Raw genomic sequence first — 52,281 nt, 5'->3', positions numbered from 1 at the left:
AAACAATATTTAATATCTCATGTCAGTTGTCTTCAATTTATTTTTTAAGTGAAGGATATGTACCTCTGATAACATTATAAGGTCGTCAAACCTATGAATCCCATCATTACAAAGATGAATTCAAGCTCATTTCCTGTTCTGCCGATTAAGATGCTTGTTTATTTGTGTATGGATTGTTTGGTGTTATAAAAGTTGGACTGATATTTTGCAGGAGTAAATGTGGACAAAGAACAGCAGCTCTCAGCCAGCACATGAAAGCATAGTTAACACACTAACAGTGGACACAGTTCATCAGCTCACACAAATATAGACAGTCATTTTGGCTGCACTCTTTATTTGTAATGAATGCACCTGCTGTTCCCCACGTTTATGGATTATGCAAATGTTTATCAAATTGGCTGTTTTAAAAAGTGAGGAAAATCAAACGTTCCTCCACCTGATCTCTCCTTGTCACGGCACATTCCAGCACGCCTGGCTGCTCGTTGGTTCTAACAGGATTACGGTTCTGCAGGGGAGAACCGCAGGGCGCTGCAGTGACCTGTGGAGAGATGAATACGAGTGTGATGGGCTTCAGGAGGATTTCTCAAAGTGTACAAATGTTTCCTCTTAATTTGGGTTTTAATAGAGGTTTATAAATTATACTTAAAGGACAAAACCTGAAGCTATAATTTAAGACCACATTTTATAGACTTCCGTTTCGCTATATGCCGATGAGCTTCTTGCAGCGCAGATCATAGTGCCCACATTCAGTTCTAGTGCGTGGATTATGATAAAAACAAATATCTTGCAGGTATTTTTTATGCTTGAACCAGCTATTATGGCACACCCTAACTGTGCAAAGGATGCCAGTCTGTCTGTAGTCCATATTAAAAGATAGCTAGCCAGTCAAAACTACGGATTCACATTACAACTAAGCGGAAGTGGCTTACCAGAAATCTAACACTATATAATAAAAAAATGGTGGCGCCCGCTCTTGCGGTGAAAAATAAGGTGGATAGTTAGGCAGGCATAACTTTGTTGGTGTAAACGGGGGTATCTTAGTATACAACATATTCAAAACACTTTTTTCCAGTTTTATTACAAAAACACATCGAGGTATATTGATTTTAAATTATTTGTTAATGATATGACTGTGTGTGTTTGTAGGCCTACGTTTCATACCTGAATAATCAGCTGGGGTTTGAAACTTTCTACGTAAAATCGACTGAAGAGTTTCGTAGGCCTACACGAAGGGAAGGGAGACTCGTTGAGACAGTATGACTTATGATTTTTTTTAAAGCAAAACACTGCTGTGCAATAACTACTATCACAACAACAAATGATGTAAAGCTATTGGACATTATAGCGTCATTACAAGGTAAACTTGCCTGCCACAAACGTCCTTCAAACACGAAACAGCACCACCAAAGCTCGCAGAATAAATTACGGCACAATATTTAGGCTACACAAGATTAACAAAAATCCATCAAAACAACACACTGTGAAGCAGTCTCTGAAAATTCACATGATAAGTATTCACAGAGGTCTACCCTCTATCTAGATCTTACTGAAGTGTGGCTGATTATCTTTTATGATAACATGATATAAAATCTGTCTAGACCTTCATGAGCAAATGCCTTTTTTTATCGGTTTTTTATTTTTATTTAAGTTTTGTTTGGAAAACAAAATGTTCAAACAAAATAGTTACATTTTTCAACATTCAAAAAAGCTCATGAACCCTTCTCTTTCAGGTTTAGAGGGGAGTAGGCTAAATCATAAAGATTATGTTCACAATAAATCAGTTTTAAGAGAAATTAAGAGAATGCTGCTAAAACATATATTTAAAAAAATAAATCAAATAGAATAATCAGAAGACGAACAAAAATAAACAAACTAGTTTAATACTGTGTAGTCTACACATAGCTATATGGCTGGTTTCACAGACAAGGCTTAAGCTAGTCCCAGCATGTTTGAGCTGTCTTCACTGAAAACATCTTGCACTGATATATCTTAAAATATGTCAGTGCCATTGTTTTGTCTCAACATTGCACTTCAGTAATGTTTTTTTCTAAGGCACGTTTAAAAAAAATCTACTTAAATGTCCTTATTAAAGCAAGGCCTTCTAAGCCCTGTCTGTAAAACCATGCCATGATGTTTTATAGCATGGTTATCAATCAAACTTAACTGTATTGTGGTGCAAATTCATCTGTCACTTGGAAATGTGGTTAATATTCATACTGTAGCCCAGTATCTGCTCCATCTGTAGGCTGATGAATCACAAACCTGTCAGTTTTTTAAATAGATTATTTAGCTCCGCCTTCACAGGTAAGCAGTGAGAAAAAGGAATGAGGAAACAGTGAGTGGAATCCAGAGCACAAACTGCACAGACTGAGAGAAGAATGTTTGAGAACCTAGGCAGGATAAATTCTTTTGAGTTATAAAGAATTAAATACATTTGATGCTGCAAAAATCTCAAGTTATTCCAGTTATATAATTTTTAGAATGTATGAGTCTTATAAAAAGCAAACTCTACGCTTCCACTGCAATCACGTTCTAATCATCATACAATTCGTATATTTATCTTCAGTCAGCCAAACAAAAATCCTTACCTAGCCTGAAAGTATGTAAAGTAACTAAACCAGGAAGGTGACATCTGACATCTCATGAACCAGTTAAACCAGCTTCTGAAGGCAGTTTTAGTCATGTCCTTTGTTTTTCTTCCTCATTCGCTCTTTTTCATTTGATTGTGATGGACACAGAATTCAGAATAAATCTGTTCAGCATTTGGGAAAACATAATGAATGCTGAAGAAGACACTAATTATCACAACACTTGTGATGGAGAGAAAAGGTGAGCAAAATATGTTTTAAGTTTAAAGTTTTATTTGTTCAAAATTGTACAGATCAAAGCAAATTCAGTTAAAACCATGCAGCTCAGTTTAGAGTTTAAATCATACTGCTTATAACCTAACATAGCTAAATACATTTTAAAAGCCACTGTCCCTCTTAATATAATTTGAGTGAAAGCGATGCTGACTTGCTTTGAACTATGATGGATTGTGTTGTATCTGACAGTGTTCAGCGGGAAAGACCACAGTCACCTGATCCCAGTGTTTTGTCCATGAAAAGCGACAAATCAATGAAAATGCCAATTCAGTTCAAAGATGGATTTGATCAAAGGTAAATACAGTGTATGTTTTATGTGACATAACTTACCTTACATATTATGTTGGTGCTGTAGTGAAGTAGATACAAACTAAAAATTGCAACTGATTTTCCTTAAGTTTTGATGCCATTGAGATGTGTGCTAGAAAATGATTATTATTTTAAACTATGGTGAGATGGATTATGATCTTTTTGTCAGTACTAAGGAAAGACCACATTCACCTGATCCGAGTGTTTTGTCCCTGAAAAGCGACAAATCAATGAAAATGCCAATTCAGTTCAAAGATGGATTTTATGAAAGGTAAAAACAGTATATGTTTTATGTGACATAACTTACATTACCTATTATTTTGGTGCTGTATTTTGCTTTTTGCAACTAAAAATTGTAACGGATTTTCCTTAAATTTTGATGTCATTGAGATGTTTGCTAGAAAATAATAATTATTTTAAAGGAACACTCCACCGTTTTTTGATATAGGGCTTATTCACTGTCTTTCCTACATTTAGATAGGTGGGCAAACACATTTTTGTCTCAGTGCATGCATTGTTTTAGTTTGGCAGCGCTGCCGATAGCTTAGCTTAGCATAATGAATGGAATCCTTTGTTGCCAGCTAGCATGTCATGAGTAAAAGTGATTAAAAAAAAAAATTCTTGTGGCCTGCGTATTCACAACGAGTACAAATAGCAATGCAGATTAAGACTAAGCGATTTCCTAGGCAGATACTGACTTGGGACTATATTGGGGGGAAGCACAGGCGAAGCACTGCTACTTGGGCGCAGAGATGATATCACAACACCTGAAATCCCCCAACTTCCGTCAACATACTGACATGAATAGTAGCCAGCTATTTTTCCTACAGTAGACATAGTGAATGGCGATGAACATGGCGGATTTTGTGAGAGACGAGGAGGGTGACTTCTCAGACAGTCAAGAGCCAGAACCATACCTCTATGAACCAGAGTTTTCAGAAGATGAGCTGCGTGCTTTGGAAATAGAATGACAGAGGAGGTTGCGATCGCTCAACAGCCTGAGGACGTGAGGATGAGAGTCAACACGAACTGGTGGTGAGTGTGATATCTCTGCGCCCAAGTAGCAGTGCTTCGCCTGTGCTTCACCCCAATATAGTCCCAAGTCAATATCTGCCTATGAAATCGCTATTTGTACTCGTTGTGAATACGCAGGCCACAAGAAGTAATTTTTTTTATTTTTTATTTTTTTTTTATCACTTTTACTCATGACATGCTAGCTGGCAACAAAGGATTCCATTATTATGCTAAGCTAAGCTAGCGGTGGCACTTCCAAACTAAAACAATGCATGCACTGAGACAAAAATGCGTTTGCCCACCTATCTAAATGTAGGAAAGACAGTGAATAAGCCCTATTTCAAAAAACGGTGGAGTGTTCCTTTAAACTATGGTGAGATGGATTATGTTTTTTTTTCAGTACTAAGGAAAGATCACATTCAACAAATCCCAGTGTTTTGTCCCTGAAAAGTGACAAATCAATGAAAATGCCAATTCAGTTCAAAGATGGATTTGATCAAAGGTACATACAGTGTATGTTTTATGTGACATAACTTACATTACCTATTATTTTGGTGCTATAATGAAGTAGATACAAACAAAAAAATAGCTTGCAACTGATTTTCCTTAAATTTTGATGCCACTGAGATGTGTGCTAGAAAATGATTATTATTTTAAACTATGGTGAGATGGATTATGATCTTTTTTTCAGTACTAAGGAAAGATCACATTCGACAAATCCCAGTGTTTTGTCCCTGAAAAGCGACAAATCAATGAAAATGCCAATTCAGTTCAAAGATGGATTTTATGAAAGGTAAATACAGTACATGTTTAATGTGACATAACTTACATTATACTATTAATTTGGTGCTGTAGTGAAGTATATACAAACTAAAAATTGCAACTGATTTTCCTTAAATTTTAATGTTATTGAGATGTTTGCTAGAAAATAATATTATGTTTTTTTTCAGTACTAAGGAAAGATCACATTCGACAAATCCCAGTATTTTGTCCCTGAAAAGTGACAAATCAATGAAAATGCCAATTCAGCTCAAAGATGCAGATTCTCTGTTTGATCAAAGGTAAATCTACTTACCTTTATGTTTGCACCGGGTATAGCTGTGATAATTGTATCCATCTAGCAATAAATAAAATTTTGTTAAAGTTTTTCCTCAACTCTTTACACACTAAAACTGATTCTATGGATCTCAAACTAATACTTATGTTCTCAAATCAAAGGAATATTTCAAAACTACAAATAATCTTTTTTTCCTCTGCTGAACCTCTTTTAATTAAGCACGTGTTTAACCACATTCTCTTTCAGGAAAAAAATAGCTCTGAATATAAACATAACAACATGAACTCAAATAACACATTCTCCACTAAGTAGCAAAACTGTTTTTGTGAAAATTAGGCAAACATTTGGTTTTGATAGAAGAAAAAGTGTTTTTGAGTCAAGCATTTGGTTTTGAAATAATTATTTTTTAATGATATGTATCTAAGTGATGGAGAGTAAACTGCAAGTTTATTTTGTCTTTTTCAGTTCCCTGGAGAAATCACATTTACCTGATTCCAGTGAAGTACAGATCCCAATTCAATCGAGAGATGAAACAAATTTACCACACCAAAGGTCTTGTTTCACAGCACATCAGTTCACCTGTCAGTGTTGATTTAAGCTAGAGAAGTGCACTTATTGTGCTTCATAGTTCAGAGACGGGGTTCTAATGACTCACCGTGTCAAACGCAGTGAATAAGGAGGAGTACAGATGATTTGCTGTTAACTCTCACCAGCTGCAGGGTTTCAGCAAGACAGCAGATCATCTCAGACTTCCTTATTGATCAGTGACAAGTTGCCTTCATGTTTATCTCAGTTCCTCTCAGCTGATCTGAAATAACACATAATAAACAACAGTGAAAACTGGAAAGCAGTTAATCCAAATACTTTGAATAGATTTGTGTAAGGAACAAACTACAATTTAGGTTAATTTTCATGTTGTTACAAACCCACTTAGACAAAATATAAAAGCCACAGCCTTCACTATTTGAAAAGCAATAAATAACTTTACATTGCTTGAATATTATAGTTTCAAGTTTACACTCAACTATGTACAGAACACATGCATTTTCTAACAATGAGAAAGTTTTTGTGGTTTTATTATTTGCTTATGAAAAGACTTGTTCTTTACAGACATAACCAGCAAACACATGATCCAGAGATCTACCAAAGATTCAAATCTTCCATCATAATGAAACATCAGTATGTTTTTGAGGGATTGGGAAAGCAGGAATACCCAACACTCCTGAATGAGATCTACACAGAGGTTTACATCATAGAGGGAGAAACTGGAGAGATCAGTAATAAACATGAGCTTACAATGATAGAAAAAACATTAAAGACTGCAGAAGGAGCGACAATACCGATCAAATGCAATGACATCTTTAGACCTTTACCTGGACAAGACAAACCCATCAGAACTGTGCTGACAAAGGGAGTCGCTGGCATTGGAAAAACAGTCTCTGTGCAGAAGTTCATCCTGGACTGGGCTGAAGAGAAAGAGAATCAGGACGTCCAGCTCATATTTCCACTTCCTTTCAGAGAGATCAATTTGATGAAGGACAAAAAGTTCAGTTTAGTTGGTCTTCTTCAAACCTTCTTTATGGGAGAGACAAGTTTACATATGATTCAAAACTCCTCTGTCGTTTTCATATTTGATGGTCTGGATGAGTGCCGTCTTCCCTTAAACTTTCACACCAATGAGATTCTACGGGATCAGACCAAAGAGACCTCAGTGGATGTGCTGCTGACGAACCTCATTGTGGGGAATCTGCTTCCCTCTGCTCTCATCTGGATCACCTCCAGACCAGCAGCAGCCGATCTCATCCCCTCTGACTGTGTCCATCGAGTGACAGAGGTACGAGGCTTCAATGATCCACAGAAGGAGGAATACTTCAGGAAGAGAATCAGTGATCAGAGTCTGGCCAATACAATCATCACACACCTGAAGTCATCAAGGAGCCTCTACATCATGTGCCACATCCCAGTGTTCTGCTGGATCTCAGCCACTGTTCTGGAGAAGATGTTGAGCGAAGCAGAGAGTGGAGAGATTCCCAAGACTCTCACTCAAATGTACACACACTTCCTGATGGCACAAATTAGCATCAAAAACACAAAGTATACTGAGAAGGAGGACAAAGATAAAGAGATGATCTTCAAACTGGGGAAACTGGCTTTTCAGCAGCTTGTGAAAGGCAATGTGATCTTCTATGAGGAAGACCTGAGAGAGTGTGGCATTGATGTGACAGAAGCATCAGTGTACTCAGGATTGTGCACTCAGATCTTCAGAGAGGAGTTTGGCTTGTATCAGGGGAAAGTCTTCTGCTTTGTTCATCTTAGCATTCAGGAACATCTAGCGGCTCTATATGTTCACCTCTCCTTCCACAACAGCAGCAAAAACATGCTTGAAGCCCATGAATCTGGAACGCCTGTGACAATGTTCAGCTTACACAAGTGTGCTGTCAAAAAAGCCTTGGAGAGCAGAAATGGACATCTCGATCTTTTCCTTCGCTTCCTCATGGGACTTTCACTGGAGTCAAATCACAGCCTTCTAGAAGGGCTTTTGTTGAAGAAGACAGACAGCTCCCTGGAAAGAGAACAAACCATTGAGTATCTCAAGCAAGAAACCAAAAAACAGTTTTGTCCAAATGATTGTCTTGTTCTGTTCCACTGTTTAAATGAATTTAACGATCATTCTTTGATTGAGGAATTACAAAGCTTCATGAACTGTGGAAAACAAAACATTCCCCCAGATCTCTGGCCAGCTCTGATGTATATTTTAACGACATCAGATGATAAAACTGAAGAGTTTACACTTCAAAAATATGGCAGATCAGATGACACCATAGAACGGCTGCATCCTGTGATCAAGTTATCCACAAAGGCCCGGTGAGCATTTTTATTTTTTATTTTTTTGAATGTATGTCTGTGCAGAATTATTCATAAACAAAGTATTTTGTCAGGTTGAATGACAGTAATATCACAGATAAAGGTTGTGCACTGCTGACTGCAGTTCTTACATCACAATCCAATGTGAGAGAGCTGGACCTGAGCAACAACAACCTGCAGGACTCAGGAGTAGAAATACTCTGTGTCGGAGTACAGAAATCACCCCATGGAACATCACTGTACGCTAAGATTAATTTAAGAGAAATATTGGAATATTATTACCTTACAAATAATACTGTGTTATACTGTATGTTGTGTTTACACAATGTAATATAATTGTTTCTCATATCAGAATAAAGGAAATGGAAAGAAAGAAGCACAAGATAGTTTTAGCACCAAGATGTGGTTCACATAGCCAGCATAAAAGCCTGCATAATCATGGGAATAAAAAAAATGAGTTTCATTCGACTCACAGCACTGCTGGACTACAGGACACAGAGTGCAGCCTGGAATCTCTGAAGTAAGTTCTCCATGGCCTGTTACATAATACTTAGACTGGTCTAACAAATAAGCCAACTAATTATGTTCTTTAAGACCGGACATAACTTTTTTAAGTCAGTTACACAGAAATGTAGATTGGTCTAATTTTAATCTGAAAAATAAGACTGTTTAATGCTTGGTTAACTGCTCGCTGTTCAGACTAGTTCTTAAGACACACCCTGCGTCTGAATATGCCTCCCCCCATTTTATACAGAATACATACAATCATACTATATAGAATAAATTTGTTATGCAATTTCTACCACAGCAACAGTCTTAACATATTGGCAAAGTTAATGCAACTGGCCCTGCTGTTCCCTCTCTAAACTCCGAGCAGGAGCTTCATGTGCATACACATCCAGTTTTGTGATGTGCAATAATCTCATTAAGCAGTGCTAGATGTCTTCAGAGTGTGTGGCACTGTTTCATGCACATGACAATAAATACAGCACAAGCTGTGATTTTTGATTTCTGAACAAATTATAATCTAATTGAACTATTTATTATTAGTTAATCATGCATTAATATTTTTACAGAACAGGGTGACATTTATATGGCACAAATATATTCATGTACAGCAAATGTAGGAACTGTAATTAAATTGTATATGTAATGTCTTGAGGTGTCAAACGTATTACCTCTTCTCATCATAGTCTGAAGAACTGTGGAGTAACAGATGCAGGCTGTATTTTCCTGAGCTCAGCTTTGAGTTTAAACCCTTCACATCTGAAAGTGCTGGACCTGAGCTGGAATAACATAGGAGACTCAGGAGTGAAACATCTCTGTGCTGCTCTGGAGAAAGTTCAGTGTGCATTGGAAACACTAAAGTGAGTTATAACACAATTTTATATAAAGAGTTAATAACAAGTGTCTTCCAAATGGTATTGTCTTTAATAATGTCAATATTAAATTATATTTAATTATATTAAACAATTATATTAAAAAAGGAAAATAATTGAATTAAACTTTTCTCACTATCAGGTTGGACAAATGTGGAATGACAGAGAAAAGTTGTGCTGTTATGGCTTCCGCTCTCAGCTCAAAGACCTCCAATCTGACAGATCTGGATCTGAGTATTAATGATCTACGAGACTCAGGTGTGAAGAAGCTCTGTGTAGGACTGGAGGATCCTCAATGTAAACTAGAGAAGCTGAGGTAAATGTCTGGAAACTTATTACTTGCATTACTTTGGAAAACATGTGAACTGATCTTTTAAACTAAAAAGTAATGAACCACTGACCTGTGCTTACAAATCCACTCTGCTTTCTTCAGGTTGTCCAACTGTAATGTTACACATGAAGGTGTGACAGCATTGACCGAAGCTCTAAAATCAAATCCATCCCACCTGAAAGAGATCGATCTACTTGAGAATGATCTGGAAGAGTCAGACTTGAATGTGATCTCCATGGACAAGTCATCATAAAAAAACACAAAAAACAACACTAACACAAATCTTAGCAAAGCTTTGATCGTTTTGATAAACTGTAGTCTGAATCATATTACACGTGTATATATGTATATACAATTTATACCAAGTATACCATTGACAAACTATTTGTTCAATTTTATGATCTATACACAAAAGAACATAATTTATGGTCATATAAGTACCTAACTAATAACTAATTTACCTGGTTTTATGTGCTACCGCTTGTAATTTTTGGGCCAGTGGGAGCCAGGGCTAACAACGTGCCGGTTGGGCCAATATCCTTGGACCTTAAAGGGTTAGATCATCCTAAAATGAAAATTCTGCTGTTAATTTCTCACCCTCATTTCGTTCCAAATCATAACACCTTCGTTCATCTTTGGAACACAAATTAAGATATTTGTGATGAAATTTGAGAGCCATAACCAATTTCAAGGCCCAGAAAGGTAGCAAAAACTTTATTATAATAATCCATTTGACTACAGTGGTTCAACCTTAATTTTATGAAGCGACGAGAATACTTTTTGTGCGTACCTATTTACATAAGGGCTTGCATTGTGCATCCTAATATTGCTGGTTGTCACTGTACTATCAAGTTTACAGTGAATGGATTTTTCAGACTATAAAGGTAAGAAAGAAACGACCGTGCTTAACGACGATAACCATGCATGGCATTTGTGTTTAACATTTTTTTTTTTTTTTTTACAAACTTCACCTTTAACTTATCTGTAAACAATATAAACTTGTGTGCATTTATGCATGCCTGAAAAAACAGCTGTAATGCTTTTAAACGACTTTATGAGCTTTGAAACTTTCTGAGGTTAAATCTATACCTCAAATATATGTAGCCCAGCTAGGGTTATTTATTATCTCATAAATGCATAATTTCTAATATGTAAATGTTTCTGACCTTCAAGGGTTAAACTGTCATAAACGTTGTGTGGTTATATATTTGTACCGCATTTCACTTGAACTAATGTAATACAGATTACGGTAAAGTTTATGTGAGGTGTACTCTCTCAACATGTGGGTTTGATCAGCATGTATGTTTTTATTTGTGATTGGACATTGGTTTACTTGCTCCCGCCCATGTGCGGGTATTGATAATTCTGATTGGTAGAGGGAAGAAAAGAGAGAGAGATGGAGGCAGATCGGAAAGTGATGTCGCACTTTATTTTTCTGGTGATTCTGAGAGAAAATATACCCAAATAACTGCTGACTAAGTCGTCAAAGAGTATATTTAGCATACAGAAAGTGTTAAAGAACGTTTCTGTAATTCGTTTCATTTGTTATACTTTGACTAAAAGTTTAAACAGACTTATGTTACTGCCGCTGTGCGCACTGTAATCTTTTTTTCTTTTACGTCGAGTAAAGTCTACTCGCGGGATCTGAGTTTATTAATCGTTCGGAGGAAGACGACTACAGTATGAGGAACCAGATAGCGTTCTCAATCCCCTCGTGGTTTAGAATTCCTCTGGCATCGCGGGATTCATAATCATTCAGCGGACAGCTGGTGAGACTGCAGACGCATACGGAGTGTCTAAAACGTGATCGGTGGACAGCGTGCGTGTCGAAACGGGAAGACACAGGTACACTTGTTTGTTTATTTAGCTCTTTGGAGCGAAGAGGCCATTTGTTGGTTTTCACGGCCACACCGTTCTCAAGCAACGACACAGGCCTGCAACAGGTTGGGGTTATTGAAACTAAGAGTGTGTGTGGGCCCACATTACGTATTTGTTGTCTAATTTGCTCATTGATTTACACTGAGGGTACTCTGCATTTTGATTTTGAGAGTGTATTATAGATTCAAAGGGGATTATATTACTGATTTCTTGCAGATACAAAATTGAATATTGATATTTGAGTATTATATTGGAATTTTCTGATCTAAGAAGATCAAAAGGTGATTTTGTGTGAAAGAAAATACACAACAGACATTTAAGAATTTCATTTAATTATTTTATTTTTTTATTTACAATATTTTATTATTTCATCTGTCTTTGTTAAATAAAATCACTTGTTTAATTGACAAGAACTTACCTTTTTGTGATTTTATATAACAGTTTCTCAGAAAGATAATCACTTAACATCTTCATTTAAGTAGAGTGATCAGGGGGGAAACAGGAAGGAAGTAAATTAGTTAAGTCGAGAGACACATTATTAGAACCCGGTGCTCCGCCCATCAAAGAAGAGGGTAGGGGGCGCTACATATAGATGTATTGTAAAGCCATCTTATCCAGGTAAATTTCAGTGAAGAGTTTTGCATGCCACAAACTGTGCCACCGATGGTCGCAGGATAAATTACGTCAGAATACTTCGAGTAAAAAAAGTTAAATATATTTAAAAAATTATCAAGACAACACACTGTGACTACAGTTTTCTCTAAAGATCCACTTGACAAGTATTGGAGGTATGCCCTTTATCTAGATTTTAGGACACTTATTGACGTGTGGCTTATTATCTTTGATTATATGATATAAAATCTGTCTAGACTTTCATAGAGTGTGATGGGCTTCAGGAAGATTTCTCAAAGTGCACAAATGTTTCCTCTTAATTTGGGTTTTAATAGAGGTTTATTAATTATACTTAAAGGACAAAACCTGAGGCTATAATTTAAGACCACATTTTATAGCTGTATAAATAATTGCTTAGAATCCTAATAAAATATTATAAATGCCTGTAATGAGCCATGCGACTGCTGTGTAAAATTCAAATGAGTATCATAAAATAACCAGAAAATTGATTAACCAAAATTACTGTCTGTAATCCAAAAACTAGACTGCACATGAGGGAAAATACAACAGACAGATACACACTGTAAACATAAACTAAAAAAGTGTTTTACACCAAGGACACAAAGATAATGATAAAGATATAGCTCTAAAAATCATTCTCAATATTAAAGATTAGCAGAGTCCACACTACAATTATAACATTAACAACAATATGTGGAAAACAATATGTGGAACTTGGAATCACTTTCAAAACGATTTAATCGAGATGATGAACGATGAAAACATTGAAAGCCAATCAGAATCCATCCTGCTGTAATGAGCTCGAGACATAAGCAGCAGACAAGCACGCGCTTAGAATAAACACAACCATATCATCCGCTGTTGTGGACGCTAAAGTTATCGTTATAGTTAGGCAGGCATATTGCTGTTGGTGTAAAATGGGCTTTAAAAGCTTGAAATGTCTTTAACAATCATGATTATCAACAAACACTTTATAGGCCTATACATCTTAGTAGGCCCTATACAACATATTCAAAACACTTTTTCCCAGTTTTATCACAAAATCACATTGAGGTTACGTATATTGATCTTAACTTATTTGTTAATGATATGACTGTGTGTGTTTGTAGGCCTAAGTTTCATACCTGAATAATCAGCTGGGGTTTGAAACTTTCTGAGGTAAAATCGACTGAAGAGTTTCGTACACGAAAACAGCTCAAGGGAGACAGTATGACTTTTAAGCAAAACACTGCTGTGCAATAACTACTATCACGACAACAAATGATGTAAAGCTATCAGATATTATAGTGCCATTACAAGGTAAAATTATGCGCCACAAACGTCCTTCAAATGTGAAAGCGCCACCAAAGCTCGCAGAATAAATTACGGCACAATATTTAGGCTACACAAGATCCATCAAAAATCCATCAAAACAACACTGTGACTAAGCAGTCTCGGAAAATTCACATGATAAGTATTCACAGAGGTCTTCCCTCTATCTAGATCTTACTGAAGTGTGGCTGATTATCTTTTATAACATGATATAAAATCTGTCTAGACCTTCATGAGCAAATGCCTTTTTTTTATCGTTTTTTTATTTCATTTTTATTTCTACAAGTTTTGTTTGGAAAACACAATGTTCAGACAAAATAGTAAACATTTTCAACATTCAAAAAAGCTCATGAACCCTTCTCTTTCAGGTTTAGAGGGGACTAGGCTAAATCATAAAGATTATGTTCACAATAAATTAGTTTTAAGAGAAATTAAGAGAATGCTGCTAAAACATCTATTTAAAAAATAAATCAAATAGAATAAGCAGAAGACGAACAAAAATAATCAAACTAGTTTAATACTGTGTAGTCTACACATAGCTATATGGCTGGTTTCACAGACAAGGCTTAAGCTAGTCCCAGCATGTTTGAGCTGTCTTCACTGAAAACAACTTGCACTGATATATCTTAAAATATGTCAGTGCCATTGTTTTGTCTCAAGATGCACATCAATAATGTTTTTTTCTGAGGCACGTTTTAAAAAATCTACTTAAATGTCCTTATTGAAACAAGGCCTAATCCTGGCTTAATCTAAACCCTGTCTGTAAAACCATGCCATAATGTTTTATAGCATGGTTATCAATCAAACTTAACTGTATTGTGGTGCAAATTCATCTGTCACTTGGAAATGTGGTTAATATTCATACTGTAGCCCAGTATCTGCTCCATCTGTAGGCTGATGAATCACTAACCTGTCAGTTTTTTTAATAGATTATTTAGCTCCGCCTTCACAGGTAAGCAGTAAGAAAAAGGAAAACACAATCATTCTGTTGTTTCATCTCGTCCCCTCTGAGTGTGTCCATCGAGTGACAGAGGTACGAGGCTTCAATGAGCCACAGAAGGAGGAATACTTCAGGAAGAGAATCAGTGATCAGATTCTAGCCAATACAATCATCACACACCTGAAGTCATCAAGGAGCCTCTACATCATGTGCCACATCCCAGTGTTCTGCTGAATCTCAGCCACTGTTCTGGAGAAGATGTTGAGCGAACCAAAGAGTGGAGAGATTCCCAAGAATCTCACTCAAATGTACACACTTCCTGATGGCACAAATTAGCATCAAAAACACAAAGTATACTGAGGAGGAGGACAAAGATAAAGAGATGATCTTCAAACTAGGGAAACTGGCATACGAACAACTAGAAAGAGGCAATGTGATCTTCTATGAGGAAGACCTGAGAGAGTGTGGCATTGATGTGACAGAAGCATCAGTGTACTCAGGATTGTGCACTCAGATCTTCAGAGAGGAGTTTGGCTTGTATCAGGGGAAAGTCTTCTGTTTTGTTCATCTTAGCATTCAGGAACATCTAGCGGCTCTATATGTTCACCTCTCCTTCCACAACAGCAGCAAAAACATGCTTGAAGCCCATGAATCTGGAACGCCTGTGACAATGTTCAGCTTACACAAGTGTGCTGTCAAAAAAGCCTTGGAGAGCAGAAATGGACATCTCAATCTTTTCCTTCGCTTCCTCATGGGACTTTCACTGGAGTCAAATCACAGCCTTCTAGAAGGGCTTTTGTTGAAGAAGACAGACAGCTTCATGGAAAGAGACCAAACCATTGAGTATCTCAAGCAAGAAACCAAAAAACTGTTTTGTCCAAATGATTAAATTTATATTCATTTTATTCCAAATGAATAAAAGTGATGTTATTTCAGCCAGCGCACATACCTGTATTTACATCCTGTTTTCGGTCGAAGTCCACAGTAGTCGATTGTCGAGTTCACGCGCGTGATTATAGGTAACTAAGCAACAGTGGAGAACTCGTCAATCGACTACTGTGGACTTCGACCGAAAACAGGATGTAAATACAGGTACTGTATGTGCGCTGGCTGAAATAACATCATTTTTATTCATATCTTTCACATCTGCTGCAGTCAGATTCACCCGTGTTCACTCTGAAGGAATCACTCACATTGGCTGTGCACTTGTAATGACACATCAAGGATGTTAAGAGGCTAAAAGCAGGTTTAAAACTTGCCCCATTGAAGTCAACAGGGTGCAAATTTTAAAAAGAGGATAACACGGTGTAGGCAACACCGATTTTTGTCGTTGTTCTCTGTATTGACAGCACTCCAAATTTACAAACAAATGAGCTCAATGTTAAAATTGACCGGAGTTCTCCTTTAATTTTATGAAGCGACGAGAATACTTTTTGTGCGTACCTATTTACATAAGGGCTTGCATTGTGCATCATCATATTGCAGACTGTCACTGACTGTACTGTCAAGTTTACAGTGAATGGATTTTTCAGACTATAAAGGTAAGAAAGAAACGACCGTGCTTAACGACGATAACCATGCATGGCATTTGTGTTGAACAATTATTTTTTTTTTTTTACAAATTTCACCTTTAACTTATCTGTAAAAAATATAAACTTGTGTGCATGTATGCATGCCTGAAAAACCAGCTGTAATGCTTTTAAACGATTTTATGAGCTTTGAAACTTTCTGAGGTCAAATCTATACCTCAAATATAGATGTATTGTAAAGCCATCTTATCCAGGTAAATTTCAGTGAAGAGTACTGCACACCACAAACTGTGCCACCGATGGTCGCAGGATAAATTACGTCAGAATACTTAAAATATAAAAGTAAAAGTAAAATATAAAAAATTTAACAAAACAACACACTGTGACTACAGTTTTCTCTAAAGATCCACTTGACAAGTATTCATGGAGGTATGCCCTTTATCTAGATTTTAGGACACTTTTTGACATGTGGCTGATTATCATTGATTACAATATAAAATCTGTCTAGACTTTCATGAGCAAATATCTTCTTTTTTTCTATATAGGTTTCATTTAGAAAATTTGGTCCCACTTTATATTAAGTGGCTTTAAATACTATGTACTTACATCAAAAAATAAGTACAATGTACTTATTGTGTTCATGTTGTATTGTAAAACACTTTTGCTGCTATTGAGGTGTGATACGGGTAAGGTTAGGGACAGGTGTGGTGGATTGGGTAGGTTTAAGGGTGAGTTAAGTTGTAAGGGAAGGTTCAACTGTGGAATTACAAATGTAATTACATAAATTAATTACAGCTGTAATTGCATGCAGGAATTTTTTAAATATAAGTACAATGTAAAAACATGTAGATACACAATGAGTCCATTGTATCAAATTATTAATTTCAATGCAAGTACATGGTACTTAAAGCCACTTAATATAAAATGGGACCGAAAATGTTGTTATGTTCATACAAAAGAAGTCATATTTCAACATTCAAAAATAGCTAATTAACCCCTCTGTCTGGTTTAGAGGGTTTAGAGGAGATGGGATGAATGTCATAAAGTATGTCATTAGATAAACACAGTAACAATAAACAGGCTTTCAAATTAAGAGAAAGCTAATAAAAAAAAAAAAACATTTAAAAAAAAACATTGGTAGATGAACAAAACAGTAAACTCAATACTGCAGTCTCCACAAGTAATAGCAACATTATTGCTTTAATACTTTCTAGCAGTGGTTCTCAATCAAACTTGGTAATGTGGTTCATACAGTATTTCCTCCATCTGTGATGAATCACAAACCTGTCAGTTTCTTATAAGATTTAGCTCCTCCTTCACAGAGCAAGTAAAACAGAAAACACCATCATTCTGTTGTTTCATAAGACAGCGAGTGGAATCCAGGGCACACATGGTGAGTAAAACTGCACAGACTGAGAGACGAATGTTTGATAGATTACATTACGCAGGATAAATCATTTTGAGTTAAAGAGTAAAGACTCAAATACATTTGACACTGTCTAATCTAAAGCTTTTCAGTTATATTATTTGCAGAATGCATTAAGTTTAAGTGTTATAAACAGCACAAAATAAACACTATGCTTCCACTACAACTTATATAATTTTATGATTACAACATTTATGTATTTATGTTCAGTAAGACACTGTCAAATAGTCAAAGCCTTACACAACCCGATGTGAACTATTAACTAAACCAGGAAATAGCTAAAAAACCAGTCAAACCAGCTTGATTTATTTGTGTCCTTCATTGTTTTTCTTCCTCATTCCCAGTACTTTGATATCATAAAGTGTTTGAGAGAGTAAAAAAAAAAAAAAAAAAAAAAAAAAAAAATATATATATATATATATATATATATATATATATATATATATATATATACATATATATATAATTTTTTTTTTTATATATTTATTTGATTGTGATGGACACAGAATTCAGAATAAATCTGTTCAGCAGTTAGGAAAACATAAACACCAAAATGAATGCTGAAGAAGACACTGATTATCACAACACTTGTGATGGAGAGAATAGGTGAGAGAAATATTTTTTAATCAATCATATTTATATAGATATAGATTAAATATAAATTAATGTTTTAAAGAAGCATATTCTTTATATGTATATGCTTAAGTGACAGATCAAAGCAAATTCACTTCAAACCAACAGTTTACAATTTGAGATCAAATTATACTGCTTATAACTCAGTACAGCTAATTACATTTGATTAAAAAAGGCATTGACAATCTTAATATAATTTGAGTGAAAGTGATTTTGAATTGCTCTGAACTATGATTTTTTTTTTTTTTTTTTTTAGTTCTGAAGTTCTCAGTTCTCAGTTTAAACAAAGGTAAATCCAATTACATTTATTTTTGCATGTGGCTTCATAGTTTTTGATCCTGTAGCAATATGTAATTAATGTTTTTGTTGCAAATAACCTTTCATTACTAAAGATTAATGAAACCAACATTTTAATTTACTTGAACATTATATTCAACTCTAGAGAGATATAGATTAATGAAACCAAATATTTTGTTGACAAGAACATAAACTTTCCGGGGAAAAGGTTGTTGTTTTTCAGGTCTCTGGAGAGGTCAGATTTACCTGTGCCTAGTGTTTTGTCCATGAAAAGTGACAAATCAATGAAAACACCGATTCAGTTAAAAAATGGAGATTCTCAGTTTGATCAGAGGTGAATAACTATTTTTATGTGACATAGTTTCAATGTTTTTGGCATCAAAATCATTCAATCAAAATCATTTTTGCTTTTAAATTATACAGTATTGTCCTGAACAAATCTTGATGACACTGAATTTTACTTGGGAAGCACATATTCATTGTTGTTTAATGGTGAAATGGATTATGTTGTCTTTTTCAGTTCTCAAGAAAGACCACATTCATCTGATCCCAGTGTTTGGTCCCTGAAAAGTGACAAATCAATGAAAATACCAGTTAAATTTAAGAATGGATATTCTGGGTATATCTATTTATCTATTGTCGTTATAATTGTAGCCTTCCAGCTATAAATAAAAACTTTATTCGTGAATGTTTAAAAGGTTTTTTCCTCAATCCCTTACATATTCTGTTATTCTCAAACCATTACTTTATTTCAGAACTCAAATCTATAAATATTCTTCATCATTTTTTTCACCATATTTTCCCACATTCCAAATTCCTGAATGTTCCACAGTGGTCTACACCGAACTGTCTTTATTAAGCACAGGTTTAACCTCAGTCTCATTCAGGAGAAAAGAGTAATGGATTGAGATATAATAAACCAAACTCAAACAACACACATTCTTCACTAGCACTAAGTAACTGTTCATTGGTTGATTTTTGAGAATCTGAGGCCAAAGGTTCGATAGAACAGAGAGTATTTATAATAAAGTGTTTTTTTATTATTTCTTTTTTTTGAGAATGTTTATAGATGACCAATTTTTATTTATTTATTTATTTTATTTTTTTAAAGAAATGCATCTAAGCAATGGAGAGAAAAGTCAAATTGATTTGAATTTCATTTCTATGAAAAATTTATTTTTCAGATCTCTAAAGATATCTAATTCACCTGATTCCAGTGCAATACAAATGAAAGATGAATCAAATATACCACACCAGAGGTATTGTATCATTCTGATCTCATTCACAATGTCAAACACAGTGAATTAGGAGGAGTAGAGATGATTAGCCATTAACTCCCACCAGCTGCAGGGTTTCAGCAATGAACAGCAGAGCATCTCCGACTTCCTTGTTCAGTGACAAGTTGCCATCATGCAGATCTCTCACATGATCTAAGAAATGACACATAGTAAAACAATATTTAAGTCATTATTCAATTAATAATGTACCTTGTAGGGGTGGAGCCGAACCCGAATACGGTATTCGGAAAGGCACAAATAATGTGTTCTCTTACGAGAGTTCTCTCGTACTGCGTTTTATCAAAACGCTACGGGAAAAGTCTCTTTTCACGAAACACTGAAGCAAAAATTATCCTTTAATTTTCATATATGTAAAACGCGTTGCGGCAGCAGCAGACAGCTGAAGCAAGACGGCTTGTCCGCTCATTGGCTGCTCTGCGGCAACTGCATAAGCCTATCGAGCGCAGGCTGATGCAACATCAGACCAATGAGGGCGCTTCGCGCCCTCCTCGCCACTTCCCGCCGAGACAGGCGTGGCTTACCTCTATAAAAGGAGCTCGAGAAGGCTGATTCACTTGATTTTAATCTCTTCAGCGAAGCGCACGCATCGCTGGATCACGAGGAAGCACGCGTCGTCTGATGCAAGCACTTCAGCGGGACGAGCCCTTGAAGCCGCTGGCCAACGCCGCCTTCTACCGCCGTACCTGCTGCGCTTTCCGACGCCATATCCTTTACATTCTTGTTCTTGTGTTTGTGTGTGTGTGTTCGCTTTGCAACACACACCCCTAAAAGAGCTGCGTCTTTTTCAAGATGCCTTCTCATGCAGCGCTCGCGCTCGCTGACGGCGAACGCCTTCACTCCGAGCCAATTGCCTAAGGTGACTCTGAGGACTCACCGGGCATCCTTCCGAGGCTGCCCTTCCTGGAAGCGGATGGCGGGATTAGTTTTTCTTTACGTTACAAGAAAAGCTACCCTGCCTCTGCACGCGTCATTCACCGGCGAAGGAGAAAAGAGTGTTCTTAGTCCCACCGTTGGTCGGTCTGACCTCTTTTCTCTCACATTTCTCAGTTCCCTGTTCGGCGACTGGAAATATTATTGCAGCAAGTGAGTCTGTTACACGCTTGCCTGCCAGCAAACGCCGAAGAATACATGTTGACGCCGCTTTCAAAGCCTGTATCCCCCTGTGGCTCAGTGGTGGAATTATAGGCTCTCCACGCGGGAGACCGGGGTTCGGATCCCGGTCTAGCCGGTCTAGCCGGTCTGACCGGGGTTCGGATCCCGGTCTAGCGGCATATATATTTATGCCGCCAATGCTTGCTCTGTAAGTCCCCTGAAGGCGACTGCAGAGATGCATTTTGCAGCCAGCGAGCGCGTAGTACCCGCTTGCCTGCAACCGAACACCGTTTCTACGGTTCCCGCGCGTCACTGGCGAAAGGAGAATGGAGTGTTTTCAGCCCCGCTGAAACTGGGCGATTTCCACTCTTCTCACATTCTGGCATTTTGCAGGCGTCTGAAAATGCAAATCACTCTGTCTGTTCCCCGAGAGGCAACTGCAGACGTGTTTTTTGCTGGCCACGAGCACGTGGTACATGCCTGCAAGCAAACGCCAGTGTGGATAATACTCGCGCTGACTTTGTCTATGTATCTTTACTGTGGTCCAGTGGTAGATTCTTAGACTTGCGCGCGGGCGATCGGAGGTTCGAACCCCAGGCCGGCCGGCAGAAAATATTTATGCCGCCGAATGCAAATCACTCTGTTTGTTCCCCGAGAGGCAACTGCAGACGTGTTTTTTGCTGGCCACGAGCACGTGGTACATGCCTGCAAGCAAACGCCAGTGCGGATAATACTCACGCTGACCGTGTCTATGTATCTTCACTGTGGTCCAGTGGTAGATTCTTAGACTTGCGCGCGGGGATTGGAGGTTCGAACCCCAGGCCGGCCGGCAGAAAATATTTATGCCGCCGAATGCAAATCACTCTGTTTGTTCCCCGAGAGACAACTGCAGACGTGTTTTTTGCTGCCCACGAGCACGGCCGATGATGCTATATGTGTAGAGAAGATGCCCACTGCTAGTGCCCATCCCTACACACTAGCACAGCCCTTCACACAGGGCCCGCGCTCATATATTCGACTCGGGTCGATCACGCACGCAACATAGTGAACGTGCCCACTGCCTAGTGCCCACAAACACTATGTTCTGCATGCCTTGTGGTTTCTGTAAAGACGAAACCTGTGTGCATTCACTCTGCTCAGACAGACAGTGCACTCATTGCAGTAACTGTGCCCGCTCTCCCGCGCCCACACTTACTCACGGTATTTCTGGTGTCCCGGCCACGGCCGATGGTGCTATAAATGTAGTGTCGATGCCCACTTCTCAGTGCCCATCCCTACACACAAGCACAGCCCTGCACTTAGGGCTCGCGCAAATAAAATCGACTCAGGTCGATTGCGCTCCCCACATAGTAAAAGTGCCCACTACTCAGTGCCCACGAACACTATGTCTATCAGATCACAGGCTCTCTGTAAAAACGAGACCTATGAGCGCGCGCGCTGCTTACACAGGCAGCGCGCCCAAAGCAGTAAATGTGTCCGCTCCCAGCCCACATCTACTCGCACACATGAGTCCCACGGGACTCGCGCAGCCCTCCCTCACTCAGCCAAGCACTGTTGTAAGGTCGAGGACGAGCGCTCCGCCCGCTGTATTAAGCGCGCCCCCCGCCTCAAATGCCGCAGGCATAACGCCTACGTTTGTGAGCCCCGTAGCACCTCTGTCGCACGGCGAACAGAGCGCGCTCTGTATCCGGCCCTTAGCCAACCATGCAGATTCATGGGCAGCGCTTCCAGGGGTTTCGGACTGGGTCTTAGGCATTATAAAGAGAGGCTTCTCGCTACAGTTTTTTCGACGCCCTCCGCGCTTCACAGCGCGCGTCGAAACTTCGGTACCGCTGAAAGTAGCACACCTACTTCGCGCCGAAATATCAAAACTGATAAGCAAAGGGGCGATAGAGCTTATTCCCCGAGATCAAAGCGAACAGGGGATATACAGCAGATACTTTCTAGTCCCCAAAAAGGACGGCGGTATCAGACCCATTCTGGATCTAAGACGACTGAACAGAGTGTTAGTGAAACGCCGTTTCAAAATGCTCACGACCAGCAAAATTCTCGCGCATGTTCGCCGGGAAGACTGGTTCATGTCGATAGATCTGAAGGACGCGTATTTTCAAATACAGATAGCGTCACATCACAGGCGATTCTTGAGATTCGCCTTCGAGGGTCAGACATACCAGTATACAGTCCTGCCTTTCGGCTTGTCCCTGGCACCTCGTACATTTACGAAATGCATGGATGCAGCGCTCGCTCCTCTCAGACTCAGAGGCATGCGAGTGCTGAACTACTTGGACGACTGGTTGATCCTAGCCCAATCACGATCTCAGCTCGTAGAGCACAGAGCCATTTTACTCGATCACCTCGAGAATCTTGGTATCACGGTCAATTGGGCGAAGAGTTCACTGAACCCCAGTCAAACGATTTCGTTTCTGGGTATAGTTCTGGACTCACAGTCTATGACAGCGCAGCTGTCGCCACAGCGTGTGCTGAACATTCAGCGTCTTTCCGCCGCGGCGCTTTCACCCCGCTCAGGAAATTTCAAAGGATGCTGGGTCTCATGGCCTCAGCATCGTCAGTTCTCCGGCTGGGCTTGCTCCGCATGCGCCCGCTGCAGTTCTGGTTGAAAGCGCGGGTACCGCGCAGAGCGTGGGTGTCCGGTCAATTACGCCTCAAGGTCAATCAGGACTGTGTCACAGCCCTGGTGCCTTGGATGGCGAACGACTGGTACCAATCAGGTGTAAGCCTGGGGACTTCCTCGAGGGTTAGGATGGTGTCGACGGACGCATCCACCTCGGGATGGGGAGCGCTGCTCGAGGGCTGACCGTTCTTCGGCCTATGGTCGGAACGAGAAAAGCTCCAACACATAAACTGCCTAGAAATGCTGGCAGTGCACAATGCGCTGACGCGTTTTTGTCCCCACATCAAGGACCAACACGTCATAGTCCGTTCGGACAACATGGCTGTGGTGTCCTACATAAATCGCCAGGGCGGTCTGAATTCCATATCCCTGTACAGGCTGGCGAAACGCCTCCTACTATGGGCTCAGCACAACTTACGCTCGCTGAGAGCAGTGCATGTACCCGGGCTTCTGAATGTGGGCCCGGACAGACTGTCCAGGAACAACGTTCCTACAGGCGAATGGTCTCTACACCCACAAACAGTCCGGCTGTTGTGGGAGAGATTCGGCAAAGCGGAGGTGGACCTATTCGCGTCCCACGAAAACGCTCACTGCCCCGCATTCTTTTCAAAGACCGACAGCGCGCTGTCCCAAAGGTGGCCGCGCTGCCCGCTATACGCTTTTCCCCCCGTTTCCCTCCTGCCACAGGTGTTGGAACGGGTCAGGAAAACAAAATGCCCAGTGCTGCTTGTAGCACCGTTCTGGAAGAACCAGGCATGGTTCCCAGTTCTGATGCAGTTAGCAGACATCGCTCCATGGCCAGTGCCGTTGAGGAGAGATCTCCTCTCGCAGGCCAGGGGCTCGATTTGGCACCCACACCCGGAACTGTGGTCCCTTCATGTGTGGGCGCTCAACGGATACCCGTTGGTCTCGCAGAGGGAGTCATGAATACCATCACTGAGGCTAGAGCGCCGTCGACCAGGCGGCTCTACGCTTCAAAGTGGTCGGTTTTCTCCAGCTGGTGTACAGCTCGGAGCCTTTCACCCCTTGAATGTGAGGTAGCGGAGGTTCTCTCCTTCCTACAAGAGCTGTTGGATAAGGGCAGATCCCCTTCCACGCTCAAAGTGTATGTGGCGGCTATTTCAGCGTTCTCCGGTTCAACGCTGGGTCAGTCACTGGGAAGGAATGATTTAGTCATCCGCTTCCTCAGGGGAGCTAGGAGACTGAATCCACCCAGACCTCCTTCAGTCCCTATGTGGGACCTTTCTACGGTCCTGGCGGCCATGAAAGGTGCCCCTTTCGAGCCTATCCAGTCTATCAGCCTCAAACATTTGTCTTTCAAAACAGTGTTTTTGATGGCTCTCGCTTCAGTGAAGCGCATAGGCGATCTGCACGCGCTCTCTGTGAGCCCGACGTGCTTGGAGTTTGGTCCTAATGACTCTAAAGTCATACTCAAACCTAAGCACGGCTATGTGCCGAAATCCCTCAACACGCCTTTTCGGGCTCAGGTTATTTCCCTGGCTGCCCTGCCGGCGTCGAGTGAGGAAGGGGACTCGAGTTTTCTTTGCCCTGTTAGGGCTTTAAGAACTTATATGTTCCGCTCTGCTGCCTTCAGACAGACAGAGCAGCTCTTTGTCTCGTTCAGCGGACGTTCCAAAGGAACGGCTGTTTCGAAACAGAGTCTATCCAGATGGATAGTTGACGCCATAGCGCTGGCTTATACTGCCAAGGGCATTCAATGCCCGTTGGGAGTCAGAGCGCACTCTACGAGAGGCGTTGCCTCCTCGTGGGCTTGGTCCAGCGGGATTTCCTTACAGGATATATGTACGGCGGCAGGCTGGGCCTCTCCGTCTACATTTATCAGGTTTTATACCTAGAGGTTCCCGCCTTACAGGCTAAGCTTTTGTCGGTGTAATCTATTTACAGGCGCAACGCGCTACCGACTATACTGGGCAGAACTGTGTAAGACCCACGTTTTCCCACATTAGTGCAGGCTCCCTACCCTGGCTATGTGATGTCATATTCGCGTCTGTGGACATGTCTATATAAGGACGGAGGAAACCCCTCCTGTCTTTAGACTCTCCCTGTGAGGTCATGTTAAGCCTGCGGACGCTACAGTATAGGGAATTAAGGCTCCCCCCCTTATTCCCTGACTCTGTGTGAGTCTATCTGGTGATTATGCACTGTATGCCTGAAATAGCTTCCGGTGATCAGTGTTTTTATCCCAGCACGCACGGCGTTTTGCAAGGGGTTCCCGTAGCGTTTTGATAAAACGCAGTACGAGAGAACTCTCGTAAGAGAACGTACTCGGTTACTAACGTAACCTCGGTTCTCTCTAGAAGAGGGAACGAGTACTGCGTTCCCTTGCCGTGCGTTTGGTTCACTCTGGTTCGCTTCGGTGATCAAAATCAAGTGAATCAGCCTTCTCGAGCTCCTTTTATAGAGGTAAGCCACGCCTGTCTCGGCGGGAAGTGGCGAGGAGGGCGCGAAGCGCCCTCATTGGTCTGATGTTGCATCAGCCTGCGCTCGATAGGCTTATGCAGTTGCCGCAGAGCAGCCAATGAGCGGACAAGCCGTCTTGCTTCAGCTGTCTGCTGCTGCCGCAACGCGTTTTACATATATGAAAATTAAAGGATAATTTTTGCTTCAGTGTTTCGTGAAAAGAGACTTTTCCCGTAGCGTTTTGATAAAACGCAGTACTCGTTCCCTCTTCTAGAGAGAACCGAGGTTACGTTAGTAACCGAGTACGTTTTTTACGAATACTTATTTCGAACAAATACTTAAAAAAATATTTGTATTCGGGAACAAGAAAAACTTTATATCAAAAAGCTGCGTTTCCTCCGGCTGTAAATCCACTTGATAAGAAAGGAGGAAATGACACGGAAATATTTTGGATTAGGCTAATGTCACGTTGCCATAAGCGGTCGTTCACATAGCGCTTTTTTTGCGCGTGCAGATTTCGTTTTTCCAGGCGCGCCTATGTTGGTTGCATAGCAACGACAGACGAACTGTGCGGTGCGAACTGCGCTCTCCATGATGACGAGGAAGTATCAGCAAATAATTAATTGATTTAGCCCTTGCATTAGCTTTAGATATATTTATGGAGATGAGAAATTAAATAAAAAGCCGTCATCATGTCATTAATATCAGTCCTTCAGAAAAGCTGTTCTAGGCTTATTCTTGGCTGGATAACTCTTAGCAGGTTTAAAAAGCCCTTTTAAAATTAAATATGAATGCAGTTTTGGATTAAATAAAAGTACAGCCAAGTCAAATAAAACACGTTTTATCTCCTGTATTTGGTAACACTACAAGATACCATTCATTAACATTACTTAATGCACATCTAACATCAACACATTGAGTGAACAATATATTTTTACAACATTAATTAATGTTTGTGAATGTTATTTAATACAAACACTTGATTGGTCATGTTTGTTCACTTCAGTCATTGTGCATTAAATAATGTTAACATAAATAATGTATTTTTAAATTAACCCCAAGGAGAATAATTGCGACAGTATATAACTATTGTTTATTGTTAGGTCATTTTATCTAATGTTATCTAACAAATTGAATCTTATTGTAAAGTGTTTTTAATACTACAGTTTCCATCTTTGTAACCGTGATATACACTTTAATATATGTAAATTTAATCTAAATTAAGCTTTGGTACCGAAATTGGTACCAAGAACCGTGGATTTTCACTGGTATTGGTACCGAATACTGAAATTTTGGTACAGTGACAACACTAGTAGCTCTGTTAGCTCGGTAATTTAGACAATAGGCTGTTGACAGAGTTGTTGGTAATGGTTGTTATGTTATTTTCTTTTCAATGACATTCCTTGTTACATGTTCAATTGCTGGATTTATGGAAAAACATCAACCAATATTGCATATCCATAATTATTATAATGGATATAATTAAAGAATACTTACACCATAGGCTAACGTAAATTAGAAGTGTAACGCAAAAAAAATGGATTTTTACACCTATTTTGAATTTTACTCAAATACAAATACAAATACAAATACAAATACTTTTCCCCCCTCAACAAATACAAATACAGATACAAATACCGGCTGCTTTGCACACCCCTACCTTGCTTATTAGAATCATTACTCATATTTCTGGCAATTTGTTCAGTCACAGTCTTCATTCGTAGAAATAAGCTTTCTAATTAAATTAGCCACAAACATTATATTAAAAGAGATTACAAAAAAGGAAAATACATATGATATCATAGTGTTTAAGATATTTATGTTATAAATATATTGATGTTTGATTATAATGAAAAAAAAGTTAAGTTAACACTTAATGGCCTACATAGGCTAAGGCTCTTTAGTTTTATTATTTGTGACTTAAAAGATTATATTTTTGCAGATATGATGCACAAAATCCTGATCCAGAGATCCATAAAAGATTAAAATCTTGCATGAAAAAGAAGCATCTCTACATTTTTGAAGGGCTTGCAAAGCAGGGAAACCCAACACTCCTGAATGAGATCTACACAGAGCTTTACATCACAGAGGGTGGAAATGGAGAGGTCAGTAATGAGCATGAAATTAAAAGGATTGAAAAAACATTAAAGACTGCAACAGGAGCAACAATACCGATCAAATGCAATGACATCTTTAGACCTTTACCTGGACAAGACAAACCCATCAGAACTGTGCTGACAAAGGGAGTCGCTGGCATTGGAAAAACAGTCTCTGTGCAGAAGTTCAGCCTGGACTGGGCTGAAGAGAAAGAGAATCAGGACGTTCAGCTCATATTTCCTCTTCCTTTCAGAGAGATCAATTTGATGAAGGACAAAACACTCAGTCTTTCAGAGCTTCTTCATGTCTTTTTCCCTGAAACAAAAGAAATGGAAATATCCTTTGACAAATATAAAGTGTTGTTCATCTTTGATGGTCTGGACGAGTGTCGTCTGTCTCTGGATTTTCAGAGCGATGTGAGGTTGTGTGATGTAAGTGAATCAGCCTCAGTGGACGTGCTGCTGACGAACCTCATTGTGGGAAATCTGCTTCCCTCTGCTCTCATCTGGATTACCTCCAGACCAGGAGCAGCTGATCTCGTCCCCTCTGAGTGTGTCCATCGAGTGACAGAGGTACGAGGCTTCAATGATCCACAGAAGGAGGAATACTTCAGGAAGAGAATCAGTGATCAAGGTCTCGCCAATACAATCATCACACACCTGAAGTCATCAAGGAGCCTCTACATCATGTGCCACATCCCAGTGTTCTGCTGGATCTCAGCCACTGTTCTGGAGAAGATGTTGAGCGAAGCAGAGAGTGGAGAGATTCCCAAGACTCTCACTCAAATGTACACACACTTCCTGATGGCACAGATTAGCATCAAAGACACAAAGTACAATGAAAAGAAGGACACAGACAGAGAGATGATCCTCAAACTGGGGAAACTGGCTTTTCAGCAGCTTGTGAAAGGCAATGTGATCTTCTATGAGGAGGACCTGAGAGAGTGTGGCATTGATGTGACAGAAGCATCAGTGTACTCAGGATTGTGCACTCAGATCTTCAGAGAGGAGTTTGGCTGGTATCAGGGGAAAGTCTTCTGCTTTGTTCATCTGAGCATTCAGGAACATCTAGCGGCTCTATATGTGCACCTCACCTTCCACAACAGTGGCAAAAATGTGCTTGTAGAAGGCAAAGCAAATGAAACAAAAATGAATGTGACAGTGCCAATCATACTCAAATGTGCAGTTGATAAAACTTTAGAAAGTAAGACTGGACATCTCGACCTCTTTCTTCGCTTTCTCATGGGACTTTCGATGGAGTCAATCCAGGCCCTCCTAGAGCGTTTTTTTAAGAAAAGAACAATCGTCCCCCAGGACACCTCGAAAACTACAGAGTACCTCAAGGATAAAATAAATAACTGTTGTCCAGAAACAAGTATTCTTCTGTTCCACTGTCTAAATGAACTCAATGATCATTCTCTAAATGATGAAATCCAAAAATACATAACCTCTGGAAAAGTGGAAGACATCCAGTCGCAAGAACTTGGGTTGGCTCTAATGTTCATTTTAATGACATCAGATGAGAAGTTTGATGAGTTTGAACTATATAAATATGGTAAATCAGATGCATTCTTTACCTGGCTGAATCCTGTGATCAAGCTGTCTACAAAGGCCTTGTGAGAACTTTTCATAATTTATTATATTTGTGAGTGCAACAAATTGTTAATATAAAATGAAAGAGCAAAAAAACAACAACAACAACAAAACAAAACAAAACAATCTTTCTTTCTCTTCCAGGTTGAATGACTGTAATATCACAGAAAGAGGCTGTCTAACGCTGTCTATACTTCTTTCATCACAATCCAATGTGAGAGAGCTGGATCTGAGCCACAACAACCTGCAGGACACAGGAGTTGAAATATTCAGTGTCGGAGCAAAGAAATCATACTACGCCGGACCCATGTACGCTTCTATGGACTAAAGTGAAATATTACAACATTATATTACTAATACACAATTTACATGTAGACATTTAATTAAATGTTTCTATGCCACTTTAGAATTGAGGAATGGTTTGGCAGTGGGTCAAATGATTCAAACAATAAGGACAAGCATGACGATTTTATAAGTCAAACTGCTGGACTACAGGACACAGAGTGTAGACTAGAATCTTTGAAGTAGGTTCTGTTAACTCTTAATATAAAACTTTTAAATGAGTCCTCATCATGCAAATTGTGCTTCATGGGTTTTGGCCAGTAGATTGAGACAACATGTATTCTCTTCTCTGTAGTCTGAAGAAATGTGGAGTAACAGAAGCAGGCTGTGTTTTCCTGAGCTCAGCTCTGAGTTTAAACCCTTCACATCTGAAAGTGCTGGACCTGAGCTGGAATAACATAGGAGACTCAGGAGTGAAACATCTCTGTGCTGCTCTGGAGAAAGTTCAGTGTGCATTGGAAACACTGAAGTGAGTTATAGTGAGCACAAATACTGAATTGAGAAATGATTTGAGGTTAATAATGACTAATGTCTTTAATTGCTTTATTAACAGGCTAAATGACTGTAATATAACACACAAAGGTTGTGCAGCATTGGCTTCAATACTAGAAACAGATTCAAACCTGAAAGAAGTCTCTCTAAGCAAGAATGAGCTCCAGGATTCTGGTGTGACGCTGTTCTCTGTTGGGCTGTGTCATCCTCACTGTAAACTGGAGATCCTGAGGCAAGATGATTCTGAATACTTGTGGTAGATTCAGTACACAGCAAATTCCCCATTAAACAATATTGCTCCATGTGCAATTTGTGTTTTGTTTAAAAATGACAGCTTATCAAGGCCAAAATAACATAAATTCTTGTATTCTTCTCCTGCAATATTCAGATTCAGATCAGTGCTCAACAAATATTGCTTTTAATGGCTGATTCTTTAATTATTACCCTCAATCCTAAATTAGTCAAGTCACCTTCATTTATATAGCGCTTTTAACAATATGATTGTTTCAAAGCAGCTTTACAGTGATAATAGGAAATTACAGTAACAGAGATTGTTTTGGCTTTACAGCAGCTCTATGATAAAGTTATTGTCCAGCTAAAGTTAGTTTTGATTTATTTATTCACTTCTGTTGCAATGATCGTTAGTTATTATTTTAGGCGGCCGCTAACATGAATTACTGTTTTGCAGTTATGTGTAGTTACTGACACTAAGACTAAAGCTACAGCACTACTTTGATTTTTAGCTATATTTCCACCAATATCACCACAAAGACATGGCAAATATAACTACAAACTAATTGAATAATGAAATACTGATAAAAACTGTGAGAGAAACATTTATTCCATTGAGATCAGAAAGATTAAACCATTTTTTTTAAAGGTATAATTTTTCAAATCCACTCTGCTTTCTTCAGGTTGTCCAACTGTAATGTTACACATGAAGGTGTGATGGCACTGACCGAAGCTCTGAAATCAAATCCAGCCCACCTGAAAGAGATCGATCTACTTGAGAATCATCTGGAAGAGTCAGACTTGAATGTGATCTCTATAATCCTGGAAAAGTCATCAAAAAACACCAATCCTTAAGATAACTCTAGAAATAAACACTTGAGCTTTGAACAATGAGCAGTAATCACACAATTGTAAAAATGTCTAAAATTTTCTATACATTGAAAAATGTATTAAGAAGTTTTTGCAAATCAAATCATGATATTATAATCTAACTTTAGGTAAAGGCAAATCACATATTGTATGGACTGAAAGTTTGGAAAGTGTAATGTATAAGCATTTCAGTTATTCTGTGTTGACGTAAGAAGGCGATGTCCACCCACACAGTGACAATTTACAATAAGGTTTAAATTGTCACATTTCCGGTAACAATTTACAATAAGGTTCCAATTGTTAACTTTAGTTAAATACATTAGTTAACATGAATTAACAATGAAAACTCTCTCTATACTGTATATTTGTTTACTGTTAGTTGTAGGTTTTGTGTAATGCGTTGTGTATGTTGATGTGCAAGGGAGAGAGAAAGTTTATGGATAAGACTTTAATGAGCACTTCTTGTACTTGTAATTTATTCTGCTCTTTCAGTGATTTTCTAGACTCAAAACGGACGCTTCATCTTTTGTGATGTACAATAAACTTCATAAAACTAATCAGTAAAGTTTTGACCATTATTTGATCGGGGTCCGCTACAACAGGCTTGTACTAATGTGGATAAAAGCAAGATGACAACAACATAAGTTATACCATAATTAAACTATACCTGCTGTCACAATCTCAGCCTGTGTTCATGTCTTGTGTGAGGACTTTTGTGTTATTTCCTGTCTTGTGCCATGTTTTGTAGTTTTTCATGTTGATTAGTCTCTCCAGGTGTGTCCTGTTAGTTCCCTTGGTTACCCTTGTGTGTTCCCATGGCAATCAACCACACCCCCTTGTTACCTTGTTAGCCTGTGTATAAACTGCCCTTGTGTTTCTCTTGTGGTTTGTCAGTTGTTGTTTGCTGTACCATGTTCTTGTCCTGAGTTTCTTTGTTTGCCCTGGATTACCTGTTTGTATTGTTATTAAAGTAGTGTTTGCATGTGGATTCTCTCTCCGCTTCGCCCCTGCCTCATTGTTACACCTGCTCTATCTCCATGTAGCATATATTCTCTGGGTCTGCAAGCATCATTGTCTGAATCCAAGTCGAACATATAAGGCTGAGCACCGCTACTGGCAGTTTCTGACATTTTCAGTGCATGAGATTGTCCTGTTTTGTTGTTGCATGAGCTCTTGAAGCTCAGCCCTCTTCTCAAAAAGGGGCTGGGAGCACCAACTCATTTGCATTTAAAGGGACACACACACAGCGTTTTTGCTCACCCAAAAAAAGTATGATTTTAACATACTATAAAAAATTATCTATGGGGTATTTTGAGCTAAAACTTCACATACACACTCTGGGGACATCAAAGACTTATTTTACATCTTGTCAAAATGGGCAAAATAGGTCCCCTTTAAACTATCCCTTTAAGTATTGATGTATGTGTAAACTAAAGAAAGAAAAAGGGGGTAAAAATCTAATAATGGTGGTTCTATTTGTGACATGTGTTCACTTCCTGTGTTTAGGTCATGTTTGCTTAGTTGTTTGTTTCCATAGTTACCCTCATTGGTTTCCATGACTATTAATCACCTACACCTGTCCCTTCTCAGCCCCTTGTTAGCGGCTATGTTTTTATATTAGTTTCTTGTGTTCCTTGTCAAGTCTTGTTCCTACATGGATGTTATGTTTAGTGCACTCATTCTGTTCCTGTTTCTCCGGTCTTCGTGTTTGTCATTGGAACTCACTACATTTGGATCCAGCTCTCCTTTGATTCTGAGTTCCCCCTTCGTCACAGGTACCCTGTAAACATGACTTTTTTTCCAAGCAGACTGGTGTGCCCTTATTTCCAATTCCAAAAACCAGCCAATTAGATTAGATTTTATTACATTGAGAAGCTGCTAGTTCTTACCATTTTTAATTGCAAATAGTATCAGGCAGTTAGTGGGAGTGACGCCGAGGCTGAAACTATGGGCCATTGCCAACTTCCTTGATGCCACAACATCATCACATGTGGAGGAGCAGGTTAGCCATGATACAACAAAAAAAACATTGTTCAGTTCGACTGATTCCAGAGGACCGTCAAGTTGAATTTAGAAGACACATGGTAAGTACCACTGCAGCGTTTGATAGATAACAGGCAAAATGGATCCTCTTGAGACACTGTGATTTACAGAATGATAATGTTTTCAATAATCTTATTTGCAGAATCTCACAAAACATTGAATTAAATGTTAATTAAATGTTAAAAAACATGAATAATCTTTATGCTTTTTCTGGGAAGTTAAACAAATCATCTTGAATGATCACAAACTATATTTGTATTCTTATGTTTAGTCAAATATTGTCTGGTGACTAACCTGTTACACTTCAGTCTCAACTGCATGAAAAACAATCTAGTAAAACCAGTTCTGCTTGCGTTCATAACCAAATGTTTCTTTCACTTTTACAGCATATTTGCAAAAACTTTAAGCATAAAAAGCCTTCTATTTTCCAGATTATCTTCTAAAAAACAAAGGTGAGACATACGGACAAACAACATGTCTCTAATAAATACTAAAGGTGACAATGATTCCGGCACCTCTGTCAGTGGGTTGAATGGGTGAGAAAAACACATTTATTTTGTACATGTATGAATTTGTATGTTTACAGGCATAGGATAGAACTAGATTGTTAGCTGATTTATGGATCAATGTCAACATCAGTTTGTTTAAAAGAAGATATGATTATTTTGAAGATAAATTGTACTGCTATCATACTGTATGTCTAGATAATAGCTGTGATTAAATTCTAAATTATTTAACAATTTAATTTAATTTCTAATTCCATTAATCGTGATGTATTGTTGAATGTCGCATCTGACAGTTTTGATCAGGAGTGATCAGATTCACCTGCACCCAGAGTTCTGTCTATGAGGAGTGACAAATCAATGCAAATGCCAATTCACAGAAGTAATAAAACATATCTTCAAAAACTACATCATTTCAAGTTTTCTAATCAACCTTACAGGGAACATTTGAACCAAATGAAGAAACACGCAGACACTTTCTGTTTACTTGTGTATTATAATAATCTGCTATTTAGAAGTGCTGAAATGCAAGAAATGTTAAGGGTTATTGACCCTAATTAATTTTTATATCAATGAATACATCATATGTGGCATGTAAAAAAGCAAGCGTTGAGATGACTAAAAGCAGAAAAGTGAAGTTTTCTTCAGTAAAATGTGCTTGCTATTTGAGCTGTAATGTCACATGGAGCGTGATAACATTAACCTTAATATAACATGACATTTACATAATATAACATGACATAATCTTGTGTTTCCTGTTGCAGTTTGATGGAGAGATCAGACTCTGGCCTAAGTGTTTTGTCCATGAAGAGTGACCGATCAATGAAAATACCAATTCAACTGAAAAATGGATCAGCCATGGGAAAAAGGTAATGACGATTTATGCCAAAGGTAGTCAGAAACTGCAGTAGTGTGGTAAAAAGCACATTCACGAGGAGAATGAAGTTTCCAGCCATTTTTGATCACTTCTTCTCCTCAATGGTTTGTTGTTAACCTTCTCTAAAACACTACAATTACACTTCACTTAAAAATGTTTTTTGTTTGTTTCATTGTCAGTCTTCAGCAGGAGAAATCGGACTCGCCTGCCCCAAGTGCTTTATCTATGAAGAGCGATCGATCAATGAAAATACCAATTCAACTGAAAAATGGATCAGCTCCCACTGGAAAAAGGTAATGACAATTTATGCTAAAGGTAGTCAGAACTTCAAGACTGCACATTCATATAAAGGAGGAAGGAGTTTACAATCATTTTCTGATCACTTCTCCTCAATGGTTTGTTGTTAACCTTTTCTAAACACTACAATAACACTTCACTTAAAAAAAAGGTTTTTTGTTTGTTTCATTGTCAGTCTTCAGCAGGAGAAATCGGACTCGCCTGCCCCAAGCGTTTTGTCTATGAAGAGCGATCGATCAATGAAAATACCAATTCAACTGAAAAATGGATTAGATCCCATTGGAAAAAGGTAATGGCGATTTATGCTAAAGGTAGTCAGAACTTCAGTACTGCACATTCATATAAAGGAGGAAGAGTTTCTAATCATTTTCTGTTCACCTCTTCTCCTTAGTGGTTTGTTGTTAACCTTCTCTAAACACTACAATAACACTTCACTTAAATTTTTTTTTGTTTTTTTTTTGTTTCTCTGTCAGTCTTCAGCAGGAGAAACCGGATTCGCCTGCCCCAAGCGTTTTGTCTATGAAGAGCGATCGATCAATGAAAATACCAATTCAACTGAAAAATGGATTAGCTCCCACTGGAAAAAGGTAATGGCGATTTATGCTAAAGGTAGTCAGAACTGCAGTGCTGTGGTAGACAGACAGATGCACACAAAGTCTCTATAGTTCTCAGACAAACAAATACTTTTTAAGAATGAGAAAGCATCAGAGTACTTTACACTGACTTGACAGACGACAGTCATTGTGGCATGGCTGAATTATTTTAGTTTCTCTTTGTGGCTTGTTGTAAGTTTATGTAAGAGAAAAGATTCAAATAAGATTATCAAAGATCAAAGGCAGAAAGAGAATGATTAAGACAAGATAAGATGGTCTCCTGTGAATGCTGGTCATGTTTTAAAAGTGTTAACCATTTCTAGTAAATTCAGTGAAGATAAAAAGTGAAGTTAAGTGACCGATATCAAACTTTTTTTGTGTCCATAAGGGATTTACACAGAAAATCAGATCAAGATGCTGAGAAGAATGGCAGATTTCCTGGAAGATGCATTGGATATCAGTAGGTTAAATGTATCAAGACTCATTTATAGTGTCTGAATTTGTGCGTAATTGTTGTTGCTACTAACAAACATATATTCAACAGACATGATTCAGAAACGCATGAAGTCAAGATTCAATGGTTGAAATCACACATAAAAAAGAAGCATCTCTACATTTTTGAAGGATTTGCAAAGCAGGGAAACCCAACACTCCTGAATGAGATATACACAGAGCTTTACATCACAGAGGGTGGAAATGGAGAGATCAGTAATGAACATGAAATTAAAAGAATAGAAAAATCACTGAAGGCTGCAGAAGGAGCGACAATACCGATCAAATGCAATGACATCTTTAGACCTTTACCTGGACAAGACAAACCCATCAGAACTGTGCTGACAAAGGGAGTCGCTGGCATTGGAAAAACAGTCTCTGTGCAGAAGTTCATCCTGGACTGGGCTGAAGAGAAAGAGAATCAGGACGTCCAGCTCATATTTCCACTTCCTTTCAGAGAGATCAATTTGATGAAGGACAAAACACTCAGTCTTTCAGATCTACTTCATGTCTTTTTCCCTGAAACAAAAGAAATGGAAATATCCAGTGACAAATATAAAGTTTTGTTCATCTTTGATGGTCTGGACGAGTGTCGTCTGTCTCTGGATTTTCAGAGCGATGTGAGGTTGTGTGATGTAAGTGAATCAGCCTCAGTGGACATGCTGCTGACGAACCTCATTGTCGGGAATCTGCTTCCCTCTGCTCTCATCTGGATCACCTCCAGACCAGCAGCAGCCGATCTCGTCCCCTCTGAGTGTGTCCATCGAGTGACAGAGGTACGAGGCTTCAATGAGCCACAGAAGGAGGAATATTTCAGGAAGAGAATCAGTGATCAGAGTCTGGCCAATACAATCATCACACACCTGAAGTCATCAAGGAGCCTCTACATCATGTGTCACATCCCAGTGTTCTGCTGGATCTCAGCCACTGTTCTGGAGAAGATGCTGAATGAAGCAGAGAGAGGAGAGATTCCCAAGACTCTCACTCAGATGTACACACACTTCCTCATAGCACAGATTAGCATCAAAAACACAAAGTATACTGAGGAGGACAAAGATAAAGAGATGATCTTCAAACTAGGGAAACTGGCATATGAGCAACTGGAAAGAGGCAATGTGATCTTCTATGAGGAAGACCTGAGAGAGTGTGGCATTGATGTGACGGAAGCATCAGTGTACTCAGGATTGTGCACTCAGATCTTCAGAGAGGAGTCTGGCTGGTATCAGGGGAAAGTCTTCTGCTTTGTTCATCTGAGCATTCAGGAACATCTAGCAGCTCTATATGTTCACCTTTCCTTCCACAACAATGGCAAAAACATGCTTAAAGCACATGAATCTGGAACCACCGTGACAATGTTCAGCTTACACAAGTGTGCAGTCAAAAAATCTTTAGAAATTATGAATGGACATCTTGATCTTTTCCTTCGCTTCCTCATGGGACTTTCACTGGAGTCAAATCACAAGCTCCTAAAAGGGCTTTTGGTGAAGAAGACCGGAAGCTCCCTGGAAAGAGAGAAAACCATTGAGTATCTCAAGCAAATGATAAAAACAATCCCTTGCTCAGAAATGACTCTTGTTTTGTTCCACTGTCTGAATGAACTGAATGATCATTCCCTTATTACTGAAATCCAAAGCTACCTGACCTCTGGAAAAATAAACAGCGAAACTCTGTCCTCACATCTCTGGTCAGCTCTGGTGTACGTCTTAATGACATCAAATGAGAAGTTCAATGAGTTTGAACTTCGTAAATACGGAAGATCGGACACAGCTGTGTTCTGGTTGCTTCCTGTGATCAAGTTGTCGAAAATGATCTGGTGAGAACATGTAGTTGCTTGCTTACATGGAGTCAATATTTTACCTTGAGAATAAATAGTACATTACTTCTATTTACACTGTGTAAATCACTATTTTAAAGATGCTATTTTATGCCATTTATACTTGGTGCAACAGTATCTACCATTATATACACAATAAATAGCATCTACCTTAGTCTAAACAGCTGATGCTAATATTAATATATTTGTTTTGGCAGGATGCATGACTGTAATATCACAGAAAAAGGCTGTGCGGTGCTTTCTGCTGTTCTTCCATCAATATCTAATCTCAGAGAGCTGGATTTGAGCCACAACAACCTGCAGGACTCTGGAGTGGAAATACTCTGTATTGGATTGAAAAGATCACACTATGACTTTAAAAAATTAGTGTATGAGTTTTCAGTGAACCAAAACACAAAAACAATGTCTATACTAGCCCTGTTTACATTTAAAGGTTTTAATTAAATATATAAATCCATTGTCAGGAGGAGTCTGGGTTCTGATGAGTGTGATCCCGATCTTAATTTTGTCTACCTTCCTACTGCTGGACTACAGGACACAAAGTGTAGGCTGGAATCACTCAAGTAGGTTTACTCTCTAAGCTCCAGATATTGTATATTCAGGTTTACAAGTTTACAAATGCATAGATAGTATTTGCATACTTTAAATGATAGCCTACCTTCTTAATAAGAATGATTTTTCTCTTCTCTCTGTAGTCTGAAGAACTGTGGAGTAACAGAAGCAAGCTGTGTTTTCCTGAGCTCAGCTCTGAGTTTAAACCCTTCACATCTGAAAGTGCTGAACCTGAGCTGGAATAACATAGGAGACTCAGGAGTGAAACATCTCTGTGCTGCTCTGGAGACAGTTCAGTGTGCATTGGAAACACTAAAGTAAGTTACAGCAAACTTAATTGGTAAGTTTTGACCTTTATCTATTTTGATTAATTATGCAGTATAAACTGTCAATGGAGAGAAGACCTGCCCTAAAGCTACAATTGCAACACTTCCATTTGTCCCAATGAAAATCGACATAAAATAATTTTCTACCGAATCAGGATATTCAGTGGGAAAAGTAAGGTTGGACTTTATTTTATCCATCGGATATTCATTATAATGTGGTTGCGGTTTCGGAATGTTTTTAAAGATCAACAGCAGACTCTCACTCTTAAACGTTAAATGTTATCAATGTAGTCTACTTATATGATGCTACTGTTTTAATGTTGGCCTTTAAATTACCCTCCACTTTGTATGGAGAAAAAAAAAGTTATTTTGTGTAAATGACAGAATTACTTTTTTGGGTAGACTGAATCCTTTAAAGTAATATTGTGTACTATAATTTGTATAATTAATAACTTTTTTGACTTGTTAGACTTTCAACTTGCAAAATCACCGCAGAAGGCTTTGAATCTCTTACTTCAACTCTAAAGTCAAATGCTCAGCTGAGAGAGCTGGACCTGGGCAACAACAGACCTGGAGATCAGGGAGTGGAGCTGCTGTCTGCTGTTCTCCATGATCCAAACTCTAGACTGAAAACACTGAGGTTCAGATATAGAAATCAGTGCATAGTTTTTGATAAAGTTGGAAAACCAAGCATGTGTTACAATGAATTTCTTTCTCAGGTTGTACAAATGTGGAATCACAGAGAAAAGTTGCACTGCTCTGGCTTCAGCTCTCAACTCAAAGACCTCCAGTCTGACAGATCTGGATCTGAGTATTAATGATCTACAAGACTCGGGTGTGAAGAAGCTCTGTGTCGGCCTGCAAAGTCCTCACTGTAAACTAGAGAAGCTGAGGTAAATGTATGGAAAAATGTAATGTAGTGCAATATCAGATCAAAAGCCATTCAAAACAGATTATGCAACTGTTAAGCTAAGAAAGAACAATATATGTGCTTACAAATCCACTCTGCTTTCTTCAGGTTTTCCAACTGTAGTGTTACACATGAAGGTGTGACGGCACTGACCGAAGCTCTGAAATCAAATCCATCCCACCTGAAAGAGATCGATCTGCTTGAGAATGATCTGAAAGAGTCAGACTTGAATGTGATCTCCATGATCCTGGAGAAGTCGTCAAAAAACACCGATCCTTAAGATAACTCTACAAATAAACACTTAAGCTTTGAACAATGAGTAGTAATCCCACAATTGTAAAAATGTATTAAATGTTCTATATATTGAAAAAATATATTAAGAAGTTTTTGCAAATCAAATCATGATATTATAATCTAACTTTAGGTAAAGGCAAATCACATTTTGTATGGACTGAAAGTTAGGATAGTTTAATGTATAAGCATTTCAGTCATTTTGTGTATACGCAAGAAGGCAATGTCCACCCAAACAGTGTACGAGTGAGTCACCTGTATGCGACCAGGGAGAATGAGGCCTAAATAAAGTTTGAAAAGTGTTTTTTCATTATAGACGGCTCTTCAAACATGCATGTCAGAGGGATTACAACAGGGAGCAACATTACAGATAATATGGTTTTATAGACTGTATTTAAAGTACATTATATTTACATTTCCGGTAACAATTTACAATAAGGTTCCAATTGTTAACATTAGTTAAATACATTAGTTAACATGAATTAACAATGAAAACTCTCTTTATATATTTGTTTACTGTTAGTTGTAGGTTTTGTGTAATGCGTTGTGTATGTTGATGATAATGCAAGGGAGAGAGAAAGTTTATGGATAAGACTTTAACCCCCTGGGGTCGGCGGTATTGCTGGTGATACCAGCTTGCTTTTTTTTTATTAGTGTAAAAGAGACTCAAAAATACTCTGTTGACTTTGATTTTCCATAGGAGTTTCATACATCAATCGATCCTGTTAAGTGTGTATTTTTTTTGTGTATACTCACAATAAAAACAAAGTGTTGTGCTTTTTGCCAAATAAAGAAAAATAAACACGAAGCGAGTTCTGCCTTCTCTCTGTCAGTTAAGTCCATTCTGAAACGCGTCCGAAAATGAACCATAACTCAGCGAATACTCAGTCAAACAGGCATACAGACACACAGGCATGAAGCTTGAATTCTAGTATTTCTATACTAGAAATAATAGTATTTTTTATATAAAAAAACAACTTTTCTCAGTTTATGCAATCTGTATGAAGAGAGAGAGATGTCAGTCGTTCTCATCTCAGATCATTAAAGTCCACATGAAATCAAAATTGACCATATTTACTTTGTTCGCCTAAATTGATCGTTTTGTGCTGAACAATTCATCCATGCAAGTCAATCCACAAAAAAAAATTTTTTGGCTTCATAATCTTTAATCAAAATCTGAAAATGCCCCTCCCCTCTGCATTGGAGGACCTTCACTGATGACGTAGGCTTGAGGACTTGGGTTGGGAAACGCTTAACCACTCCCCTCAAATCGTTAGTCTGCTATGAGCGAGAGATGGAGAGGACGAGCGCTAGAGTAAAACCCTGCCCTCTGTTCAATATTCCTTTTCACTGGGAAATACGTCACAGCACTGGAGAAAAGTCGTTTGCAACTTCCGGTTCACGCGGACTTTAAGTTTTAATGTGACCCCGCCCACGGAGAGCGCGCGCTATTCAAACGCAAATGACTGAGGCAATCCATTAAACTGTGAACGCCCCCATATCAGCTCGAGAAAACACATCAAGCTTATTCAGATCATTGTACTTGTTTACACCGTCTTGCAGCGCTGTGGGGAATAATACTATCGTAATAATAATAATGGAAAATGTACCTCAGAAGTGCTGGTATTTCGAGGAGCAACAGATGCTGCTGAGCTGAGGAATACTGTAGTAAGTTTTTTTTTCATTCTCAAGTGAATCGCGTTTCTGTTTGTGAATGAATGAACAGCAGAGATGCGCTGTTTACCACAACTCGCAAAAAGACGGTTTAAATTTGAATCGCGTTTCTGTGTGTGAATGAATGTTTCGCTTTTAGCAAACTGTATTGCTATACTGAGTAAAAATCGACTGAAATATGTTGAAATAAAATGTATTTGTATAAGCAATATTAAACTGCAAATTAACATTTATATTTCTTATAATAAAAACGAAAGACCTATGTTACAGACATATATGAAAGACAACATTTCGTTGATTAGTTTTGGATAGATTATACATTTTTACTGTAAAATATCTGCCACCTCAAATAAGCTTTTGTTTGCCAATTTTTGCTCATATGTTAAATATAGTATGTTTTGTCAAAAATAAAGTAATCAAATAATATGTTATAGTGTTTATTCCAATGTAGCCTAGGCTATATTCAAGTAATGAATCCTTAACTTTGAAATATGTATGATAAAATGTATACTTTAGTTTTTACAAAGAAAGATTACACTGAAATTGTTGTTGTGTTTAATAAAAAAATACATATTTACAAGGTAGATGTAAACAAACTATTAAAAGGTAAATATAAGCCTTTTCTTTAAATATTTTTTATTGTGTTTTATTAGTGACAAATTTGGGGAGAGGATAAATATTCCAAAACTGAAAATACAGTATGAGAATTAACTGCACAATTACTAGACATGTTTTCCTTGGATATTATAGGCCAATTTGCAAGCACAATTTGTGAAAAAATAAATAAAAAAATTCATGAAAATGCTTTCAACTGTTGCTCTTGCATTCTTTCTTGTGGCTCAGTGACACACCTGAATGAATGGTTCATTAAGTATGCGGGCCCCATTGTCTCCTCAGGTGCGAACCACTAAATATGCATGATGGTGTTGGATCGTTGACGCCCCACTCACATATTGCCTTTCCAAACAGAAAGTGTTTTGCAAAATTTAAATCAATGTATTGTGTTATGTGAATGATTAGGCAGGATGATTTTCACATCATTTTGAAGAAAAAACTCTAGGCGATCCATTAGTCAAAAGTCTTATTGACACATATTTAGTATGTGTTTTGTGGCTTTATTTCAGAAACTTTAGTTTTTAGTTTTTTCAATAACCATGCATAAACATTATTCTCTCAAAAATACAATGTGCTAAATAGAGTGTAATTACACCTTTGCCATTAATATGTTTATAAGCAACTGAAAAAAAGCACAAATGTCAGGGCATGTCAGAACATCTCAAGGACCCCAAAAACACCTTAGACCCCAGAGGGTTAATGAGCACTTCTTGTACTTGTACTTTATTCCGCTCTTTCAGTGATTTTCTAGACTGAAAACGGACGCTTCATATTTTGTGTGATGTACAATAAACTTCATAAAACTCATCAGTAAAGTTTTGACCATCATTTAATCAGGGTCCGCTACAACAGGCTTGCACTAAGGTGGATAAAAACAAGATGATGACAACAACATAAGTTATTAAAGTAAACTATACCTGCTGTCACAATCTCAGCCTGTGTTCATGTCTTGTGTGAGGACTTTTGTGTTATTTCCTGTCTTGTGCCATGTTTTGTAGTTTTCATGTTGATTAGTCTCTCCAGGTGTGTCCTGTTAGTTACCCTCGTGTGTTCCCATGACAATCAACCACACCCCCTTGTTTATTTTGTGGTTTGTCAGTCATTGTTTGCTGTACCATGTTCCTGTCCTGAGTTTCTTTGTTTGCCCTGGATTACCTGTTTGTATTGTTATTAAAGTAGTGCTTGCATGTGGATTCTCTCTCCGCTTTGTCCCTGCCTCATTGTTACAGATCGACTGACCAACCATGAATCCAGTAGCACAAATCATGCATCTCCATCAGGGGAATCAGCCCATTGAGGACTGTAGATGACTTTATTGAACTGGCATATTTAACATCTATGGACAAGATATACCTTATGATATTTTTTCGTGGGGGGCTATCTGAGCCTCTTAGCTCACTCATGCCTTTGCATGATCCTCACTGGACTATGGAGTTTTACATCGATTGTGCATTGCATCTGAGCGGCTCTTCATTTTCTGTGGGGGTCGCAGGGGAGGAACGCGGCACTCCCACAGTAGCCCATGCTCCAGATCTTTGTCCCGTTATGGCTGACCTTTCTCATCCCGTCGTGGCTGAGCTTCTTCATGTCACGCCTACCGAGCCTGAGCTTCTTCACATCATGCCTGCCAAGCCTGAGCTTTTTACAGTTAAGGTCGCCCTTCCAGAGTCCTCGAACAAGATGGCCGCCGTGCCTGAGTCAGCTCCGGATGATACAGCGCTGATCATCATGGCCACGGCTATTTTGTGTGTGTGGGCAGCACACATATCAACTCCATCCTGTGAACCCTCAGCCAAGATGGCCGCCGCCTCTGCACCTGTGTCTTTGGACAAGATGGTGAGTGGAGGCGGAATAGGGTGGCTGGACAGAGGGCCAGGCCCATGGAACAGAAAAGAGCCTGGAGAAAGAGGTTAGCTTTTGGCTATCCAGCAGCAGTAGCTTTAGTTTAGTAAATTTCCATAAAAATTTAGTTGAGTGTGCTGCAGAGCAGAGTGTCTGTTTTCTCCTGCTGTATTTATTTATTTTTTTTACATTGTTGCCTTGGATACTATTTGTCCATAAGTACTGTACATATTACTAAAAAATGTTAAAAGTAATTGTACTTGGCATATCTTTTGGTTATTGGAGTTTTCTCATGTCGAATGACTAAATTGATAGTTAGCATAGCTATTAGCTATGAGCATTTCTGTTGCTATAAGTTGTGTACTTTAGGTATCTGTATTGGTTTGATCTCATTTCTGTTTGTCTTTTGCTCTTTGTTACAGTTTTACAGTATAATAAGAAAAGTAAAGTCTCTTTGTGGAACCCAAGAAAAGTTATGCCTTGTGTTTTTTTGGATAATTTTACACTGTTAGCTAACTGTCGAGCTTTGAAGAAGTAAAATATATAGTAAAAGGACAAGCGCACGGCGGGCACAATTGAACAAGGTTATGTGCAGCAACAATGAGTCTACGGTCAGGCAAAAGGTACCAGCCATCTTCTCAGAATGGGAGTGTGGAAAAACAGCAAGAAGCTACTCAAAGTGCTGATGCATGTGCAAAGTCAGTACAGTAACGTACTTCAAGACAGTCAAGTAGAGCTTCCACAGCTAGTTCCTCAGTGATAAAAGCTCGGGCTAAGGCAGAGGCTGCCCGTGCTGAACTTTTCTTTGCAGAAGAATAAGCCAGAATCATAAAGCAAAAAGCTGACCTTGAAGCGAATCTCCATATATTAAAAAGTCAGAAGGCTATTGCTGCTGCAACAGCTGAAGCAGCTGCATATGAAGAAGATGATAAGTCTATCAAGAGTGAACTTAGTCCAGAGTTATTAGAGTTACCTATCAGTTCAGCTCAATGCACCCCGGAATATGTCAGGCAACACTCAGGAGCACACTCTGGGGAATTTCCATTGAAGGTTGATCCACTAGCCTGCCACAAGGTGGCGCGTGCGCAGTGTGAAATGGCCACGAAGGACGCAGATACTCATCATTATGAGAAAAACAGAGATGTTGATAGCAGAAAAGCTAATGTCAAACAACCACAATGTGGCGAGAGGGGCGTGGTTTTGCGAAGTCTGTAGCGGGAGAGAGAGGAGGGGGCCGAGCGGTGAGTAAGTAGGTCAAGATTGCAGTAATTGGCGTGGAGAGACTAGATATAAACCAGTGCAAACGAGAGAGAGGGAGAGAGAGCTGGACTGGGACCTCGTGTGCTGCTGCCGAGAGGAGATCGTCTAAAGAGACTTTGAAATAGTGTTTTGTGTATGCTGTGCTTGTCACGGTGAACGCGCTGTGTGCGCACCTTTATTTTGTTCTGAGTATATGAGAAATAAAACGAGAGTCCCAGTCACGCCGACCCCTGTCATTTCATCTTCAAAGGAAGCCTTTATCCGAGACTCAAGGTGTGCAAGACGTAACAAAATACCTTATTCGGAGGGAAATGTTGAGTGCAGGTCTCCTGAAATTTGACGACCACCCTGAGAATTACTGGGCATGGAAGGCATCTTTCCAAAGTGCCATCCAAGATCTCAACCTTTCATCAAGGGAAGAACTGGATTTGATAACAAGATGGCTTGGTGAGGAGTCTGCAGAGCAGGCAAAGAGGATTCGCTCTGTGCATGTGTTCAACCCAACAGCAGCACTCAATTTAGTCTGGCAAAGACTAGAGGAATGTTATGGGTCATCAGAAGCAGTAGAACATGCTCTGCTGAAAAAGGTTGAAGATTTCCCTAAACTCACCAACAAAGATAATGTCAGGCTAAGGGAGTTAGGTGACATTCTTCAGGAGATAGAGTGTGCAAAAGGGAGGATATTTACCTGGCTTGTCATATTTGGATACAGCTCGTGGAGTAAATCCCATTGTGGAGAAGTTACCTTACAGCTTGCAAGAGAAATGGGTTGCCACAGGATCCAAATATAAGGATGACAATGGAGTCGCATTTCCACCTTTTCGTTTCTTCTCCAGCTTTGTAAGACAACAGGCACGAGTGAAAAACGACCCCAGTTTTGCCTTTACATCCTCCAGCACCCAGAGCTTGAAAACTGAGAAATACACAAGAAGTGGCAACAGAGCTTCTGTGACTGTGCACAAAACAGATGTTCCACAAGATTCTATGACTATCCAGTGTAGCTCTGGTGAGAAGATTATGGAAAGTCCTGATAAGCTATGTCCTATACATAAAAACCCCCACCCGCTAAAAAAATGCAGGAGCTTCAGAGCTAAACATATTGACGAGAGAAAATCATTCCTGAAAGAGAACCGTATTTGTTTCAGATGTTGTGGGTCAGTATAGCATATGGCAAAAGACTGCAGAGTGACACTTAAATGTCTGGAGTGTAACAGTGAGAAACACGTCTCAGCGCTACATCCTGGTCCTCCTCCCACTACAACAGGGAGCCAAGAAGCCGACAAAGATGATGGCGGGGAGGTGAGTGGATACGCTTTAACACCAGTGACATCCAAATGCACAGAGATATGCGGCAATTCAGATGGTCAACATCCCTGCTCCAAAATCAGTCCAGTGATAGTGTATCCTGCTGGAAGAAGAGAGGAAGCAAAGAAAATGTACGCGGTGTTAGACGAACAAAGTAATAAGTCACTCGCTAAATCAGAATTTTTTCATCTTTTTAACATTACAACCACATCAGACCCATACACACTGAAAACTTGCTCAGGGGTAACCAAAGCAATGGGCAGAAGAGCTACAAACTTGATGATCGAATCCATGGATGGCAAAATACAACTACCACTACCAAGTTTGATTGAATGTGACATGATTCCTGATAACCGCACAGAGATCCCATCTCCTGAGGTGGCACGTTGTCACCCACACCTACAGCGAGTTGCTGAGAGGATTCCTCCTATGGATCCAGACGCTCCCATCCTCATACTCTTGGGAAGAGATATCCTGCAGGTGAGAGAGCAAATTAACGGACCCCACAGTGCTCCTTATGCGCAAAGGCTAGACCTGGGATGGGTCATCGTGGATGACATCTGCCTAGGAACAACTCACAAGCCATCAAGTGTTAATGTCCTGAAAACACATGTATGTGCTCAGTAACGGCCGCACATCTTTTCTTAGCCCATGTCCAAACAAAATCTTAGTGAAGGAGACTCTCAGTCAGTCATCACATCTCGGCTGTTCTCCAGCCTCTTGTACACAGGAAGAGTGCCTTAGTGGTAGTATAGACATGTTGGGATCTGGTGTTTTTGAAAGAACCAGGGAAGATGAAAAATCAGCGCTTTCAGTGGATGATCAGGTTTTTCTTGACTTGATGGACAGAGAAGTCTATCAAAATAAAGCAAACAGCTGGGTGGCACCATTACCATTCCGCTCCACCAGACAGTGCCTTCCAAGTAACAGAGAGCAAGCAATGACGCGTCTTTATTCTCTCAGAAAAACACTGGACAGAAAACCTGACATGAAGAAGCAGTACATTGACTTCATGCAGAAAATGTTAGAAAACGAGCATTCAGAGTCTGTTCCTCCACTGAAGAAACATAAAGAACACTGGTACTTACCGTCATTCGGCATATATCACCCTCAGAAACCTGACCAGCTAAGAGTGGTATTTGATTCAAGTGCTGAATATGAAGGAGTGTCCTTAAACAAAGTGCTGCTTAGTGGCCCTGATTTGAACAACAGCCTCTTGGGGGTCCTTCTACATTTCAGAAAATAACCTATTGCATTCACAGCTGATATACAGCAAATGTTTTATTGTTTTGTTGTACAAGAAGACCACAGAGACTACCTCAGGTTCCTATGGTATGAAGACAACGATCTCAGCAAGAAGGTGAGGGACTACAGAATGAAGGTTTGTGTGTTTGGAAATAGCCCCTCACCAGCCGTGGCTATTTATTGCATGAGGCGCGCTGCAGCAGAGGGTGAGAGAGAGTATGGCGCTGATGCCAAGCAGTTTGTCGTAAGACATTTTTATGTTGATGATGGACTTGCATCTGCACCAACCCCTGAAGAAGCGATTGACATACTAACAAGATCACAGAAGATGCTAGCTGACTACAACCTGGAATTGCACAAGATAGCATCTAACAGTCACATGGTTATGGAAGCTTTTCCAGCTTATGAAAGGGCCAAGGATCTGAAGGAGTTGGACCTCAGGTCAGATGATCTCCCCTTACAGTGTAGCTTGGGGGTCCTGTGGAAACAGACAGTTTCACATTCAAAGTGTCTCAAGAGGAAAGACCATACACTAAGAAAGGTGTTTTGGCCAGTCAACAGTTTGTATGACCCTTTAGGATTTGTGGCTCCTATAACAATGCAGGGAAAAGCTCTCCTTCGTGAACTCTCAGCTGAGCAGAATGAATGGGATGAACCACTTCCTTCAGAAAAGAAGGAGGAATGGAGTAGGTGGAAAGAATCATTGAAAGATCTCCAACATCTCCAGATAGCAAGGTGCTATGTTCCGTTCCCATAGTCCTCTGCCCATAGAAAGGAGCTGTGCATCTTTTCGGATGCCTCCATAATAGCAATTGGAGCTGTTGCCTACTTAAAGTGTATCGACAGTGAAGGTCAGCAGTACGTTGGATTCGTTATGGGCAAATCCAAACTAGCCCCACGACCCGCACATACCGCCCCACGACTAGAGTTGTGCGCAGCTGTTCTAGCTGTGGAGCTTTATGAGCTAGTCAGAGACAAGATAGACATTAACATGAATGCTGTGAAATTCTACACAGACAGTAAAATCGTCCTTGGATACATTCACAACAAATGCCTGGTCTCATCTGTTATCTTCAAATGTGTCATCTGTCGTAAACTCAGAGGAACACTACAGATCCAAAAGATGGCAGACTTACCAGCTGACAGGCTCTCACCAATGCCACCCTTTACCAACGTTGGACTTGATATCTTTGGTCCATGGATGGTTATGACGCGTCGCACAAAGGGAGGCAGTGCAGACAATAAAAGGTGGGCGGTACTTTTCACATGCATAACAACAAGAGCTGTGCACATTGAGCTTGTGGAATCCATGTCCACAACCAGCTTCATAAATGCATTGAGAAGATTTTTCTCAGTACGTGGACCTGCCAAGCTTCTGCGCTCTGACAGAGGCACTCATTTTATTGGTGCCTGTAAAGAATTGAAAATCGACCACAGTGATGCAACATTAAACAGCTACCTTCAGGAGAAGAACTGTACATGGCAGTTTAATCCCCCACATTCCTCACACATGGGGGGATTGTGGGAAAGACTCATCGGAATAGCCAGGCGGATTCTGGATGCCATGCTTCTTCGGTCTGTACATACTCGGCTCACACATGAAGTACTGAGTACCTTGATGGCTGAGGTGATGGCAATAATAAATGCCAGACCATTACTGCCAGTGTCTACCGACCCAGACATGCCAACTGTTCTCACGCCGGCAATGATCTTAACTCAGAAGACCAGTGCTCTAGAGGCCCCATCTGGCAACTTTGACCCAGCAGAGCTTCATACAAAACAGTGGAAACAAGTTCAGTGTCTTGCAAGACAAGCCCAACATCAAACTTGGAGATGTTGTTTTGCTCAAAGAAAAACAAGCTCACAGGAATGACTGGCCAGTAGGACGTGTCATCAAAACATTCCTCAGCAGTGACAACAAGGTTCGAAAGGCAGAAGTAAAAACAGTAAAAGAAGGAACTGTGAAAGTGTTTCTGAGACCAATTTCTGACATGGTTGTTCTTTTATCTGAGGGACAGTAAAAATATGTTCTCTGTATCACTTTTGTGTTAAGTTGAGTGTGCTGCAGAGCAGAGTGTCAGTGCTGTTTTCTCCTGCTGTATTTTATTCTTTTTACATTGTTGCCTTGGATACTATTTGTCCGTAAGTACTGTATATATTACTAAAAAATGTTAAAGGTGCCCTAGAATTTGAAATTGAATTTATTTTGGCATAGTTAAATAACAAGAGTTCAGTACATGGACATGACATACAGTGAGTCTCAAACACCATTGTTTTTTCCTTCTTATTTAAATCTCGTTTTTGAAAAACACCCCTGAAAAATAGGCGAATCTCCACATAACACAGACTGTGACGCAACAGTCGGGATCATTAATATGTACACCTCCAAAAATTTGCATATGCCAGCCCATGTTCAATGCCAGGCGGAACTGCGCCCTCCCAGGAATCTATAACGTTACCTAGGCTACTTTCACTTTAAAAAATTCATAACCGCGCGCGCAGTCGTCGAGATGGATGCTGAGGAGTTGAAGAAAAGAATAGCTAGTGGAGATTGTAAAATTGTCGACAATACGTCATCAAAAATCTAGTCCAGTGTGTGGGAGAAATTTTGAGTTATCTGAAGAAAATGTTGTGAAAGGCTTATTTGCTGCATGCATTTTCGTGTTGGATAGCCGCAAATGTGGAACTTCATCGCCGAGGAAGCACGCAGATAACTGTGGTAACAAACCAAGCAGTTCTATCGAACAGTATTTTTCATATTTAACACTGTGAAGTATGTGTGGTGTGCAGGGCGTGTTTGAACCCAAAATTGTCAGATGTAGGCTAGACAGAATTGCGTGGCAGATATAGTGTTGTAGCCGCGTCTGATCGATTGGTAAAATGTGATAAGGCTACCCAGTTTTGTGGTAACGTTAGCCATGTTCTTCATGTACCGGGCTTTTGGCAGCTGAAGTCGTCCTTGTGTTAATTGTCATGTAATAACTTCTGTGTGAACTGGCAATAAACATTTTTGTAATTGTGTCTATAATGTGATTGGCTAAACTTATTTTATTTCGGGTGCGGGTCTGGTGTCGGTTCTATTTTAAGCGGGTCGGGTCGGGTGCGGATTTTAATTTGTGCTGCTGTCGGAAAACGGGTCGGATGCGGTTTGAAGCACTGCGGGTACGGGCGGGTGCAGATTTACAAAATTGGACCCGTGCTGGACTCTGATGTACGGTTGAACGCCTAATCTCTCCATTGTCACGCTGGACATCAGGGCCCTATTTGCTGTCACTCTGAGCTACTGTAATGAGCCCGCAGTGAAACAGCCAATCAGAGCAGAACTCCTCATTACTATTCATGACCCTTCCAAATAAGGTAAAAACAGACCATTTTATTCTAGGGCCAATTTCTAGGGTTGAAAATGGACCTGTAAAACCATATCTGGACATTTTAAATGCCCTTAAATAAGCCACATACCCTCTATGTAGATATCAGAGACAAAATTAAAATATTATTTCAACACATTCTAGGGCACCTTTAATAAGAATGATAATGAAGACTTTAATTATATTTTTTTTCCTCTTCTCTCTGTAGTCTGAAGAACTGTGGAGCAACAGAAGCAAGCTGTGTTTTCCTGAGCTCAGCTTTGAGTTTAAACCCTTCACATCTGAAAGTGTTGGACCTGAGCTGGAATAACATAGGAGACTCAGGAGTGAAACATCTCTGTGCTGCTCTGGAGGAAGTTCAGTGTGCATTGGAAACACTAAAGTAAGTTACAACAAACTTAATTAGTAAGTTTTGACCTTTTATCTATTTTGATCAATTATGCAGTATAAACAGTCAATGGAGAGAAGACCTGCCCTAAAACTACTATTGCAACACTTCTATTTGTCCCAATGAAAATCGACATAAAATAATTTTCTACCGAATCAGGATATTCTGTGGGAAAAGTAAGGTTGGACTTTTATTTTATCCATCGGATATTCATTATAATGTGGTCGCGGTTTCTGAATGTTTTTAAAGATCAACAGCAGACTCTCACTCTTAAACTCCTGTTATGTTTAAAACTACATTTCAGTTTATCAATGTGGTCTACTTATATGATAC

The 52,281-nt window shown here is 39.3% G+C and overlaps 2 protein-coding genes across 2 annotated transcripts; both read left to right on the top strand.

The window, feature by feature from the left end:
- The first annotated feature begins 2,709 nt into the window (after nt 1-2,709).
- LOC311090513 (NACHT, LRR and PYD domains-containing protein 3-like) lies at nt 2,710-12,105 on the top strand. The gene is made up of 13 exons (XM_084125807.1): nt 2,710-2,829; nt 3,054-3,158; nt 3,343-3,444; nt 4,588-4,689; nt 4,879-4,980; nt 5,138-5,248; nt 5,710-5,796; nt 6,355-8,109; nt 8,184-8,348; nt 8,462-8,629; nt 9,303-9,476; nt 9,631-9,804; nt 9,922-12,105. The coding sequence occupies exons 1-13, from the start codon at nt 2,729-2,731 to the stop codon at nt 10,070-10,072; spliced, it is 3,297 nt and encodes a 1,098-aa protein (XP_083981933.1). The 5' UTR covers nt 2,710-2,728; the 3' UTR covers nt 10,073-12,105.
- Nucleotides 12,106-17,462: 5,357 nt separating this feature from the next.
- Nucleotides 17,463-41,036, top strand: LOC311091234 (uncharacterized protein). Its single transcript, XM_084127055.1, has 25 exons — nt 17,463-17,503; nt 18,068-18,142; nt 18,426-18,458; nt 18,675-18,800; nt 18,987-19,085; nt 19,651-19,725; nt 27,852-29,621; nt 29,743-29,907; nt 30,006-30,122; nt 30,236-30,409; nt 30,494-30,664; nt 31,347-31,516; nt 34,073-34,112; nt 34,844-34,948; nt 35,136-35,249; nt 35,429-35,542; nt 35,727-35,840; nt 36,235-36,306; nt 36,391-38,151; nt 38,370-38,540; nt 38,637-38,735; nt 38,868-39,041; nt 39,520-39,690; nt 39,770-39,943; nt 40,069-41,036. Exons 2-25 carry the CDS (start codon nt 18,090-18,092, stop codon nt 40,238-40,240), a joined length of 6,234 nt encoding a protein of 2,077 aa, XP_083983181.1. The 5' UTR covers nt 17,463-17,503; nt 18,068-18,089; the 3' UTR covers nt 40,241-41,036.
- The last annotated feature ends 11,245 nt before the right edge of the window (nt 41,037-52,281 follow it).

Source organism: Abramis brama (genome assembly GCF_963993115.1).
Source record: "Abramis brama genome assembly, chromosome: 10".
Taxonomy (NCBI): Eukaryota; Metazoa; Chordata; class Actinopteri; order Cypriniformes; family Leuciscidae; genus Abramis; species Abramis brama.
This window is presented reverse-complemented; position numbering and strand designations above follow the sequence as displayed.

Excerpts from the sequence above, each read along its gene's own strand:
- LOC311091234 (XM_084127055.1), top strand. The coding sequence starts at position 18,090 with ATGAATGCTGAAGAAGACACTGATTATCACAACACTTGTGATGGAGAG. Across the intron at positions 30,410-30,493 it reads TGTGCATTGGAAACACTGAA|GCTAAATGACTGTAATATAA; the intron begins GTGAGTTATAGT and ends CTTTATTAACAG. Across the intron at positions 38,541-38,636 it reads TATGACTTTAAAAAATTAGT|GAGGAGTCTGGGTTCTGATG; the intron begins GTATGAGTTTTC and ends ATCCATTGTCAG.
- LOC311090513 (XM_084125807.1), top strand. The coding sequence starts at position 2,729 with ATGGACACAGAATTCAGAATAAATCTGTTCAGCATTTGGGAAAACATA. Across the intron at positions 2,830-3,053 it reads ACTTGTGATGGAGAGAAAAG|TGTTCAGCGGGAAAGACCAC; the intron begins GTGAGCAAAATA and ends TGTATCTGACAG. Across the intron at positions 4,981-5,137 it reads AAAGATGGATTTTATGAAAG|TACTAAGGAAAGATCACATT; the intron begins GTAAATACAGTA and ends GTTTTTTTTCAG.